Raw genomic sequence first — 72,089 nt, 5'->3', positions numbered from 1 at the left:
CTTCGAACATCCCAAGCTTACCTCCGATTTGAGCTCCAATTTCGGAGACGGGCGACGGAGTAAAAGTCGACTCCCGTGTCGCGGAAACGTAACGTTTTTAAATTTTAAATTTCCGAAGTCGGTTTTTGTTTCGTTTGACATCGACGAGAAAACGAAAAATGCGATTTATTCAATTCTTAAGTTAAATGACTTACAAGAATTTTTACAACGCAAATCCGAAAAATCGGGGTATTACATGCTTGGCATTGATTATGAATCAGAGCGAGGTTACATTGGAGTATTGAAATTGAATATTTTGGCCCCACGGTGTACATTAAGATTCTGCCTGTAGGTATATACATGAATCTATATAGTATAAATCATCCTTCCTCTTTGATGATGGCCAAAGAGATTCAAGAACAGTTCAAGGGAAGAAGCTTAATTATCCTTGGCGTGGATGACATGGACATATGCAAAGGGATCAGCCTTAAATTATTGGCCATGGAACAACTTCTGCATTAGCACCCAGAGTTGCGGGGCAAGGTAGTCCTGGTTCAAATTATAAACCCTGCAAGGAAGGAGAACCGGGAAAGATGTTCAAGAAGCAAAAAAGGAAACATTCTCGACGACTAGACGAATAAATGAAGTCTTCGGCTTTCCAGGCTATGAACCAGTTGTTTTGATTGATCGCGACATTCCCTTCCATGAGAAGACCGCCTATTATCTATTGGTTGAATGCTGCATTGTCAATGCTGCAAGGGATGACATGAACCTAATCTCTAACTATTACGAGATTTAAATCTGAGGGACCCAATTTCTTGTAGTCTTGTATTCCGATGTGTTAGCTCAGTGAGACATGCACATAATACGTATGAAGTCAAAGGGTCAACGATGCGTCATCTTTTGACTCTCCGAAGTTTGAGTAATCTGGGGGATAACTCAAACTCAGAGATTGAAGACTTAGAAATATGTTACCTTTTTTAGGTGGTCTATGTGGCCCTTTTATAGGTGCATTGAGAGAAGTGTTGGGCCCTTCCTTAATATGTGAATGTAGACCAGCACAATATGCATTTACTGTTCAAGCAAGTTGCCTTAGGCAAGGTTTAGATCGGAGATGCAGTTGCCTCACTAGCTGGCATGGCACCCAGCGTCACCGGGTTGCCGGTCATCGGTCCGGCGACCTGAATCAGAGGAGATTTGACCGGGAATCACCCCGTTCAGGAGGAGGTGTTAACACTAATTATTTTCTTCTTCAATCTTTTATCGTTTTTGGAATACCCTCCAGTTGGAGTCTTCTTAGGATTCTTAGGAAACAAAGGGGGATGATTCGCAAGAATCTTCACAACTTAGAAGAAAATTGGGTCAGAAAGAATAGTATGTAAGAGAGGGGGCAGTCAAATATTTCACGTATATGCCACATGATAAGGAGGTACATAAGAATGTACGATTCCCCTTCCTTGACTTAGGAAAGCATGTACGATTTCCACATTTTCATTCGTTCTTATATATTGTCACATTTTGAACATGAGTGAGAGTTATGTTGAAATTTCTGATTTCGAATTTTGTTACAAAATGACTCTGGGTTTATGCGTTCTAGAATGAGATTGTTTTTTTTAGAATCGACGCAAGGTCATATATTAATATCAGAAAATGTATGAAACAACATGAAAACATTATGCCCTTGTGGGGTACAATAAAATTTGAAATATGTAGAATAATCAAAATCCTAAACTAGAGTTCTAACTATCCATATGCTGAATCTCTGAAGAGAGCCTCGTAAATAACTGAGAACTGTTAGGAGAAGCTAACTTATTCATCAACCAAAGGAACGTGTCATAGTCCCGAAATTTCAAATGATAAAAATTTAAACTCATGGGACCCAGGCAACCCATCGGTTAGCCCTCATGCAGTACACCAACAAACACTAGGCAACCCATCTGGTTACCTAAAATCATGTAAATCATGGGTACTCGTGAGACCTAGGTACCCATCTGTTAACCCTCATTCAGTACACTGACAAACACTGGGCAGCCAATCTGTTACCCAATATCACTTAAAAATATGGGTACTCATCAGACCCAGGCGCATCTGTTACTCCTTATGCAGTACACCGGTAGACAGACTAGAGCTCTAACTGAATCGTAAACAACACCCGGCCAAGGCTCGGTTCTGATTACTACCAACACGTCCGAAGACAGCAAACGTTTTAACAAGACTCAATGTTAAAACCACGTACAATAACAATCCACACATGTTATTGTACTACAACCAAGCGACTCTTGCACAACAATATGAATATAGTCACAACATTATAATCTTACATTTGAAATAAAACTGAAACATTATATAATATAGCAACTCATATATATGTATCGTATTTACCATTTTCATACACATACACAGCCTACTATATCATATAAATGTCACAGTTCATTCTTTTTTATAAAATATAAGTCACCGCCAATGGTAGACTTGTCATAGTGAGATTTACTCACATTCACCATAGTCCATAATCACTAATATCTTTTTAAAATCATTTATTAAAATAACGTTTCACTTACCCATGAACCGTAGACGATCAAGTTCACGTAATTTAAACCAAAACATATTTTTTTAAATAATTTTTATAACTAGTAATACAACGACTATGCTAACAACTCAAACTAAATTCAATAATTATAACATTACTTCGATCATGATGATCATTGTGAGGTTTACTCACCTTATTTCCTGCATGCAACTTCCACGACACCGAAAGCGATTCTCTCAGTCGTTTCGTCAGTCACCTAATAGCATGATAAAATGCTTCGAAAACGATATGTAAAATATCAGGTGACGATTTCATTATATCTAAATGATGTTCATAAAACACTGTTCACAGAACAGTGTCCATGGTTTATTGTTTTAAAAACATTGTTCGTGTTTTACTGTTTTAAAGAATACTGTTCACAATTACTGTTTCAAAATGGGACAAGAATCTCACCGATTGGTGGCCGGAAGAGGGAGATCCGGCGAGTTGAAATTCAGCAAAATATTCATTTTCGTGGGAACTTCTGGGCTTCACCGCTCTATGGTGGCCAGACGGCTGAGATCCGGCGGCCCAAATTCGGCCGCTCGAGGAGATAAAATTCTGAGATTTTCGGGGTGAACAGTACCGATCCGAATTACTCCCCTTTTTTTCTTTAATTCCCATATTTATACTATTTTCCAAAAATATGCAAATACCTTTTGATTCGTAACTTCTTCATACGAATTCCAATTTAGGCGTGCCGCATGTCCACGAATTCGTATCGATGAACTCTACGACTTCCATGAATGAAGTTTTCTGAGATTCCTAACGGATAAAAAGTTAACACTTGACCCGTCATGTTAACGTTTCCGTGTATAAATCGATCGAACACTTTCGTTTTCTCACTCGTACTATATAATCGGATCACCACCAATTTAAATATGTCAAAACAATAATTAGTAAAAATTTATAATTTTCCAGGATATTACAAAACCAATTATGTAGAAGACCCACACTCAATAGGGGTGTCCCTAGCGATTTTCAGCTCCACCACTCCATATCCACCCAAGATGAACTAGAGTCAAGGCTCAAAGGCTTGAGCCCCAACCCAGCCGATTGAAACCCAACCGGTGACACCGCATAGCTCTCCGGTGACTTGAGATGCCACCACCAGCACCGTTCTCGGGTTCAGCACTAGTCCTTGTCGCCCACACCAGTTTCAACCTCTGCAGCGCACCACCGTCGCTGCTTAGGAACGAACCAGCCCAACCTGACCAAACCCAGTCTAGAATGGACCACCCCCTTTGCAACAGCCATGCCAACGCATCACCTCCACCTGAGGTGCCCAGACGGCTCTGCCACGACTGCATCTGTTGCACATAACACCACTGTTCCCTATGTGTCCATCTCCAAACCCAATCCTCACATCCGCTCGCGAGATCTATCACTGCCCAGCTCTCCCAAGTTGCACCACTTTGGTATGAACCCGATGTCTCCTAAGGAGCAGATCATCGATGCTTGACCACCACTCTATCCAGAATCGGCAGGCTGCTCTCCGCCGCCAGGAAATCAAGGCCAAACCATAGTAGTTCTTCTCTCTGCATGCACTCCGTAGATTATGGAGCTTTATGCCTTCAAACATTTTTCTTTACTGTTCTAGAATGAGATTTTTAATTTGTTATCTTTCCTTTGTAATTGTTTATTTATAGAAGAACCTGATTGTTTTGAATGTGGTTTATCTTAATTTAGTTTTCAATTTTTCTTTTAATAATATCGTTTAAATTTCCTTTAAGGGTGATTAATTGATGTTCTTTTTTCTTTGTGAACGCGCCACCCTTTGGCTACATTTTAATAAATCTTTTTTCTGATTGATCTGCTTGTTGCAGGATAATGAAACGAGAATAATAACAACGTAATGAAATATAACGTACCCTTTATTGATTGATAATGGGGCCTAAATATAGGCATTACATAACCACAATCCCGTAGGATTCAGAGTCCTAATCTATTACAGAGATGTGAAGCTATCTCTAACAAGAAACCTAATAAGGGTAAGATACACACAAGGGTAGAATAGTAATTCTTCTTGAACACTCCCCCTTGTGTCGCATTCCTAAGTTGCATGGTGCACACATCGTTGCCTAGGTAAAAACCTTGTCAAACCAAATAAAAACCTCTTAGGTGAAAAACAAAAGCTTGATCGAAGAGAAAAAGAGCACAACACACCGTTTACATATGATAACATCATGTAGCATATGTGAGGTAGACTCCCCCTAAAGCCTACGAAACAACTCCCTATGATTAGTGCCATAATCATGGAGTTCAAAGAAAACGTATACAACATTCATTACATCCTTCTCAAAAGTAGTCTCGGGCTAATGATAAATCATTAATCTTGCCACATATCCTTAGATCATACATGCTATACATAGCCAAACTTAGATCTTAGAAAACAAGATTGCATAACAACTTAAAACAAGAGTTTGCAATGAAAATCTGATTCTCGGGTAGAATGACCTTCACTCACTTAAACGGTCATAACTTCTTTGTCATAATAGGTATTCGTAAACCGTTAAATGTTCTGGAAAGTAGACATATGTGGCTTACCAATGACATAAAGTTCACAACCTAATTCGACCAGAGCAGTTCACATTGCTCTGTCGAGTTCTGTCGAAGTTGACTGACTTGCAAATTCCCTGACATAACTGTCCTACTTTGATAAAACGGCCATAACTCACTCAATCCGATAGCTATGAACAAATGGTTGGTGTCCCTGTAAAGTAAGCACTCGGTACAAAATTTACCATATTTTATTGAGTGAGTTGTCCTGTATGTCTCGTTGAAGTTGACCTACGAAACTAGACAGATTCTGATTTGTTTTCACAAAGGAATGTGGGAATGGACCAAGGAATGACTAATTTTGGTTGAGACGGAACCGTACGCATCCTCTACGCTATCCGTGTCGACTGATACACCAAGGCGTACGTTGATGTTGTTGGAGTTGCTGGCAGCGTTGGTGTGGATAGGATTTGTATTGGTTCACTAAATATAAAACTAAACCCATGTCAAAGGAGCAATGCAAGTCCAATGACGATGCATAGGCCCTTAGTTAATCATATCATAATGAAAGCAATAGTGTCCCAACAATACTTACATGTATGAATCTATAGCACATTGAATCTCTTCATCATTTATACTTAGATCGAATCGAGAATCAAGAATTAGCTTTCATATGAACACATATGGGTATGAGTTCTTGCGAACGTTCTTTCGAACGTTCGCAATCTGATTGCATAAGTTCTCAGTGGTTTGAAGGCATTTAAGGTCCCTCGGGCACTCTCATATCTGCATTAAGATCTCGTTACAGATATGCTATGACCATTATCATATGCTGCAAATTAGTTTTCATGGACACTACTACTGATCAAGTAGAATAAATCAATTATGTCCATAACGAAAGAATAGTCATCGTAGTCAATATTAGGATAATGAGACAATTTTTGCGCCATAAGTCTTGCAAATATTGCAAGAGTTCATATTTCTCATTACACTTACGAACAACATAACCACTCTAGTTCAGCCTGTATTGATTCTTTCCACTTCAGTCAAGTTGCTCATCGTTGATACTTTACAACGAAATAAGAGCATAACCGAATACATCATCATTCATGGGAGATCAATCCATTAAATACACGCGCGCGCTTATACGATCAATTTGAGAGATTTCTTTTGTTCTCGAACATCAACAAAAGAGTATGTAGCGTCCTACAGAAACTTAGTTGGTACACATGTTCAGAGAATATCTCTTGTTGATGGGCAAAATACTTGTTCCTACCTTGATGTAGGAGCCAAGACCGAAGATATGACCCTTAGTCCATCTTTGCGTTTGCCGCCCTTGTTTTGTGGTGCAATACCACGGGCACCGACAACACCACAGCGTACGATGGTGTCATCGCCGGCTTCCATCCCACTGTCAAGGATGGTGCTAATGGTGCTAGGACCAGGTCATATGAAATTCTCCCATATTTCAGGAGTTCCAACCTTACCGGCACATCACAACATTTATGTGTGATCTTGTCACTTTCGCAATATCGATAAAGACATTGAGCATCGAATATTTGACTTTGTGGAGGTCGATAATGCGTTGCATATTTGCTCACTTTGAGTAGTGTAAGATCTTAATGAGACATAGTGTCACACCACATCAATTCCTGGCGTTAAAACCGGAATGAGAGCATTCCATATCTCCTCCTACCGACGGGAAGTATGTCTCATCAAAGTGACTGTCTACGGATATCGCATGATAAAAATCCACAATTGTAGATTGGAAATAGTGGACAAGTGTTGGTGATTCATAAATCATAACCAACCAAAATACTTGAGTGTTTCAAGTAGACCCATTGAGATTACTACAGTAGACCCATTGAGAACGTTGAGATTGTATCCAGTAACCATCTAGAATGCACTAAACGCTTGATAAGTTGGGGGTCTAAAACAAATAAGTGTCGCTGCATGCAACATCATTACATATCCCCATGCAAAGACAAGTAGGTTAGTACCCATAACCAATTTCGAGCCTCTGCTAGATCATTTTGTGAATGAACATGAGGAATTATATGTTCAACGACGATCCCAGTAGACATGCAAAACGAAATCATCAAAAGTTTTGGAGGTGAACTCTCCAACGGTATCCAATCGAATAGATTTGAGAGGATGGGAAAGGTGGTGAGTCCTTAGTATGATGATCATAGCTAAAAACTTAACAAATGCAACATTCCTTGTGGATAGCAAAGCAACGTATGACCAACGCGTCAATGCTCTTAACCTATACCATAAAAATACCAAAAAATGTCCGCATGCGGTTGGATATATAGATGCACAAACTATCATCATAAATACGTTGTAAGAACAAAATATATACTTATTTCTCTTTACCATAGGAGGTTGTGCTCCTATGTAGAGAAATAAGCTTTATAGAATGAGTAAGGCATTGAGAAATACCAATGAAGCATCGTGCATCACATTACTTTCAATTGACAACTTGGGGCCTCCCAAATTTTGGAGCCGTGTACATTTTGAAACTCACACCCATACTGAAGAACGTACTGTTTCGTGGTAGTATATATATCAAACATATGAGCTCCATGCATAACCACGTCCAAAATAGGACAAAACAATGATTTGATCATAAACTTAATGTTGCCATATGGTAACCACATTTGAGTCGGTTATAATCAAGATGCTTCTCATAGGTCATGTGACGTACAACATTTGAGTCGGTTATAATCAAGATGCTTCTCATAGGTCATGTGACGTACAAGTCACTAAAGTTACGGCAATGAGCCGTAAGACATTTGCACAAAAACTCTATTATGATGTTTTCTCAATGTATCTCGTCCTAGGTCACCGAAGTGATCATGTCAAAGCCGATAAGGCCGTAGAAACCGAACCTATGATTCAAGGAATCGCAAGTTACATAAAAGCTATTGCTACAGGCAAGCAAAGATATGTCTGCATGCTAACAAAGTTATTGCCGATGCTTGAAAAAATTACTGTCAACGAAATCTGACAGATTTATTCATCTCCATTCTCAACACAAGTATCAAGATGAAAATTTATCATTGGCATGTACGGCATTTTAAACTTAGCAAGGCACGAAGATAGAAAACACAATCTTCGCACGAGATTTGTAAAACAACTTCTTGAGCTGTAGAACTCTGTGAGTGGTTACGCAATTAGCGAGACACTCGATTTCACAACGGGACGTTCTCAAAATTAAGAGAGTCAATGACGTGGTACAAAGTACAATCTCATCGAGTATACCACATGGCAACTACATTCTTCAACGGTCACCAATAATAATAAAATCGTTTGAGCTATGAAACGACTTGGAGAAAACCGGAAAATTAACCGGAAAACCATGTCAAAAGAACTCAAAACCGGGTGAAATTTGTACTGGGAAAACGTGGCTGCAAAAACTACGGGAAATTATGATAATTGACAAAAAACTCGCCGGAAACTGGCAGGGCCGATTGCCGGAAAACCAGCTAGCGGCGGCCGGTATGGAGGCCAGAGCTGTAGGTCCAACATGGGACGCTGGTAGGAACCGGGTGGTGTTGCCGAAAAACGCCGGAAAACGTTATGGAAATGCTGGAACAATAACCGGGTACGGCCAAGATGCTAAACCGACGTCAATTTTTGACATTCTGAGGTCCGTTTTCCAAATTTGAATGCCCAAATTCACAATGTAGTACTATTAGGGTCTCATGTAACCCAAAAGAGACCAATTTTGAAAAAAAACGTGAGTTGCAAACGTTGACCATTCATGCTAAGGTAAGGCATGTAAAATTCTCACGAGATCATCTTGTAAACAAGGAATATGAGAAATTTTATTGAATATGCCAATCTTCTAATTCCTATAGATGACTTAAAATAAAGTCGAGTAAGAAACATGGCAATGCCAACGTTATACTTGAAAAATAGTAAGCAGAAAACATATTCAAAAGAGATTGACTAATCAAAAGTTTGTAGCAACAAAATCTCGCATATCGGATCAGGCGGAGCCTTAGCCTGAGGCTTAAAAATTTTCTTACTTAAGAATTGAAGAATGTTACGTTTCCATCTCCAAAGTTCCCTCAATAAATATAGATACGGGTGCCAAAAATGGACTGTGGTTCTTGGATATGGAGCATGCATCAAGGTCAACTCTGGTAAAATAACGTCATAGACGTTTTATTAAATCACTTGTAAAGTACGTGTGTCCCATAGAATTTCCTTCTTCTTTTTTTGGATCTGTTGACAACAAATAGAAGGGTTGTGATGTATATGGTCACAAATTAATCAATGCATATCGGCGATTCTCATGATCGCACCCAAAACAGTGGTGTAATTAGATGACCACACAAAATAGATTTCTTCCTTTTAAATAATAATGTGACTCCTCTAGGACCGTCACACGAAAAACGTTGACCAAGGCGGGAATCATATCCCTCTTTGGTCTCATCAGCATTATAAAAATGGCCAGAAAAGAGATATGAAGAAGGTTAATAACGCCCGATAATTTATATATATATATATATATATATACAGTCCCTATCCAGAGTGAAGGTTCACTCTGAAGTTTCATAGTGAAGTTCCAATTTTGACACACTTTTCGGTCAAATTTTTTCACCATAAGTGATTCAATATTTAGATATGCTATTCAAGATCATCTCTATAAAGTTTCATCCAATTTGACAATGATTTAAGCTTTCAAAATTGAGATTTACACGAACGGTTCACGTTGAACAGTTTTAATTCATTCATTGATTTAATCTAATTTCAATACCTTAACGATGTCCGAATTAGATGAAATTTTGTAGAGATGATCTTGAATATCATACCTAAATATTGAATCGCTTATGGTGAAAAAATTTGACCGAAAAGTGTGTCAAAATTGGAACTTCACTCTGAAATTCCAGAGTGAAGCTTCACTCTGGATAGGGACTGTATATATATATATATATATATATATATATGTTCAAAAGCAGCAACTTTAAGAAAAGCTTACTTGGTGGTTTGCCAAATAAACCGCATTAATTTGAGATAGTCTTCAAATTTATCTACATACAAGAAAGTTGCTTGATGAATTCTTTTTCCTTGTCGATTTTCATACTAATCGCATCGAAAGCTCTTGAGTAACATCCATCTTTGGCATGCATGTCATCATCATAGTATGACGAGCAATGATTTTTCCTATACGAGCACGTGAAATATCGTTCGAAATAAAAACCTGAAAATGAACACTTAGATAATGAAATAGGAAAAACAAAAGGAAAAGAAAGTTTAAAGCCAAATAGGCTCAGTTGGGCTCAGTGGAGCCATATGCCTTGAATTATGGGCCGGGTCGGATCTGAAAAACGGATCGGGACATGAGGCTAGGCCGAGATGGGAGCTGGGCAGCGCTTGGGCGACGTCGATTTGTCATCGGAGCAGACATAAGAGACTAGAGGCTCAAGGCGTCAGCGCTGTTGGCTGCTGGTTGGGGCTTCGACAACGTCAAGGGACACTGTCGAAGTTGCACGGGTCGGCGACTGTGGGGACTGGGTTGAGGAGGCAACCGGAAAACGTAGTTCTGGGCGCTGGCGTTTGGGCTGGGATGACGACGGAGTCCAGGGAGACTCGACGAAAAATGGAGCCGATCAAAAACCGGGTCGCCGGCGCGGGTCGATGGTAAAGGTATGGTGCCCATAGGAAAATCTTGGGTGTCCATAGAAGCTGTGGTTTTGGATTTTTTTTTCTCAAGTTCTGACAACAATGTCGGGTTTTCTCGCTTTTTCCAACAATGCTAAGAAAAGGGGGTTGCCGGAAAAAAAACATGGATATGGTTAAATTATTTTGGTGGCCTCGTCGCTCACACATTTTAGAACAAAGTGTTGATGACGTGTTACGATAATGAAACGAGAATAATAACAACGTAATAGAACATAACGTAACCCTTTATTGATTGATAATGTGGCATATATATAGGCATTACATAACCACAATCCCGTAGAATTCGGAGTTCTAATACTACAAAGAAGTGAATCTATCTCTAACAGGAAACATAATAATGTTAAGACACACACAATGGTATAATAGTAATTACCCCGGAACACTCGTAACATTTTCTGATATATTTTACACAGTTCATCCCTGTGGCTTTTTAATCCACTGTGGCAAATCTTTTAGCAAATGAAAGCAACAGACAATCACATAGACATAAAGATGTGCTCAAGAATATCTATCTATAATTTTATATTGAGAACATTGCAAGAAAATTTATCAGAAATTAAATGAAAAAGAAAGAGCTGAATTTAGCTTTGCCTGATTGAATTTACATAATTCAACTTGTTCATGAAGAACGAGCCAAGCCCTTGCTAATTCCCTTACCTGAAATCATTCTATTACTCTGAAAAGTTGCAGGTTCCCAAAAGTACAGCTTGTATCCGCGACAATCTACGGAACACAATTTCTTATTGTCATAAGAGTAATTAATATTGAGTTTGAACCCAAACAACGTCACCGACCTAGGAACTCTCTCTAGTTGCTTCACTGTCATGGACACCATGGGGTCGTTGCTCCGTCTTACCATGCCAAGTTTGAAACTGATGACTTTCTCGGTTTCATTCTTTATGAAAAAGTTCGGCAAGAGCCCGCCGGCGACAGTGAATCGGAAATTCCCGTACCCATAAAAGTGGACAGTGACCTTGACCTCGTGGCAATAGAGTCCGATCTCTGTGTTAGGGTTTATAGCTGCGAGTTTAACTTCCCACTCCACGGCGGTAAACTTAGAGTTCAACTCGTGCAAGGATATGGTAGCTGATTCCAATCTGAACTCAGGTGCTAATGTCGCTTTAACCTTGCTCTCCAGCACGTTGCAGTATACAACATCATGACCTACGAAACACAAGACTACAAAGATTAAAAGGCCCCAGGCAATTTTGAGACACCTAACCAATGTATCACCCGGCTGTGGGACCACTTGAGGACCGCCGACTAAAGAGGTTTCGGCCATTTCGCTATCTCCGACCGGTTGTATGCTTGAGAATTTCTTACAGGCCATATTTGCCGGCGCAGAGAGGATTGTATCTGGCGTTGTCTTTTTCTTCCTTGTGAAAATAGGGCACCTATGATCGTGGATCCTTGGTTTTTTACTCTGGGTCGATCATATATATAATATATATATATTAGGTATTTCGGGTCGATCTCTACTTGGTTTAGTAATCACCTAATCAAACATCCAGTAATTAATATTGTGATATATGTCATGTGTGTATCATAGCTAGGTACGTGGGCCATTCTATGATAATATGTGGCACTAATATATAGAGGTATCCGGGTCGATCTCTAGTTCTCCACACCGTCTCTGTCGAAAATAGTTAAGAATATTCAGTAATTATTGTGCGTATCACAGCTTCAAATTTATGATCATGAGTGTGCGACAATGCAAAATAATTTAGATATGAGATAAGTAGAGAGAATAATTATTATTTTGTCTTCAGGTTTTATAAAATATACATATTATTGCTAATTTACTATTTAGGAGGATTGTTAGATTGATTGTCTCTATATTTCATGTGCATGTTAAATTGAAAAGTTAGAAGTGAGCTAGGTCTCAGAAGGATGCGAAATCTGGGACATGGTGGTTCAGTCGAGGATTCAATTTTGCGGCAGCTGAAAGATGGTTTTTCATCTGACGATGTCATTGATGTGGTGAAGTTTGTAGGGTCTCTGAAGGTTGACATAGATGCAAGTGAACAAGAATAAGTTTCCCAGAAACTTATGGACTTTAATTGTGTGGCAACGACGGCAACGTTCCTTCCTCCAGAGCTTCGAATTCATAAGAAGTATTATCATGGTTTTTGTAAGAAATATTTGTGGCCGCTTTTCCACTACATGCTTATCATGTGCCGGGATCATAGTAATCGCTTTGACAGGCTACTGTGGCAGGCTAATGTTTCTGCTAACAAAATATATGCCGACAAAGTCATGGAGGTGATCAATCCTGAAAATGGTTATATTTGGGTTCATGACTATCACCTCATGATTCTTCCCACTTTTTTTTTTAGAAGGCGTTTCAGGCCAGTTAAGCTTGGCTTTTTTCTGCATAGTCCCTTCCCCTCATCTGAATCTACAGGACTTTGCCTATCAGAGATGAAATACTGAGAGCCCTGCTAAATATAGATTTAATTGGTTTCGATACATTTGATTATGCTCGCCACTTTCTATCTTGCTACAGTAGAATGCTTGGCCTTGATTATGAATCAAAGCGAGGTTACATTGGAATATTGGACTCAAATATTTTGGTCGCACGGTGTACATTAAGATTCTAGCTGTAGGTATACACATGAATCAGTTTCAATCATCTATAAATCAATGTTTTAAAAAATGTGTTTGAGGTGTGCCTCAAGTCGTAAAAGGCGCAAGGCGTAGGCTAAAAGGGTTTAGTCTTAGTTGCCTAGGTACCGAGGCTCCAAAGGCGCACACCAAGGCGCATTTTGAGACACGAAAGGCAAAGGCCTCAAATTATTATTTTAATTCAAATTTTTTTTTGAATAGACAATTTTTTTAAAAGCTATTTTTTTTTTTGATGAGATCTTTTAGATTTTGAGATTGAGACTTTAGAAAGACCACCTCTACCAATCCCCTCTACTAAACCTATGTTAGTGTTGAAGGCGATGTTGTTGGAGGTGACGACAAATTTCCATCGTATCTGAGAATCACTTAAGTGACCAACACATAACAACGAAAAAGTTTCGCCGTATAAGTACGCAGTTAAGCGACAAATATATCACTGTTGTCGCTAGGTGCATTTCTAAAGCGACGAACCAAGTCTAAGTTATATTTCATCGCCTAAGAAGCACTTAAGAGGCAAAATTGTTTTGCCAAGCTTTCAGTTCGCTACTTAAGACCGGTTTTCCACTAGTGGGAGGTAATGGTGATGATGACTTTTAGATGATGATTTATGTGGTGATATTATAATTGATGATGATGGCAATTTTGAAGCTTGAAGCTAGTTCAAATATTGTTCTTTTTTTATATATATGTCAAGACTAGTTAGTACTTTGATATATGAATTTATGTTATGCAATGTGATTTGATTAATTGCATGGTTTTGATATATACTTGTTATGAATGAATAACCATTTATAATGTCTATTTTGGTTACAAATCATGTTATATATAAGACTACATATAAGAATAATGAATGCACAAGTATAGGGATTCATACATAAGGCTTAGGCATATTGCCTCAAGGCTTACGCCTTGGTGAGGCTCTTCCGGAAACACTTCCGCTACGCTTTAGCCTTTTAAAACATTGCTATAAATCATCCTTCCTCTTCAATGACGGCCAAAGAGATTCAAGAACAGTTCAAGGGAAGACTCTTAGTTATCCTTGGTGTGGATGACATGGACATATTCAAAGGGATCAGCATTTAAGTTATTGGCCATGGAACAACTTCTGCAATAGCACCCAGAGTTGCGAGGCAAGGTGGTCTTGGTTCAAATTATAAACCCTGTGAGGAAGGAGCACCGGGAAAAATGTTTAAAAAGCAAAAAAGGAAACATACTCGACGACCAGAAGAATAAATGAAGCCTTCGGCTTTCCAGGCTATGGACCGGTTGTTTTGATTGATTGAGACATTCCCTTCAATGAGAAGACTGCCTATCATCTATTGGCTGAATGTTGCAGTGTCAATGCTATAAAAGGGATGACATGAACCTAATCCCTAATGGTTATGGGATCTAAATCCGGGGACTCAATTTCTGGTAGCCTTGTATTCTGATGTGTCAACTCAGTGGGATTTGCATACAACACGTGTCAAGTCAAAGGGTCAGTGATACGCCAACATTTAACTCTCCGAAGTTTAAATTAGTAATCATGGATTAGGATTACGTTACCTTTTTTCAGTGGTTTATATGGGTTTTTTATAGGCACATTGGGAGAAGTGTTGGGCCCTTCCTTCAATGTGAGAATGTGGACCAACACAATATGCATTTACTGCTCAAGCTAGCCGTCTTGGGCGGTGTCAATGGTGAGGTTCAGATCGGAAATGTAGCTGCCTCACTAGCTGGCATGGCACCCAGTGTTACCGGGTTGCCAATCACCGGTCACCGGTCCGGCGACTGGAATCAAATGAGATTTGACTTAGAATCACCCCGTTCAGGGAGGTGTTAACACTAACTAGTATATTGTTAGAAGGCAGGTGACGCCAAATGTGGATAAAGCTATTGGGAGTCCTGTTCTTGGACTCACCTCGTACAAGTACAATTATTATTTCAGAGTTCATAGGTTGCTCACCATATTTGAGCGGAGCAATCAGGGTTGAAGCTGTAGCTGATGCACTAAATGTGACCATCACAATGCCTGAGTAAGAAAACCAGTTGCGGCACGAGAAACATTACAGGTATCAGGTATGTGAGCTCTCATGATGTGGCTTGTTGGTCACGCAGTTTTCTACAGGACTTGGAGCGAGTTTGGCAGGATCACTACTGAAAACGGTGTAGGGGAATTGGTTTTGGTCTGCATTTTAGAATCTTGTCTCTTTCTCCAAGTTTCAGGAAGCTTAACATTGACCATATCGTCTCTACATTTAAGAGGACAGGTCCAAGAGCAATCTTCTTGGATTATGATGGAACAATGATGCCTGAACCTTCCATTGTTAAAACTCCAAGTCCAGAAGTCATATCTGTTCTGAACAACCTTTGCAGTGATCCCAAGAACACTGTATTTATAGTCAGTGGTAGGGGTCAAGGCTCTCTTACCGAATGGTTCGCTGTGTGAGAATCTTGGCATAGCAGCAGAGCATGGATACTTCATAAAGTTAGTTTCCTTTCTCACACAACATGATAACTTTCACGTGATTCTATGTGCTTGTCTTTAGCTGATTCCATGTTTACATTGGTATCCTTGTAGATGGAATAGGAAGTCCAAGTGGGAAACAAGCTCATTAGCAGTAGACTTCGACTGGAAACGAATTGCAGAACCTGTAATGAGTTTATATACGGAGGCAACTGATGGCTCCTACATAGAAAGCAAGGAGAGCGCCTTGGTATGGCACCATTTAGATGCCGAACCTGATTTCGGGGCCTGCCAGGCCAACGAGATGTTATATCATTTTGAAAATGTCCTTGCAGTTCCTGTTGTTGTTAAAAGGCGGAAACATACTGTTGCTGCAACAGCCACATGTATATATCCCGTGCTCCAATTTCTCAAGTATACTTTCTGTTTTGTGTTGGTGTTCTTCTTTTGTTGTGACCTAAAGCATGTCATGTGGTTTAATGATATTGCAGGGAGTTAGTAAAGGCCTGGTTGCAGACTTGCAGAGAAAGTTTTCTCCAAGATGATTCGCACAGGTAAAGTGCCGGATTTTGTTCTGTGCATTGGTCTAGCTTTACAATTTTCTGATTTGAGCGGTTACTCAAACACGGGGTCTTATATGTTAAGAGCTTTTAAGCTCTGCGAAATAGAATATAAAATCATAAGGGCGATGATGCAGCCATGTAGGTGCTACATGATTAAAGTAACAGTACACCTTGGAGACTTGGACAGATGATAATATTAGACTAGATCCCCTTAACTAATAAAATTAATGATGGAGACGCTACACTTAACACTTTCTAGCATCCCTTACTGCGGGTAAAAGAATTCACCTTTTGAAGATATAGGTTCAAATTAATTGATGAGGTGTTAAATTCTATCATTCAAAATCTCTAAAAAAAAATTACGAATTTCAAGAAATTGAACTTCATCCACATCTAAGGGAAATTAAGGGAATGGTTGAATTGCAACTGTACTATTATTCTTTTCAGAAGAAAGATACTTCAGTAACACAACGCAAGGGAGTGGGGGAAAAAAGCTAAAGACTTGTACCTACAAGAGGGAAAGAACTACAGAAGCTAACAAGCCAGATCAAAACAACGAAACAAGAAGCAAACTTAAGCTAACTGCTTCCTTCTAACTCAACAATGGATCTTGCATAAATCTACCCCACAACAATAACCAATCATTTGCACTCAAAACTCACCCTCTGGGCTACTCATGACCTCTCATCACATTAAAAGCACCATCCTATTACTTGCCGTACCAGCTCCAACAACGCAATTTTTTTCGACAAAAATATATACTAGTAGATATGCTTAAACTCTTTTCAAGGGCATGACCAAGTTCATCAAGTTGTCTTTTCTAAAACTGAACACTTTCTAGCATCGTTTACGGTGGGTAGAAAGATTCACCTTTGGAAGAAGCAAAAGATAAACATTTTATAAAGCGTTGGCTTATAAAGGTTCACTGAGTTTGCATGCATGCATCCAGATCGATATAGGTATAAATTAATTGATGAAATATTAATTTCTATCATTTCTCAAAAATTTATGAATGATAGATGACGTAAGAATGGTACGCAACATAGCATGAAACTTCATTTATAACAAAAACAATTTGTACATTATAGTAAAATTCCTATATCAAAGATCCCTAAACTAATGAAACCAATGACGAAGCATCTGCTGGATCTGGATGACCTCTAATACAATCTCGAATGGCAAGCCAGATGGAAGAGAAACAAGTACCAATAGAGCTGCAACAAAACATCAAACAAACACCTACCGGGCTGCAAAAAAACATCTCACAGGCCACCACACACCTACACGGTAGCAAAAGACTAACCAAAAACCGACACGCCCTCTCAAACACCGGTAAGAACAAGGCAATCCAACAAATAGCAAAAAATCTACTGTGAAGGGTCGTAAACGACGTGTCTCCGTACCCGATAGTGGTGAGAGTAAGTAAGACCAAATATATCGAATCAAGTCGTTGGCTCATGTCCTGTAGATATGCTGCTCCTAAATATCCACTAGCAAGCCCAACAAAAATTGTAAACATAGCAACCGACCCCCTAATATAAGTCCTCCTACGCTCCTCCATAGTCTCAAACCCACAACTGACCTCAGATCTAAGTATCATATCATCTATGCCCTCACTAATAAGACGTGATATGAACAAATAGGAAAATAAATCTATAGCAATGGCAATCAACTGACCGGTAGTAGTGAGAGGTGCCACATCACCATACCCAATGGTGAATGTGGACACCTCCACGAAGTAGAACGCGGCTACAATCCGGTCAAGCAAAGGTGGTGGCTGAGGACTGGGGGCTGCATACAGCTGAAACGAACTACTGAAGAAGAAGAACACTGCTGAGGATATGAAGACGTAGAGGACGTAAAAGAAGAGCGCCCTCAAAAAGAATGGAGGCCTCTTTTCCTCCTCTGGCCTGAAAAAAAAAATATTGGGTAACAATACACATAAGATTAAAGAAAAAACAAAACAAACAATAGGCAAACAGTAAGACAACAAAAAAATTTATAGAAAAAACCCCAAACACCCCCTCAAAGTTACAGAATCAGTTGCTCGAAAACTGGTTGACACGCAAACATTCACAATTCCACAATTAAAGGGGATTCAAATTCTTTGACATACTATATGACTTGAAATTTCTACGATTCGATATTAGCAGAGCAATTGTACCATTCACTCAACAACGCATTGTTGGAAATTATATAGCAACTAGACCAGTAAACAACCATTGATGTCATCATTTTTCCACCGCTCATCATATACAACGAGATTTGAAATCAAAATCCCAGAAACTAACTACATTCAACAAAAACCACAATTGTTTATCTCTAGATAGCCTTCATAACTTGGATTAAAATCTCTAGATTATAGTTTTACAGTAAGTGATAGCACAAGATTAAAATCCTACTGTTTCAAATGCTTTGTGATTATAGGAGGGAATCAGTCCAACATAATCGCAATCATAACTAGGATTAAAATCTATTCATAAACAGATAAGTAAAAACAAGAATGTATTTAAGAGAAATGAAATTACCCATGGACGGGGTTAGCAGGTGGAGACCAGTGACGCAACTGAGGACGAGAGCGGCGATGAGGCGGAGACCGAGAGCGGCGACGCGGCGGAGACCAGTGACGCAACTGAGGACGAGAGCGGCGACACGGCGGAGACCGAGAGCGGCGACGCGGCGGAGACCGAGAGCGGCGACGCGGCGGAGACCGAGAGCGGCGACGCGGCGGAGACCGAGAGCGGCGACGCGGCGGAGACCGAGAGCGGCGACGCGGCGGAGACCGAGAGCGGCGACGCGGCGGAGACCGAGAGCGGCGACGCGGCGGAGACCGAGAGCGGCGACGCGGCGGAGACCGAGACCGGCAACGCGGCGGAGGTTGAATTCTCGGAGGAACAGTAGGGTCGGAGACGGGGTGGAGATGATGTGAGATTGGAGCCGGTGCGGGAGGCGCCGACGGTGACGGTGCGGGAGGCGCCGACGGTGACGGTGCGGGAGGCGCCGACGGTGACGGTGCGGGAGGCGCCGACGGTGACGGTGCGGGAGGCGCCGACGGTGACGGTGCGGGAGGCGCCGACGGTGACGGTGCGGGAGGCGCCGAAGGTGACGGTATGGGAGGCGCCGACGGTGACGCTGCGGGAGGCGCCGACGGTGACGCTGCGGGAGGCGCCGACGGTGACGATGCGGGAGGCGCCGACGGTGACGATGCGGGAGGCGCCGACGGTGACGATGCGGGAGGCGCCGACGGTGCCGGTAGGGGAGGCGCCGACGGTTCCGGTGGGGGAGTCACAGCGGCATCGGCCATTAGGGTTTAAGACAAGGTCTCAGAGAGAGAGAGAGAGTCTCAGTAAAAAGTCTTTCAATTTCGATGGGGTCATTGGGGTGTGGCATTGTTCTTGTTTTCTCTCTTTTGCCTTTGAGTTTGATATTTATAGGTCAAAGTTTACCATTCGATAAAAAGTCATATCAGGTTGAAAATGTAAAGAAAAAGCCCTGAGCCTTAAACCCTCCACAGTCCACATCAACCTCCCCCGAAGGTCAAACCTAGACTTTTTTTTTCTCAGTATACTGTACAAAAAAAAGAAGGTAGACAGTAGACTCATGAGCTTCTTCACTTTTAATTACAATTTTTCATTGGATTTTTTTTTTCAAATTGATCCCATCTCAAATTGAACAGGTGACTTATCAATTGAGGTGGATCTGCGGAATTTTACTGCTCTTTCACTGTAGTCTGCTAATTAATTTAGTATTTAAGAACTGAATGAATATATGCTTTTCTTGTTTTGTTTGAGGTGTTTGTTATGATCATGCTCACTCAACAATGCTTGAGTTACTGCTCTTGTTTTGTTACTCCTTTTTTTCTAATATTGTTCTTGTCTATCTGAATTCGCATTTTGCTTTAATTTACTAAGCTTGCTGGTTTGCTGTGAATAATTAATTTAGTGCGAAACATTCGTTTAAATTATATACTTGATGTTAAAATGATATGGCTGTCTTTGCTGAAGCTTGTTGAAATCGACATTGATGGTAGGCAGTACCAATTGGATCGATGTTTTCATGTTGATAGGTGAGGCTGCAACAAGATTTCCAAATCTCCGAGCAGGTACTCAGGTAGAATATACCAAACACAATAGATCACAGGTTAAAATGTCAGGCACTCTTGAAATGACGCTTAGCCACCATCCTAATGTAGTGATTTTTTCAGGCCTCGATTCTGCAGTTCAGTGGAGAAGCAAGCCAAGTTGGACTGCCCCAGGGGCAAAGCAGCATGCAATGCTCAACTGAATCCTTATGCAGGTTGCAAATAGGACAGGTAGGTATAGATGCAATGTTTCTGATATGTTAACCGGTCATAGTTGGTAGGGCACTAGAGATGGCTCTCCCGAGAAAAATCTCTTCCTTCGGAAGTGTATTAGAGGGACCAAATGCAGTTTAATATTATGAGAGATTTGAGGATTTTTCCATTGGTTTCGTTCAGTTTGGAGAGAGGAAAATGTGTTAACCTGATCACACAGTATGCTGTCCAGATTTGTACCCAATCGGTGGTATGAAATTTTCAGCTTACCCTAGGTGCCATGCATTCCTCTATGGACTCAATTAAAGATGCCACTGAGACCTAAATTTCTTGTTCAAAGGTAGCTTTATATCTGAATTCATTATCTTGCATCATACTTGCTCCTAGTCGGCATGTTTACCTATGGATTGGCTAAAATAAAATACTTGCTTCACTCCATGTTTACCAAGATCTTGTTGGTTCATTCGGTATTGATGCATTGCTGATTTCTTTTTGGTAAAAAAAAAAAAAAAACAGATTCGGGTGCGAGGTCTTTAGGCCTGAGTCCTGACAGTGGCACAAGACCAAGTGGATAGTGGATACACAAGCTGCCTCAGTTCTTATAATGTCGAGTTTGTCAATTCCAAGTCAAGATGTGATAACCAAGAGGTTGCTCAAAGTCAAAGGATGACTCCAGGTAAAGATTGGATACTAATGACATTTGGTTCATGGATCCAGCTAACAGCTAAGAGTTGCTAGGAATGCTTTACAATATCCAGGTAAAGATTGGATACTAATGACATTCAGCTCTAAATTTTTGTAGAAATCCCAAACAAGTTAGAATAGAAATTAAACTTCTGTCTTCTACGCCCTTGTCCATGTTATTTTGCTAGTGGATGGTTCTTTGATATATGAAACCTTGGAATCAGTCTTGGAATTAGTCATTGAATATATACATAAGTAGAAAATTCATAGGTGAACTAAATACGATTCGACACTTAATATAATCATAAATATTTGAAAGAGCTGAATGTATCTCTCACATAATTTAAAATATTTTACTGGTTCATGAACAATTATACTTGTGGAAAGCTGATCGCTGCCCGGACGTTACTAAATTCCATTGCTCTGAAATGTGGCAGGTTCCCAAAAGTACTCCTTCGTCCTGCGACAATTTACGGAACACATTTTCTTATTATCAAAGGAGTAAAGAATGTTAATCTCGAACCCAAACAACGTCGTCACCGACCGAGGAGCCCTCCGTAGTTGCTCCACTGTCTTGGACACCATTCGGTCGTTGCTCCGCGTTACCATGCCAAGTTTAAAACTGATGACATTTTGGGTGCCATTGTTTATGAAGAAGTCCGGTAACAACCCCCTCGCAACAGTTGCTCGGAAATTCTCATACCCATAGAAGTTGACGGTGGCCAGGGAGCTGTCGTGGCAATGGAGCCCTATATCTGTGTTAGGGTTTATAGCGACGAGTTTAACTTCCCAGTCCACGGCAGTATACTTAGAGTTCACCTCGTGCAACGATATGGTAGCTGATTCCAACCTGAACTCGGGTGCTACTATGGCTTTAAGCTTGCTCTCCAGCACGGCGCAGTATACAGCATGACCTACGAAACACAAGGCTACAAAGATGAGTAAGCCATTCATGCCACAGAGAATCCTAGCCACCTTTTCACCCCGCTGTCGGGCCACTTCACCGCCGCTTAAGGGGGTATCGGCAATTTCACTATTTGCGACCGGTGGTCTGCTTGAGAAGTTCTTGAAGGTCATATTTGCCGGCACAGAGAGGATCGTACGTATAGCTTCTTTGTGTTTTCCTTCCTAGTGAATAAACTATAACGCGCGCGGTTATATATATATGAGAGAGATGCGATTAAGGTGGGGTCATGCCGTGATAGTGAAGATATCCTTTGATCAGTTGTATAAAATCCCACCTCTATATATGAGATGCAGATCCGGATCCATCTCTACGAGCTAGGTCACACTTTTTTTTTTAAGACGACACCAAATTGAACTTCTTTCATTCTTTGTGTCAGAAACTGTTACGGTTATTTAGTAGTTAACAAATTACATGTGTTATTATGCGTATCCAGGTTTTATAAAATACCAATATCTCTTATATAGGAGGATTGTTAGATTGATTGTCTTTAAATAGCCTTTTATCTGAAAGTTAGAAAAGACGCGGGAGTGATTTTGAGCATTTACTCTTCTAAGGTATAGATAGAGGGATTCAGCTACTGTGCAGCGCTGTACCGTATGCAGCAGGTACTATTTACATATGTTTTTACTTTAGGTACTATTTAGGTAAAAAAAATTAACGGAGTATGGTGAGCCTTGATTTATGAGTTTGTTTAATTACGTACTACAAATAAATAAATTCAACCTACACTAAAAGGTAAACAGCTATTTTTTATCATTATAGCAATTACAATAGCTTTTAGACTTGAATTATTAGCGTTTACCAAAATTTCTCAGAAAGAACTTCAAGAAGAAAAAGAATAATATAAAAAGTTAATAAAATATAGGAATAACCTTTCCAGAAATATAAAAAATTATTGAGATATTATATATCGAGTTCAACGTAGAATCTACGAAACGGAAGAAAATATTAAAGATCTTCGAGAAGTCTTCGAAGAAGATCAAAAACCCCTTGATTTTCTGAGCATCGTTTAGATCCGCCCTAACTGCTATCAGAGCCTGCTTAGCTCAAAAGCGGGTAGGCTAAAAAGCCTTATACCACAAAGTTAGCTTCTCTCAACTAACAAAAGAGAATCCAAACCAAAAAATTATCAGACCTTTTGTATTACAAAAGAGTCTGATAGGTGGCAAAAGTGTTTTCATTCAAGACATATCCAAGATGATCAATACTTGATAGAGTACGCCTGTAGAATATTGAATACACACTACGACGAATTCTCTCATCTTCAACGAGAGATAGGAGTTGAAGACCTTGACCCAACTCGGCCAAGTTTGATAGAATTCCTAAACCATTTATCCAGCAACAAGGCTGCAGAAAAGTTGCTTGAACAACTTGAGAGATTTCATCTCAAGATCAATCAACTTGAAGAAGTAATCACAAGGATTGGAAGGCTTGAAGTAAAGCTTGACTACCTCAAAGAAAAGCAATATCTGCTAAACATAGAAAAGAAGTTAGTTCGAACAGAAACCCTTGCTCATAACATCCAAGAGCAAGCAGTTGAACTAAGAAAAACCCAAGAAATTCTGAAAAAGTATTTAGAAGCGCTTATCGTCCGAATAAGATGAATTAAAGGGTTGAGATAAAAGTCAAGGAGAGAGACAAATAAGCAAAAAGTTTATATCTTCCTACTTCAGAAGCCCTTGCTGAAAACCTGAAAGCAATAATACATCAGCAAAATTATAATATTACATATCTTCAAGAAATAGGTATGGAGCTGGAAGAACAATTCAGAGAGTTGAATCTTAAACTCTCCTATTTGCAAAAAAAAACATAGAAAATATGAAAGCTGAAGCTGGAACAGAGAAAATCTATGAAGAACAACTAGCTCAAAATGTAGATAGCAAGGTGATCTTACTTTCCTACCCAAGAGAAGAAAGCAAACTTAAGTTTAGTGAACCTAAACTTCTTACCTGGAAATCCCCTAGCTTCACTGAGAGAAGGAACATGAAGATGTTGAGCAGAGTATTCAGCAAAAGGAGCACAATTCATGTACAACTCATCAATGCTCAAGAATTTGAGTACAATGAGATAGAGTCAAGTGTACGAAAGGCCACAATTCCTAAATTTAGACTCAACGAAATTTATAAGAGATGATCTTTCCTTCTTGATTCTCACAGGTTCAAGATTCTTAAACTAACCATTCCGGCAACAGGCGAAGAAACTGACATAACATTGATAACTGAAAAAGAAGTAACTGAAGCAATTCGAAGAAGTTATTCATACATGCATATTAGAGCGGTTCAAGTTGGAATAAAACTTCTAGCCAGAGATGGAATAGATTGCTTTGTCTTATGTCTCCTGCAAGATGACAAGATTACAAACTTCAAGAAAAGCTTGTTAGGAACGGTAGAAGCCTCTCTATGTAATCAAGTTGCCTACTTCAATGTTTTTCCAAACTTCACTACGCACCTTAGAGAACCGCTCAGGTTGAGAATCAAGATAGACGGGATTTCTATGAAAAGAGGAACGATAGAGCTTGTCATAGATTACCGAATCTATTATAAGCTCATGAGCTCGAATGTTGCCCCAACACTAAATTCCTTCACAGTCCCGGAATCACTACATCCATCATCACCAATCCAAGAAATCATACCGAGCAAAAACATATTACAAAATGGAACGAGGTGACATTTCCACGAGAATGGAATCTGACTCCTCCAGTCAAGCAAATTGAGAATACCAAAGCATCAATCTATGAAGACATGGGAGGAAAGATAAGCCTGCAATTCCATAGACATTCGTTTGCCAGTTATGAAGAAGGAAGCACTTCGGGAACAAAGTCATCTACATGCCTTGAAGAATCATTCGAGGAAGAAGATACAAAGAGACCAATGAGGATGCTTAAGGCTGAAGAACTCAAAAATCTATATGCAAAGGCAGAAAAGTGTGAGTCAACAAAAGAATTAGAAGAAATCATGCAAAAGATCTCACAGGTCGAGATAAGAAGAAAACCAAGAAGGAAGATTCTTCCATATCAAGAGGCTAAACCAGAATCTGGTGAATCCTCTAACATGGATACATAAAATATGAATATTGCAAATCCCCCTCATGGAAGTACAGTAGTTCAGAATATCATGAACTACCCTACTAAGATCATTAGAGAAAATAAAATTAAACTTCCTAAAGGATTAGCCCCTACGGGAAAACCTGGAGAAATGACTTCTCAAAAGTTCATTCCTACTGAACCAAAGTGGGGACAGTCGGTATCCAAAAGAGAAGTATAACTTGATTTGGACTAGGTTGGAGACAAAAGAAAGGTCATAGACAATTGGGTGGCTAGCTTGAGATTAACCCAAGCCTTGGTATTATCAAAATATGAAGACTCTAAAGCTCATGCCTATTACGAGTCAACACTGACCGGAATTGTCCAGAAGTAGTATCAATCCTTCAAGAGGACCACCAAGTGGCCTGATTGGGCGACCAAGTTGGCCCAAACCAACAATCCGCTAGATTTTGCATGTCCGATATATGCACAATTTTGCGGAGATATAATGGGAAATAATGAGCAGGAAAAGGAAAGAGCCAAGGCAAACATTCAAAAATTAAGTATCTGCAACATGAGATACTTTGAGGAGTACACCAATGAGTTCCAGAATTACTATTGCACTATCGGAGACATAAATAATGAAGATCTAGTAATAACCTATTACATGAACGATGGAGTAGCACAGTCTATAGAAGAAAATCCCTTAACATTTTTTACAGTCGGAGGGGTTGCAGAAAGAGTCAGGGATCTCATGAGAAGGCAATGTGTAGAGAACATGAAATCCAAAACTGCAAAGAAACAACTCAGAGGAGTTGAAAACATGTGTCCCAAGATATTGGAGACTCCTACGCAGTGGGGATGTCACACGGAAAGAAAATACAAAAGGAAGTTCTTTAACAACAAAGATAGAAAGAAAACTTTTTTCTCAAAAAAGAAGTACAATTTCCGAAAAGCTTCAAAAGAAGATCTGAAGATGGAAAAGGAAAATTTGATTCCAGAAAAAGATTTTTCAAGAAGAAGAAAACCAATCCTGGTTCTACAAGAAATGTTAAGAAATGTCGATGTTGGTTGTGCAAAGCAGAAGGAAATTATGCAAATGAGTGTCCAAAAAAGGATAAAAGAACATCAAGAGCTCTAATTGAATAATATGAAGAAGCAATTGAGTATGCAAACATGAAAGGATTTGAAATAGTATATTCTGATGAAGAGAATAATTATATCTATTCTCTTGAATACACATCAGAAGATGAGTTCAAAGAAACCTTTTCAGAAAGTACAGAAGAAGAAGATAACAGTGAAAGATATCGTCCTATCTTTGTATTGCAGTTTCTCAATTGGAAACAAGATACTCCTAATATTATCAATAGTTTCTATCCCAATCCAGGAAAATTCACTTGCGATTTATGTATGCTCGCAGAAAATGAACTGATTCCAATGTATTGTGAAAGCACAGGAGAAACTTATCATCAAGAATTTTTTGTAGCAGAATTGAGGAGAAGAACATGAGAAAAATAAGCTTATATTCTTATAGAACAAGAATATGGAGAGTTCTATAATTCAATAGAACAAAAGGAAGAATTAAAAAAGGCAAAGCTCAAAGAAAACCTGAAAATGGTAAAGCTAGTAACTTCATTAAATCAGAAGAGAGAATTAACAGAGTCTGTTAATACCAGTAAAGGAATAGAAGATCATTCTAGCAAAACCATTATCTCACCAGAGAACCTATCATTGAAAGGATTAACCCTTTCATGGAGTAGCTAATCGAAGAAAAAAAGGAGGAACATGTCAAGCAAGTTCAGACTAGTAGATTTAACAACTACATTACCATAGGACTAAAGTGTCCCAAATACAAGAAATCTCACATGCATGCATTCGTCGACAGTGGCTCAGGATATACACTTGCCAAGAGATATGTCATCCCAGACGAATATTGGGAAAAAGCTCCAAGAGCAGTTACGGGAGTCGCTATGGGAGAACATGAGATCATCATGAACACTATGGCGCAAAATGTTATCATTTCCCTAGGTAGAGGAAACATTATATGCAAGATTATCTGGCAATGTGAAAGCCAGGGAGCTGATGTGTTGATAGGAAATGATTTCCTTCTCCAGCAAACTGTGGTTCAAAATCCACAAATGATTGGGTTTGAGAAGAACCTTCTCGGAATCTCGCCTTGCAGAAGTAGTAAGGGTCACCGGAAAAGGATTTATGGATCAATATCAGAGGTCGTCATTGAAGAGTGGTGATTATAAACCCATTTTAGAACCCATTTTGTTGCTAAAAGATCATTTTAAAAAGGGAAAATTGCCAAAATACACCCCAAACTTGGTGTTAATTGTCAATTTGCACCCCGAACTTGCATTTGAGTCAATTTACCTCCTAAACTTGGTAAAAATTGCCGATTTGCACCTCATCCGTTAAATTTAACTGTTTCTATCCAATTTTGTGTCACATGTCATGCACATGAGGGGTAATGTTGTCATTTTCTATTTATATTTTTCTTAAAAACAAATAAAAATATTCTTTAAAATGAGGATTATTTTGTTAATTAAATTATTTATTTACATCTTTTTTCTACATACTTAACCCTACTTTGAATTATATATTCAACATATCCACCCATTCAAATATAGTGTGTTGTGTATAAATATATTTTTATATGTACACATTGTTGGATAAGGAACAAAACGAGAATAATAACGACGTAATAGAACATCAAAGACTTAGCCTGAGGAATGATATCCCATTTTTACCAGACTTCGTTGCTTGTGTGCTTGGACATACGATATCGGCCGTGACCTTGATACGGAGCTGTAAGCTGGACACATTCTTCCAGAATATAACCGCTGTCTCCGACATGGACCCGGTGAAATTGAATTCAAGCCCGCCATCTAAATATAAATATTGTAAGGCTTGCACGTTGTCCACTACATGGCAATCAAAAGCCACGGGATTCATTTTAGTTATGAGAGCGCATAAAACCAAGCACTTGCCCGCTGCTCCTGCCGCCCGGCGGAGCCCAGAGCTAGCGAAATGACCTATGTTACGTCCTAACTGGGCTTTCCCGTTGAGAATAGACCCTTATTAAGTTCCCGGTCACTTGGAGAAGTCAAAAGCAAAAGGAACGCTTTTGAAAGTGGAGAATCCAAGGGGATTCGACATGGTTCTCTCAAGCGCCCTAGTATGAATTCCCCATACAGATAGAGGTGCCTATAAAAAAAGATACTCAAACCTTTTGCATGGGCTCGTCGTGCACTTGTATGACGGACTAGTGGGGGCCTATCTGGAGACATACTGAAAACGCAAGATGTCTCGAAAAGGCCCCACTTCACTCCGAACTGTTCGGCAGATTCCCACGCGTTACGCACCCGTACTCCAAGCGCGATTGCTATAATATATACTTCCTTGACCACTTTTTTTTCTGCCTAATCAGTGCAATCCGATTCTGAGCTGAGTTTCTATAATTATTTCGGAATGAACTGTCTCTCTGTATCCTATTAATGCGCCTGCAAAAATCTATGTGAACAACTAGGGGCCCAGAAATATTCATCTTCATTGGAGCTTTTTGGTAATAAAACAGGGACCTGTGGAGATAGGAATCCCCTAGACCACTACCATGTAGTTAGGTAGGGACAAAGGTACGCTCGCTTGCTGTCTTGTTCTCTGCCGGGGTTTAATTTTCTTTATTACGATGCACATACGAACAAACTCGGTCTTTGCCGAGTTGTTTATCCAGCAGTGGAACCATCGCCCGGATGACAGAAATCATGAAAGAGCATTTTTTTTCTATGTGGATTTTTTTTCGTTGATCGGCTTTGGCTAGTTCATCTGCAGTTGGCTATTCTGCTCTTCTCACCAAGCGGTTTAGAAGGGTTCTTAATAGTACCCCGATCAAACAGCTGACGAAGGAAGCTATCGGCGCTGTCTTAGATTGAACGTCGACATCTATATTTTACATTTGTTGATATAAGGAGGTATCAACCTAGAAGTAGGGTCACGCTAACAGACAGAGAGAGTAAATAACCTCCTTTAAGGAGCCTACGGGGTTGACTTGGTCTTATTATTGATTGATAATGAGGCAATATATATGCATTACATAACCACAATCCCGTAGGATTCAGAGTCCTAATCTATTACAGATATGCGAATCTATCTCTAACAGAAAACCTAATAAGGCTAAGACACACACAATGGTAGAATAGTAATTCTCTCGGAACATACATTTATTTTTAATTTTCAATGTATTTATTTATTTATATTTTTCTAATATATTTTAACATACCATATCACATAAAATAATAAATATATAAATCAATAACATGTTTCGAAAAAACAAACATTGTAGCAAGTGTTCCTCTTAAGTAATTATATTAATTTATTTTATTATTAAATATGAATAAATATATAATGACAATACTGCCCCTTAAATGCATGACATGTGACTTAAAATTGGATTGAAAACATTAAATTTAACGAATAGGGTGCAAATCAGCAATTTTTACCAAGTTTATGAGGTAAATTGACTCAAATGCAAGTTCGGAGTGCAAATTGACAATTAAGACCAAGTTTAGGGTGCAAATCGGCATTTTTGCCTTAAAAAATCATAATGAGATAGTGTCAAACATAGACTCAGAAGACTCTGAGCCAGGAGAAGCGTTCAATTTTCTTGAAAATGAATCTGATTCAGATTCACTAGAACTAGAATGCTCAGATGGAGAAGAGGAATATATCAGAGAGCATAACATGAAGGTATATGCTAATAGAGTTGAGCAAAAGAATGTGCCAACTGTTGCGGAAATAGAGAATTTTTTAAAACCAGTAATCAGTGAAGATCCTCAATATACTGGGACTAAGATCCAGTATATTACCAGCTTAAGATGCATGATGCCAACGCCATCTGCCATGACAGCCATCCCTCATTATAGTGAAGAAGATATGAAAGAAATTGAAATTCAGATTCAGGAACTACTTGAAAAAATGTTAATTAGACCTTCAAACATTCCGCATCATGCTCCAGCTTTTCTAGTAAGAAACCATGCGGAACAGGTTAGGGGAAAAGCTAGAATGGTCATTGATTACAGAGATATTAACAAAAAGACCGTAAAAGATGGTTATCAGATAGCTCAAGTGAAGATCCTTATAAATCGTCTCAAAGGAGCAAAAATTTTCTCCAAGTTTGATGCTAAATCAGGATTTTGGCAAGTAAAAATGCATCCAGATTCCATAGCCCTGACGGCTTTTGGAACACAGCAAGGGCATTACGAATGGCTAGTTATGTCGTTTGGTCTCAAGAAAACTGCTTCTATTTTCTAAAGGAAAATGGACAACATTTTTAAGCCCTATTCAGACTTCTGCATAGTTTATATAGATGATATTTTAGTCTTCTCAAGAACTATGAATGAACATCTGAAGCACCTGGAGCAAGTCTGTTAGCTTATTGTCCAGAAAGGAATTATTTTGGGACAAAAGAAGATACATCTGGTCAAAAGAGAGATCGACTTTTTGGGTATTCATGTTAAAGATGGAGAGATTCGTCTCCAAGAACACATTGTTAAAAAGATCAGCCAATTCCCGGATCAAATCCTTGATGCAAAATCATTGCAAAGATTTTTAGGAGTTCTCAACTTTGTCAAAGACTTTATACCTCAAGTAAGTGGTCTTACTGCCTTACTCTCACCAAAAACCAGTTCCAAGAAAAAATGGTGTTTAACGGAAGATGACAGTAATACTGTCAAAAAGACCAAGGAATTAACCCAGAGTCTACCCCCATTACAATTCCCATAAGAGGGAGACTTAATCATTTTGCAGACAGATGCAAATGATTATTACTGGGCAGGAGTGGTTCTGGCCATGACCCCGGATACCAATCAAGAAAAGATTTGCAAATTCATATCAGGAAAGTTTAATGCGGCGGAATTAAACTATTCCACTGGGGATAACGAGGTGTTGGCTCTGATCAAGAGCATCAAAGGCACTGAAGCATTCCTAGGAAATAAATTTGTAGTTAGAACTGACAATAAAAGAGTTAAAAATTGTAAAAACTACAAATTAACTGATGCACCAGATAGAGGAAGAGTATTAAGATGGAAAATGTTTTTATCCCAATATGAATATGATGTGGAAATGATTGCAGGTAACAAGAACTTCTTGCCAGACGCTCTCACTAGGGAAATGGCAACATTCAGAAGAGAAGATGGAGAAGAAGATGAAAGGCGAAATCCTAGGAGCAGGAAATCGGAACCAACCAGTCTTTGGAACAGATACAAAAAAGGAGACAAGACTGTTGGATCTCTACATGATGGACCAGGTTACCAATTCATTGTGTCTTATAAAGCAGCTGCATCGGCTCCGACCAAGACTGAAGATAGGATTCGACCAGGAGGTTGGGATCAAGAGTCCGAGAAAAGTACTGGAGGATCTGATGAAGAAGAAAAACTCGGAAAATAATATTTGTTATGTCCAAAGGATACAACATTAACTGATCGGTCTCAGGGTAAAATACCAGCTAGCCCGTCTCAAACGGCAGACGGTAAAGGCTTATCAAGTCCGTTGAAGGCTGCTGCTTTGCCAAAAAACAAAATGGCCCCTTTTAGGGGAAAAATGGTTGAAGTCACTGGTAAGAAAAATGTTCATGGTTATCCTTTGAAGATATTCAAAGAACCAGTATTCAAAACGGAGAAGTCATTGGCTTTCAAGCATAAGATTATGAGGAAGACGAAGAACATTTGTTGAAAAGTTTCAATGCCTTGACAGAGGAATTGTATGGAGTCCATGCAAAAGAAAAAGAAAAGGACAAAGAAAATTCGAATGAAGGAGGTGCAATGATCAAGTATGTAGAAGGTACTGAAAGCGCGCGAGTTCCTATTTCGGCCCTAAAGGAATTAGCCTGGTGGGAATTTCACTATAAAATCGGAGATAGTAAAATGCTTCCTTCAACCTTGGCAATAGTTTCTGGCCCATATGATGGGAGATATATTGTAAATGTTCAAGCCGAACACCCTCAGAAGCAGAAGCTATGGCTCATTGAGAATGGTTTTGTGTACAATCTTTGGACTAAGTCAAACGAGGACCTAGAGAGTTTTCCAGAAATCATAACTCAGGCAGTAAGGAACATTCGTCCAGATGGATGCATCTTGAGACTTAAATTCATTTCTACCCCTCCGGAATGGGAAGTGGTGGATGGACGCAGAGGTTACATTTCTCCATATCATTATGTGAGAATTATTCAGAGTCCGATCAAGAGTTTAAAAGGTTCAGGAAAAAATGGCAATCCCAACAATAGCATTCCATGGATGAAAGCCGTGGCCATAATGTGCATCAAAAACATGGTTCGAATGGATTATGAGTCCAGTCTTTTAGCCAGTGGAGAAAAAATCATAGTCACATGCTACAATCATCCTCCACCAAATGTCTGTGATTTCTTCTCTACCATCATGAGAAACGAAATAGATGGAACTCCAGAGACAACTACATGGCTAAAAAAGGTAGATAAAGAAAAATTATACAAGATTCCTTATCCTTTTTCCTATGACTCAGATCTGGATGAAAAAGAAGACATAGAGCAAGAAAGTGACCATGAAGGCCAAGATTCTTTGGCAGATTATGACAGTGCATATGAATAATATTACAATGTCATAAACATGATGGAAAAGTGAGATGCCGACGCATCCAAACAAGGAACGAGAAGCTGCCGACACATCCAAACAATAAAAATGTCTCTTTCTACTTTTGTGAAATAGTTTGCCAACGCATAAGGACAACCAACTTTTAAAAATGAGAAGATTCTTTGTCGTCCATTTTCAAAAGCAATTTTGGTTTGATGCCTAGAGTCTGAGCTCTATATAAGGAGGAGGAACTTCTTTGGGAAGGCAGGAGTTGAGAGGAAGAAAAAATCAGAAGACATAAGGATAAGATTCAAGAGAGTCGTTCTACTAAGCGTTCTGAGAAAAAAAAAAGATAGGGAGTTTGAGTGTGAGTGTGAGTGTGCTATAGTTGTATACAATATTCTTCTGTTGTATAAATCTGGTGTGGAGTACATTGTTCAAGTAAGTTTGTATTTTAATTATGCGTAGCTAAACAGCTATAACTGTTTACCTAAGAGGAAGGCTCTGAGTTTTATATTTATATTTACGTTGAATAAATAAGCTTTATCTGGTGTCCTAAATTCCGTCGCATAAAATATTTATTTTTACTTAGATATTTCTATCATTGCATATGAGTATTTAGATTTGTCATCTATGTTTATTCTGCTTTATTAAGAACTCAGTCATTTGCTTTCTAGGACAACAGTAATTCTGCCAAAAAAAAGTAACCGTTTAGACAAATAAGTCGATTAGGTGAAAATAATTAGCATGTTGAAGGCTAGTTCCTAGGAAAACAAAGATAGGTTCTTAATAAAGTAGTAATAATTTCTTACTATCTAGTTTTTATATTTTTATAACTGTTTACTTTTTACTGTGCACGAATATTGTTCACCACTGTTTATATTACTGTTCATTACTGTTCATAAAACTATTCATGCTGCATTGTATGCAGCGGTGTATTATAGAATTTTCTAGGGGTGGGCACGGGACGGGGCTCATCCCACGTTCCATCCCACTCTTTTGAATCGGGACGGGACGAGGGTTTTTAAGAATGCATCCCACTCGAGATTAATCCCGGTTAGGACGGGCCGGGACAAATCCCACCTTCCTATAAAATTAAATAAAAACCTATATTTTTACTTTTTCATTAACGAAGTAACATTTAATTATGAAATTTTAACAAAAAAAATACATATTATGTTCAAAATATTATAATTTACCATTACTATTTGAGTTGATATAATTTTGGAGTTATTAAGAACATAAATTAGTTTCATTTTGATATAAATATATAAGAATTTTTAAGTTTTTATTAAAGATGGGACGGGACAGGACGAAGTGGAATAGAAATTATTCGTCCCACTATTATGAAACGGGACGGGATCGGGACGGGACGGACATTTTTAGACCTCCGTCCCGTCCCGTCCCTATGAATTTCGGGACGGGTTCGGGACGGGATCGGGATTTCCGTTTTTTATGCCCACCCTTAGAATTTTCCATATGATAATAGCAGTAATAAAAATGGTCTTCTACTCGTGGGCTCTTGGCAACAAATTTCCTTCCATAAAAATAATGTATTGTTCTACGAAATATTGTATTGGACATATGATATATCTTGCTGAAGCAGCTCTATTAAGATGACGCACAGAACCATCAAAGTTGAGTTTGAAATGTCTTGCTTGGAGGTCCTCCTCATCTGATATGTCACATACATGTTATACGTAATGAGCATCAGTACCTCATTCTATTCAAGGTTTCTAGCTGTCTTTGTTCATCTGAAGAGCGCTCGTTAAACCTTCATTGATCTTTTGGATGAACTAGTTATATGTATTTTGAGTCTAATTATGAAGCAATTTCGTGCAAACTTCTACTAGCACCGGTAATTTCTCAATATGAAATTTCCAATCGTAACTCTAGATTTGCAATTGAGATTTAGTGCTTACATATTCAAACATTTATACTTAAATTCTTAAAATTGGCAGAACCAAGTTTCATCTTGTCTTATTCAAATTTGGAACATCCTTTACAGCGAGAAGAAGGATTCACCGTTTGAAATCTGGTAACATACACTCACTAATGTAGAGCATATAAATATATACTAGTTCACATGAATAAAGATTAAAGAGTTTCCACGCAGACCACGCATCCAGATATAGGCCAGACATAGGTAAAAAGTAGAATGTGGCATCTTGCAATGATCTCGCTTTCATATGAGTAATTAGATCGAGCATGTTTCACTAATGTCGACGAAAAAAAAACGTAACAGAGCGAGATGTATGTTCTTTACATTAGTGAAACATGCTCGATCAGATGCTCTCTCTTTTTTTCCTCTCTTTTGTTTGTCAAGGTCCTCTTCAATAATAGCATCCAAGTGATCGCTCAAAATTTTGAAAAGAAATAAGACTGAGAAATGACAACAGAGAGAACACACAACTCCAATAATATGGTGAACATAAACCATCAGTTACAAGTTTTTTATTTTGTTTTTGTTAAATGGATGTCTACCTAGAGCAATTAGGTGTAAGTTCTCAATGAATCTGCACGAGATATGACGATTTAAGTTTAGAAACTCAAAAGACATGTGACAAGGTAAAAGTGTAATATCCCGAAAATTTATAATTATTTTTAATTATTTTTCGGAGATATTTAAATTGGTGGTAATCTGATTATATAGTACGAGGGAGAAAACGAAAGTGTTCGAGCGATTTATACTCAGAAACGTTACCGTGATGGGTTAACAGTTGACATTTTTATTCGTTAGGAATTTTAGAAAACTTCAATCATGAAAGTCCTAGAGTTCGTCAATACGAATTCGTGGACACGTGGCACGCCTAAATCGGAGTTCGTATGAAGAAGTTACGAATCAAAAGGTATTTGGACATTTTTGAAAAATAGTATAAATAGGGGAATTAAAGAGAAAAAGAGGGAGAAAAATCAGAAATTCGGATCGCTCTCGGTGTCGTGGAAGTTGCACGCAGGAAATAAGGTTAGTAAACCTCATACTGATCATCATGATCGAAGTAGTGTTATAATTATTGAATTTAGTTTGAGTTGTTAAAATAGTCATTGCATCACTATCTTATAAAAATTGTTCTAAAAATATGTTTTGGTTTAAATTACGTGAACTTGATCATTTACGGTTCATGGGTAAGTGAAATGCTATTTTAATAAATGATTTTAAAATATTTTAGTGATTATGGACTATGGTGAATGTGAGTAAATCTCACTATGACAAGTCTACCATTGGCGGTGGCTTATATGTTTGAATTATTTAAAAAGAGTGAACAGTTACATCTATATAATATAGTGGGTTGTGTATGTGAACAAAAATGATAAATACGATACATATATATGAGTTGCTATATTATATAATGTTACGGTTTTTATTTCCAAATGAGAGTATATTGTGGTGACTATATTTATATTGTTGTGCAAGAATAGCTTAGTTGTAGTACAATAAACATGTGTTGATTGTTATATTGTACGTGGTTTTAACATTGAGTCTTGTTAAAACGTTTTCTGGTCTTCAGACGTTGTTGGCAGTCATCAGAATCAAGCCTTGGCCGGGTGTCGGTTACGATTCAGTTAGAGCTCTAGTCTGTCTATTGGTGTACTGCATGAGGAGTAACATATGGGTTGCCTGAGTCTCATGAGTACCCATGTTTTGAGTGATATTGGGTAACAGATGGGTTGCCCAGTGTTTGTCAGTGTACTGCATGAGGGGTAACATATGGGTACCTGGGTCTCATGAGTACCCATGTTTTAAATGATTTTGGGTAACCAGATGGGTTGCCAGTGTCTCATGATTACACATATTTTTAAATGATATTGGGTAACAGATGGGTTGTCCCGTGTAGTACGTTTGTCTTTAAATGTTATCTGTCATATTTCTTTTGTATGCGATGTATGTTATATTGTTGGTTTACTCACACGGGCTGAAAAGCTTACCGGGTTTGTATTTACAATCCTGGTGCACCAATTCGATTGTGTAAGGGATAGTTCTGCAGGTAGGGATTAGTAGATTCGGAGGGCTTATTCTGAAAATTTCTTTCTTCTGTTTGTGGTGAGGATTGAATGAATTTTACATTTCCATTTGTTATAATACTGAGGTATAAACTAGTTATGTATTATTCAAGTCGACTGAGTCGTGTTGTGGACTCAGTTTCGATACACTGTTATTATAAAATGATTTCAATATATTTGAGATTGTTTTAGAGTTTTCATGACTTCGAATTCAATTTTTTATCATTCGAGTTTCAGAGCTGTGACAAAAAGAATGTACTGAAGGAAGAACATGAGCTATATTAATTGCTAGAAAACAAATAACCGATATATGTGAGACTGCGACTAATGTATCTCATTTTTTGAACAAGCCTACTGTGTTGAGCAAAAAGACGCGACCTTGTGCAATTTATAGTAGCGATATTGTGCATTAGACTTATCAGAAGACCGATCCACTGGGTACTAACAGAGGCCAAGTCAAAACACAGCTTTTCATCAATTTTATGATCTGCATGGATCAAAATTTGTTTTTCGAGAAGGTGCACAGGTTAACTGTGTAGCACCAGTTTGCAATACCGCAGTCGAATTCGGTCCTAACCCAACCCAGTTCAACTTTTATGTGCATCTTTAGGTGTAAACATGTGTGTAGTTATGGGAGTGTAAACAAGTCTGATATAGTTTCATCTTTAGTTTACTATTGTTATGTGCATCTTTACACCTAAAGCAAGTATGTAGTTCCATGAGTGTTACAAATGAAATAAATGACAAAACATAAATGAAGATTCTATTCCAACTTGATCAACAACAACAAAATTTGTACATTAATCGAAAAAAATTTGTACATTTGTAATGAAGTACATCACAGATGTCTAGACTAATGATGGAACCGATCCTCAAACTGTAAGACCTCTGATACGATCAAAAGCCCCTCTAATGGCAAGCCAAATACAAGTAAAACAATCAACTACCAGGCTGCAACAAAATATCTCACACTCTACCACAAACCTACATGATAGAAAAAGACACACCAGGAACTTACATGCCCTGTCAAATGCAGGCAAGAGAAAAGAAATCCAGCATATAGCAAATAATCTACATGATAATCTACCATGTAGAGTCATGAATGATTTGTCTCCATATCCGATAGTCATGAGAGTCATCAGAACCAAATATATGGAATCAAGTTCACCAAACAACCTAAAGACATATGCTATAAAGATATATCCACTAAGAAGCCCACATGTAACAACAAATATAGCACATGCCACCCTAATATAAGTCCTCCCAGCCTCCTCCATACCCTCAAACCCATACCAAACCTCCAATCTATTGATCATATCATCTAACGCATGACTAATAAGAGCAGATATGAAGAGATAGGAAATTAAATCTAAGATGATAATAATCACCTTACCAGTAGTCGTGACAGCTCTCACATCACCATATCCAATGGTGAAGGAGGACACCTTCAAAAAATACACTGCTGCGACAATACGATCACCTAAAGGCTGTGGCTGCGGGCTATCTCCCAGCTGAAAGGACGTGCTGAAGTATATGACTACCAGCGAGGATAATAGGATGTAAATGCTGTAGTAAAAAGTGGCCCTTAACAAAAATGGAGGCCTTCGATCCTCCCGCCTAAACAAATATAATGAAACAGAAAACAATCTATCTTCAATAGGGGTAACAATACACAAAATATTCAAATAAACAAGAAACAGAAATAGTCAATACAAAAAAATCCTAAGAAACACATTAGCTCACTCAATTGTAAAGCTTAAACACTAGAAACCGAAATTTTCTAAACAGTCAACACATATCAGCAAGGAGAAAACCATTTACATGAACAAACAAAATAGCCTTTATTAATTTTGCTTTGTATCTGTACCAGTTTCAACTCAAGTGAAGTCTGGAAAGGACTTCCTTGAGACCCTTGTGCAACATACAGAAACTGTTGACAGTTTTAGTTCAAGAAATATAGCAGAAGTAAGTTGGAAAACTGGGGTTTTAACAGTTTTAGTTCTTGCCCCTCTTTTTTACAAGTAATATCAAGTTTTTGATAAGAAAGAAGGTAAGCATATGAAGACTAAAATTTTCAGCATCTAAATCATATGTGGCTTTCCAAAAATCAAAAAAAAAGTTTTTGTTCCATAACTAAATCAATGGTAATCACAGATTGATATTGCAACATGTGTACAACTTTCTATCCTAAAATCAATGGTGGCTAATGCTATAATACTATGGTTAAAAATAACCTATTTAATTCAGAAACTTTATATTTATGTATAAAAATGGGGCAATTCATGGACATAATACGTGAAAAAAAACAATTTATTGAAAGAATAACTGGACAGACAATCAAATTACTTACCCTTGTCTAGGCCGGGGAGGAGGTGGAGGTGGAATCCGGGGATGTGGCGGAGGTGGAATCCGGGGAGGTGGCGGAGGTGGAATCCGGGGAGGAGGCAGAGGTGGAATCTGACAAGGAGGCAGATGTGGGATCCGAGGCAGAGGCGGAATCCGAGATGGAGGCGGAGGCGGGATCCGAGATGGAGGCGGAGGCGGGATCCGAGATGGAGGCTGAGGCGGGATCCGAGATGGAGGCGGAGGTGGGATCCGAGGAGGAGGCGGAGGTGGAATCCGAGGAGGAGGTGAAATATCAGGCGGTGGCAGTGCAGAAAGTGGTGCTGGTGCCAAAAACGATGTCGGAGACTGAGCTGAAGGGGCCATCAAGATCTCGGCGGAATCATCCTTCGAGATGTCAGCTACAGCAGTAAAACCAGAAAACGTAGATATCAATAATCAAGTACGGATCCTTGTCATAACTACATTAGCAGAAGTATGAAAGCCAGTACTAATAGCAGAACAACAAAGAAGCAAGCAGAACATTCATGTGAGTAGGATAAAGTTAGATGCTACAGCTCTAGTTGAATTTACTTCCAAAATTAACATTATGGACGGCAAGTTTGAAGAAAATAAAAGCGTATGAACAGAAAGCCGACCCCAGGAACTTTGAAGAAAATAAAAATAAAGGTCAACACAGGCACTAACATGCATTCCATGGCGCAGGATTTATATAACGAATGAAATGAAGCAAGTACATACTGAGGGTTTCATAATAGCTTTGTCAAACTTGTGAGGAACTCAAATTCCTCAACCAAATCATACGGAGGCTTTTGCTAAAAGTTCATTAATTATTAAGCAGCATAATTGAGATCATAATGTTGTAACATCAAATATTACCAGGTAAATTACCTCCTCCTCCCTCTTCATCTAAGGACATATTATGGGTTTCATTATTCAAACTCATCTACGAATCCAAAATACCGTTAGTATCATAACAAACAAGATAGTGTATAATGAAGTATGACTATTGAGTATTGACTCATATGTATAGCATTCAAGCCATACATATCACATTTCAATTTTTACATTCTGTAAATTACAGACTTGTATGTTTCAATCAATTATTACATTCTTACATTTCAATTCATTCTGAAACTTCCAACGATCTTTTTTTTGGGTGCATCTGCTCCTAGGCCTTCAAGTAAGCTTGCGGAGGCTCTTACCCACCCTGTTACCACAATAAACTCAGCAACTGAGTCTGTAATCAAGAAGAAAAAAGAAAACATGTATGCACTAGTTTGCATGTTTGGTGTATGAACTCAAATAATTATAACGTCAAACCAGACTAGCATAAAGCAGCTAAGAGGTTACTGTCGGATATGAATCTCTTTTGGGCTACAAGGGTAGAGGTACAATACACCAGATTAATACTTGCTAACAACAGATATTACAGAAGAATTTTTCATCAATATTTGTTTCTTAAAAAACAATAGAGCGAAGATTTGAATAATTACTTATCATTTAGTTTAGTTTAGTTTAGAAGATGAGCTTGAAAGGGCTCAGAGCTAAAATATAGACAGAGCCTTAGCAGTCATTAATTAAGTGCCCACCATTTACTTATCAACAGAATGACTCATTTTCAGTCGATAACAGCAGTATTCTTACTTTGTCATTCGCAATTCCAGAAAACAGACGATTGAATCCAATGCAGACAAAAATGATATTCAGAGTTGAACTATTTAAGGTCATGAATGTAGCTTTGGTCATTATCCGGCTGTTGTAATGCCATTATCATTCCTTAAACACATATAAACACCGGTAACTCGTAATCAACCGATAGAACCCAATGCAGACAAACATGCAGGAACAAAACGTGCACAAGTATTCAAGTGAAGCATGGAATGCTGGCCAGCACTAATAAGGCCTGAATTCCCAAGTCAAATCAGACACTTGACAAAGATAATCAACATATTGCAGCCCTGCTTCCTAGAAAAGAATTATCATATATATGTTCCAAATTTTGATCATTATAACACTCAAAAGTAGATCAATGAACACCCACAATACAAGTCACTTCCTGTCTTTCTACTTCCAACAAACACGCAATACAATTTTGAGACTCTGGGCCTCTTAACCCATTGCAATTACTTTTGGGAAGAATACTCTTAACATATACATGGTATAACTACATCATTTATGCAACTTAGCTATCAGAACTATAACAAAGTAGTCCTGATATCCTACTATAGATCACAGAAAGTGAACTCAGCTCTTGATTTAAAATAGTTCTTCATTGACAAGCTTTTTACATTACTCATCAGCGGCTAAATGATGCTAAGAAAACGTTACTGATAATTGTAATCGCTGCAATAATGAGGCACAAGATAACCGAAATCCAACATATGTTTGAGGAAGTATAATGTACCAGAAACAGCGGTGATCCTTTGATTGATCTTTCGTCTACTGGTACGCCTAATATTCAATACTCCACACACCGGAGCCGGCATCAACTTTAATTCCTTTGTCTGCAATAGATAACAGCAATCATGACGTAACAAGCCAAACAGAAAAATGGAGCACAACAAAAGCTTGATTGACTACAACAGAATAACAAGTTCAATAAACAAAAAATGCAAGTAACCATGGAGGCACATCTTATCGAACCCTAAGAACAGCCCAATATAGACAAAAGATGAACAACGAAAACAGTCCAGTTAGCCAGAAACAATTTAAACACTCAAGAACTCAAGTAGTGAAAAGAAGGCCAAAGAAAGATCATATTCTCATTATCCACAGTGAGATGATCAGAAATTAAGATTTGAAAACGAGGCAACACTCACCAAGCAAAACTTCGACCGATAGGGTTTCAGAGGAGAATTGGGAATTAGGGTTTCGGAGAACTGAGGAGTATGAACGAACACGGGAGAGACGAAACGGTGAGGGCGATGAGTTTCTGGTACCGGAAGCGAAAGATCGAGAGCGGCCAAGGATTGAGAAAGAGTTTGGGCGCTAACCCTAGCAAGCGATCTGAGAGCTTCTCGCAATTTCAAGAAGAGAAATCGAAAAGAGAAACAAATTGAGATCATCTGCATATATTGAAAATGGATACAAGGGGGTTTATATAATCCCATCGAGTCGGGCACACGTCACCGTAGTGATCAAAACTAAGAAAGCCCTAAACACAATTAATTAATGTAACGGCTAGATTAACTCAACTAAACGCATACGTACCTCGCACATGATACAATGAGTTGGGACTTAGGACTACTCCTAAATAAACTGGGAATAATCTGCCAAAACAAAAACAACAACAACAATAATAATAATAACACTTGCACAAAAAGTTACGGGTAATCTGGGGGTAATAACTATCTCATATTACTTACTGGGTCAATAATTTATTATTGTGGTTTACTTGGTGTTAATAATTTATTATTAAGGGTTACTAAGGGTCAGTAATATGATTATTGGGGGTCAGTAATATGATTTCTAATTGTCATTAATTTATTATTAGACGTTACTAAGGGTCAGTAATTTATTTCGATGACCGATGACCGGAGTCCGGCGACGGTGACCACAAAGTAATCTCTCTTATCAAGTTTCTCTTTTCTATAAGTGTTTAGATAGATGAGAGTAAAATGGTCTCAAAAACATACAAGATCATAATATTTGTACTATTTGGTCAAATAGTTGTAGATACTCTTAGAGTGAATGGTCACATTTTGAATTTTGTCATTCAAATGGTCAATATGGAGTCCAAATTTGTATAAATTGGTCATTTTTTCATAATAATAAGAGCCAGCAATGCGGCCAATTCTATTACGCTAGCAAGAAGGGTAAAACGGCCTTGCACTATAGCTAATTAGCTATATGCTTTAACATTTGTAGTATTCCTATTTTTTAAGTTGGTTAATTTTTTTTATGAGAAACATAAAATTGAGGTCGTTCACCATATTTCAATTTTTCAGAGTTTTTTAAGTATGGTTGAAGTCTTATATATCATACTGCCACGTGGCGCTGCCCCATTGGCCCAAAAGTTTGCTTCATAACCAATACTAGCAGCACCACAGTGTCAGATTTGATCTCGAGAAAATATTTTGCCCCATTTAGTTTATCCCCTTTTCTATCTCCCACTAATATGTCAACCCATGTCTTTCATGTCAGTAGATTTGACTAGTTATTTCACAGTCGGGAAAATTGATTTTTTTTTTTAGAAAAATAATAGTTCCATTAACCAAGCCCAGAAGGTACGTTACATCATAAGATGTCTTGAACATAGCTTTTTCATGGGTGGTAAAGCCCCGGTACAAGCATACAAACATATGATATTATGTTTCCATTAAACTAAACAACCCCGGTACAAGCAAAAAAAAACTAAACAACCGATTACAAACCGATTTTTTCATTAAACCCACAATAGAAGATACTATCGTTGTCTGAGGACCTCAACTGGTGTTCAATAGATGATATCCATAGTAGAATATAAGGATCTGCAAACATATTGGGTAGGTAAGAGCCAAAGAGATTTAAGCAATCCCTTTACCCTTATCAGGGGGGTTAACCATACCTTTAGTTTGTTAGCAATTTGAAGAGAAACTCGCAGTGGAGGCGGACCAAGCTTCTGAATCTTCTTTGGCTTCTTATTCTGGCTTCCCAAAGGCCTACCAAATTTTTTATAGTAAATATAAAAAATAAGGAACTATTATAATAAGGAAATTTCTCTTGTTTCTGTTTAGAATTTTTCAGGCATTCATGAATTCAAAGTGAAAGATAAAAAGACTCTGGTTCACAGGTTGGAATCATATGTGTCAGAATTGGAGTTGATTGTATAAACCATGGTTTCGAAGGTCTATATTCAATCCGATTGAGTGTGTTTTCAGTAGGCAGCATAGTGTTTTGACTAAATGTGTTCACTGCTATATTACTGTGGTTGTCTACATGATATACTAGCCTCCACGTCCGCACTCACGCGCATGCCGGAGTGCATTTTTATTAGTTTAAGTAAGATTGTGTTAAAAATAAATCGTAATAATACATATTTTTATATTTTAAACAACGTTAAATTGCATAAATTGCAGTTATAGTCATAATACATTTTTCACAATCATAATACATTTGAGTTGTATGTAAGAGCTCCTTGTTCTCCAAATTAGCTAGTAATTGCAACAACATATTCTTGTCCAAATCTACAAAAGAAAAGGCAGCAAATACATATGTCATAAATTTATTTTATTATAATATTCTTCTATACATTTGTTATCTTCCCGATATTCCTTCTTGGAATTTTTTAATCAAATGTAGCATAATTATACCAATATAAAACTGTACCAAACTTTTTTCATGCAAATATGCCGAAACTATGTTTAGAAAAAATATAAAAGACTACATGTGAGGAACTCTGCAATCGAGAGTTGATTGACAGATGACAGCTCAAGTCTAACTATGAGAAAACCAAGGACTAAAATATTGGGTATCAAGGAGATATTGAAGACCCAAGAAATGGAAAATTTCGACATAATATCGGGAAATATGTGATATTGAATGTGAACATTGAACAATACCACCGCGATGAATAGTGAAACCCGCTTCGCATGTTACAGTCCAAAGTTCAATCTATTTACCACAGTCCATCTTCTACCTAGTTCCAATTATTCACAGTTGTTGTTCAGTGTCTTTGAAACTTACTAGTACATAGGCTGGGCGCTGCAGCGGTTTTTGTTTGTGTTTTGTCAAAATCCAACCCGAAAGGCCAACAACCCAGTGGCAGAAATGTAAATAAATGAACAGTAAACGTGGGGTGAACAACAGCGGCGCTTTGTTTGTGTTTTGTCAAAATTATGGGTGGGCATAAAAAGCCGAAACCTCGAGTCCCGTTTCATAATAGTGGAACGAGACGTGTGACGAATATTTCTATCCCGTCTTGTCCCGCTTTAAATTTCATTTGAATTTTAACCATCAAATATTTCATCATCATACATTTATAATTTATGAGAACATCTTAGATGCATTTGATAAGGAAATGAGTAACTTCAAAGAATGAATCTTGGACCTTACTTCATTTCCTAAAGATAAATAAGTCCCGGTTAATTTTCTCATTAATATATGGTTCGAGTTATATGATATAAATAAAGGCGATTTATATATTGCATGAACTTAGAAATCGAAACCTATATAATCTTATATACAATATATAATTATATATGTTTCTCTTGTATGATAACACTAGAATTTTTATGTACAATATCTATAACGCTATAATTTGAATGATTAATTTAATTTTATAATAATTAAACTCATGGTATCGAAGTAGATGATGAAGGATATTTGGAACAATATATATGTTTTTTCTATTACAATAATTTGTACTAAAATTTTATTAATAGTAAATTAAGTATTTATTATTTAAAGTCCGATAAGGTGGGATAGTATGTGTACTACATTGACATTGCTACAATTATTTGGGTACCGATGGTGAAATTTTATTTCCTTCAACCACTATCAACAACGATGTAGTTTCGAGTGCATGATTAGTATGCCCGCCTTGGAAACGTACACAGACTAGTCATGGTAGAGATACCAATCTAGTGTGTGTAAAGGGGATATGATGTTACATATTGGTTGAATCACAATATGAAATCGTAGCACATAATAATAATAAAGAAGACATTGTACTCATAAAAAACATAGAAGCAATACAGTAAATCCAGAAAGAATAGAAATACCTAATCTATCAGCCTCTTCAAGCTTCTCTTTAATGTGCTTTGATAACTCGATTATCTACGGAGCCCTGCAATTGCAGCATAACCAGAACACAAGTAATAAGACACTTTCTTTTTATTTTCTTTTTTAAATAAACCCCTTTTGATTTCTTCTTTTCCATAAAATTGATCAAAACATAATAAGCCATTCTTGTAGAATGAAACCCCCTGATAGAATGAGAAAGAACAAGGACCAAAATACACCAAAGTATCAATTTTCTCAGCATCATAATCTCCCACTACAAACAAAACAACCCTTATCCTATGCTCTCCCATAAAAATTTAAAAACCTACACAAAAACCATTTTAGTCAGACATGATTGGGGCACCTGTAACTTATTGCACTATTTGCAGAATGCACAGTTCATCTCCAGACCCATTGTCTTGTTTCTTACTAGACTCATCAGCTTCTTTCACCTTTTTTTTTCTGAAACAAAAGAGACAAGAGATAAAAGACTAACCATCTGCCATCAAAAAATTGAAAATTCTTAGATATATGTGTAAGAAAAAGTAAATCAAGCTTCAGACCCAGAGTCAGATGAGCTCAGTTCAGTAGTTTGCTACGAGCCTCGATTCAGTTTCAGAGATGGTCTAGCTTTCATGTAATCAGCTACTTTCTCAAATGAAATGAAAAATTTATAACTAAGAGCCTAGGAATGAAATGATTAATCACCTGAGTAACTTCAGAAACAGAACTAGCAATAGCATCCTCAATGTGCTTAAGGGCTCTGGAAATTTGGCTATCACATTCAACAATGAGCCTATCTATAACATCCTCCAGGTCTCTATCATAGTTATCAGTTCCTTGTTTCCTAGCTTCTTTGTATCTATGGAGACAGTTAAGGGCATCACTAGTATTCCAAATTTACTGTAATTCAAATTTCAATCATAACTAAGGCAATAAATCGTTAATAAAACAAAGGATACTCTTCTCTGAGTTGCAAAGAGTGAACCTTCAGGCACAGTCATATATCCATTTTCTGAATTCAATTAAAAAGATAAGATTATACTGAGTTTGCTGATCTAATTCCCATTGGGATCGAGAAGTACGAATTTAATAGAGATGAAGGGCTTGGTTACCGTTAATTGGAAGAGCTCGTGGGGGCAGAGTCCGACGAGGTAGAGGCGACACACATCGCAATTGTAATAATTGCGATCTCATGAGAAGCCAGACTAGCCAACGCTAGAATCTCCAATGAGAAAAAGTTTGAAAAGATAATCACTACGAGATTATTTAGAATCTCAACCACATTAACACAATCCACAACCCTAAATCACAGTGAAAAAGTAAGGAAACAACAAGGAATGAGTTTAAGAGCCTTTTGTTCTAAAAATCGAACCCTAAAATTAAAATCGAGTGAAAACCCAAGGAAATTGAGAATTGTTATTTACCTTGGAAGCAAACGAGAACTAAGGTAGTGAAATTGGGGAATAGATTGAGGCTGAGGTTGTGAAGAGAAACGAGCAAGACTGAAGGCCGTCGCAGGTGGAGTGCAGTGTCGTCGACCCTGGGTTTGGTCAGAGGCGGTGACGAGCTAGAAGAGGAAGACCCCGTCGAAGTTGGAGGTTTTGAATCTCAGTGAGGGACATGTAGTGGTTGAAATTTTGTGCGGGTTGTGAAATTTTGTTGAAGTGTTAGAGGCTTAGAGGAGGGAACTGAAAACTTAATTTAGGTACGTGAAATTTTCACAATGGATTGTTTGTCCCGCCGTATCAGTATCTGAAAACTCATATAGCATATAGAACATATGTGCTGTATGAAGATTTTCAAAATTTTAAGCACATAACAGTTGTATGTTGTATGATATTTTCCACATTTTTAAAAAATTCAGAAATTTTGAAAATTTTCAAGAAATTTGAATTGTCTAAATTTAGAGACAGCACATATTCACTTATATGTTGTCTGGAATGGTTGAGAAAGGTTTAGACAACATATATAAATTATATGTTGTCTGAAATGTGTGGTATGAAGGTTTTTGGCCTAGTGTAATAGAAAAATATATCGACTTAGGATCCGCCCCTAGGAGACAGAGCCTCCACCTGGGGACTAAGAAGTTTAAAATTAGAGATTATTTACTTACAACTCTTATGGTTCTAATACCAGAGAATATATATATATATATACATATATATATATACACACACACATATTGAAGGCATCAAATATTTTTATTTTCTTATGCTCCTGCATTTTATCTTTCAGATGGAATTGAAAGCTTACCCTAGATTCATGATATGTCTCCTCATTGGCTTTTACTTGCATCATACTTGGCTACTTGCTCCTAGTCCAACATGTTTACCTATATATTCCTATATTAGCTAAAATAAAATACTTGCTTTATTTATGTTCAGTCCATGTTTACCAAGATCTTGTTGGTTCATTCGGTATTGATGCACTGTTGATTAATTTTTGGTCAACAAAATACTTTCTTGATCATAACCTCTTTATACGAACTATGATTTAAGCGTATCACGTGTCTACATTCTCAATTTAACGTCATCTACAATTTTTATGAAGAAAGTTTCCTCAAACAAAAAACAAAATAAAAAGTCAACTGTTGAACCCATTAAAAGTTCAATATTACCATTCTCTTAACCCTAAAATGAATAACAAAAGTATATCTCAAAGTATACCTAGGTTTGAGATGTATCACCCTCCTTCACATCGATCCATTTTAGGCAGCCAAATGGGTAGATGAGTAAAACTCAAAATGGATTTCATGGTTGGAGAGGGTTGTTTTTTTTTTTTTTTTGCAGAATGCTACCCAATTTGGGTATGGGTTGAGCACGTCGGAGATGTCCTTAGGAGAAAATAAAAAAAAATTAGAATCTAAAATGACATTTCTACAAATGACAAGTACTCCTATTTTATGTCTTGAACTCACAATTAACAATTGTGTTGAAGATGGTGTGTGTCTATGGGCTAAGATAGTGAAGTTATATTTTTCTTTTTCTCTTCTTTGATGCATGTTTGCTTCTTTGAACTTTAGTTGCATTTTGATTCTAATGGGATTTGAAGCTTCAATAAATTGAGTACGTACTGTTTAGTAGTACTATCTAACCCGATAATCAACTCAAACATATAAATTAACCATTACACATAACAATTGCCGCTTGTAATATACTGAATATACAACATTATTTCTACCACTTTGTAGATCTAATTATTAGTAGGCTCACTTTCAAAAAAACAATTATCAGGCTTTTGTATGTTATTGGGACCTCTAACTTTATCATAAAATAAATATATAATTGCAACTATTAACTATTGAAATAAAATATATTGATATGCAAAACATATTAAAAAAAACGAGTAAACATAGAGAATGAAGGTGCATTTTACCATATAATTTTTCGACAAATAATTGATCGTGAGTTGATTAATATGATTCATATTTATTTTAAATTATTTATAATTTGAGCAAAGAATGAAGTTTAGTGATTTTGGAATTGAATAATATAAGTTTGACATACTCTACAGTAACATGTTGTTTAATTAGAAAATTGAATAATATAAGTTTGACATACTCGACAGTAGCAGCTAGCTTCTTAGTCGACAGTAGCATATACAAATGTAGATGTGATATGTGGTAGTGATAATGAATTTTGAATTCTCTTAAATGTGATGTGCTGAATAAGACCAAAAAAGTAAAATATCATATGACAGTAACAACTTGTCATTATGTTGTTTTATTTGTAACTTTTTGTCCTAATTTGCTCTATCAAATTAGGAAGTGAGTTTTTTGTAAACCAAATTATTGTATAGTATTTATTAGTAGTTTGTTATATGTAAAAACAACCATATATCACATCTTAGGAAAATATAAAACAAATTAAAATCAGAAATCAAAATAAATTTGTAAACTAATTAATGTGAAATTGCAAGGGAATTTAAGATGACTCCTATCATAATGGAACTTTAAATATGAGAAATTTGGATAATTAGTCGATTCATTTATCTTTTTCACAAAGTAATTCATAAATTGGATAATTTATGGGTGAGCTTAAGAGAATAAAATTTTTCTTGACTTCGTGCTAAAAAAACTAATTCATAACTTCTTCCTGTAAAGAGATTCGGTTCTCATGAAATGAGTTATTTGATTCATTTTCATATGAACGGTAAACGACTTGAGGCGTTGAGATGTGTGCTCTTCATTTGCTTAATTATTATTTCATATTTAAAGAGAACACTAATAAATTTTAAGGATTTTTTAGAACAAAAAAAAAGTCAAAATGAACATTACAGATATTTATATATACATAAATATAGATATATATATATATATATTCCCATTAGAAAGATATATATATATATATATATATATATACTAAGTAGATAAGATATAGTCAAATAATAAAATAAATTGTGATTGGGGTATCTTTTAGGTATCTTGGCTGGTGTATTTAGTAAAATATTAGAACTAGAAATTAAAGTACTGTTGTATTAAGAAACGAATGCGTATTAAGAGGTTTGTGGAGTGTATGTATAAAAAATTTCTCGAATAAGAGAGGTAATGAGCAATCTCTCAAAGTGTATGTGAATAATATAACTAAGGTTATTTTAGAAATTTCAAAAGAAGTTTAATGACTAAATTTAGAGATCTTAGTAGCAATATCCTTTTAATTATTATAACATCCAAACTTATTAACCTCACTTTGAAAATTACTTGAACACATAAAAAGAACAAAAGATTAGGTGTAGCAATTGCCACTCTACTATGTTCTTTGTTCACCCGACATATTTTTTAATTATTAAAAGACTATATCAACCAAGTATAAAGACTAATATGTACACTAATTTATTACCAAATTATGAAATTAATCAGAAAAAACTAAATATTTTGGTTTTTTTATTTTTCTTTTGTGTTTCCCATCATCATTGATTCGTTCTTGATCTCGTTAAATTATTACCTTAGCTTCATCAAAATTTGTAGAAAAAAAAAGTTAACTTCTTAATTGTATATGTATAAGGATACTTCCGGGAAAAGAAATAGGTGAAATGAGTAAAATTGGATTTTAAAATATAAATGTAGGGTGAAATAAGAAAGTAATGTGAACAAAGAGTATGATAGGGTGGTAATAGCTGCACTTAAAATTTTAATGCATCTACAAAGATTTTTGAAATTAACTTAATGATCAACTGAAAATTTCAAAAAAAATTATTAATACAACTCCAATTACATAACTCGCAAATTAAAACAAAGAAATCACATAATAATTCACATATTTTTTCATACAAAAACAAAAAAAAATAATTGTAAGTAGAGTCATGGTTACACTTTGAAGTATTTTATGTAGCGGATTACCTAAAAGGACTTGAACTTGATCGTCACTGTGGTGGTGGAGCATTCAAGAGCGATAGCTTAATTAAGAGCATCGTACATTGATGAATGGGGATGATGGTCACGACTTTGTGTATCATCAATTACATGACTTATGATTCATTTATAGTTCGATTTCATCGTTTCTTTTTCTATTTTTACAAAGATTTTCTACAAAGGAGGAGAATATCATAATTCTTTTAGACAAAATAAAGAGAATTAGAACAATATCATAAAAGAATAATCTACAAGATTTTTAAAATGATAAATGACTCAAAAACACAAAACTAAGTGAGAAAGTTAATGTGGGTAATATTCTCATTCATATCGTCACACATTATGTTCCTACACAAAATGTGGACCACATGCGACACTGCATCTATTCAACAATAGAGAGGAATTCAAGGTTATCTTAGAATAACTTCGATACTGGACATTCTCAATGATGATGACCGAGCAAACCAACTAACAATTGCAATCCAAATAGGCATACGAACCATGTAATAGTTTTAAGTTCTTAATATATTATATGAACAATGTATCTACTTTTAAGACATTTAATGAATTTAAGTTTGTAAGATTTCTAACCTTAGTTAGAGGATTGAATATTTTTATTCATGATGATCTGAGATCACTGTTGTTGAGAGAAACATTCTATTAAGTCATCTACATGTATTTGGTTCTTCGTTTGTGTTTCTGTATCTCAGTACTACATTTAAGCTGAGCGAGTAAAACCAACTCTAATCTTTCCAATTTGTTGGGTTATTATTCGCGTTCATCTGCACATAGATATAAAAAAAATTAGAAAACAATCATGCTCAAGATTTCTCATCAAAAGTGCACATCAATTAAGTATGAAAAATTAGAATGATAACAAGTCGAATAAGAATTATTGTCATTAGAACAACATAATCTATATACTAACTTAAAAGATGAGGATATTGTTTAAGATTTTAAGGCAAAGGCATAGACAAATGATAAGTAATTTTAAAAACAAGCAAAACATCCATTAAACAAAACACAAAAACAATTTTGTACACACTGATGTTATAGTTAAGTAACTCATGACAAGCTAAGTTTGTACAAACATTATACAAACTGATGTTATAGTTAATGGGAATCGATCAAGGCATACTCGATCAAGTGTCGAATAACTTTGGCGAAAATTGAAAAGGTCACAAAAATCCAAACACTAGCCAACCACATGCCCTTATCAGTTTTAAGGGGAATGTCTCTATACCCCAAGCCATATATTAAACTAATCCCCTTTAGGTGAAGTAGTACACATACTTTATGAATAAATATAAAAGGTGAGGACAAGAGTGGTGCATAAAAGTTGATCGTACCTCTTGAGAATTGACTTTGGGAGTGTTTAAAGACTCTCACGATGAATATGATGATCAATTTAAGTAAGAAAAGATAAAATATATCTCACAACATACTGAACTAAAATAGAGAAGGCTTGTAGAAATTGAATTCGTAATTGAGTGATTCTCTACGATGACATGATCTTGTCGAAACGGCTATAATGAGTTGAGACATGATTCATGACATTAGAGATGAATAAGTAGTGGCTAAAGATATTCTGCTTAGCTATGTTCTTTCTTTGATAGTCCGGCATATGGAGTCTAAAACATTATATCAAATCTAAAGGTTCCTCAATCATTCACGTAAATAAACGAGTCTAATATCCATAGTTTTTTTATGTATATCTTTTTATTCGTAGATAAATATCTTCCTTTTTACATGTTAATGTGCTAAATTGTACTGTACTAAAACCTCTTTTGGTAATTTACAAGCATATTTTAGAAAGATGCTGAGAAATAGGGATAATTAGTTTTAAGTTTTTTTTTTGTGTATGATAAATTTAGAGGTTAAAAAATGAAGTGTATACACTTTCTTTACTTCTCAATGACATTATTGACATACGATAATCTTGAGTTTGCAAGACTTAAAGTAAGACCCAAAATGATAGATACTACTACTACAATGCTCATATCCAACAATTGGGAGGGGGTTGTGGGTGTAGTTATTACCTCAAGTATACAACTAACTCACTAAACCATGTTATTTTCAGAATTGACTAAATCATTTTAAGCTTAACTAAGTCGTTACCTACAAGATTTTATTTGAGGTGTATCCCAAAGAAGGAACTCATGAAAAGCAATTGCATGCTAATAGTTAGCAAGGAACAACTTACTTTTGTGGATGCTCAAATATTTTCTTATGTGGAATTGTTCATTTTGCTACCTTTGAATCAAAAATCAAATACAAATTCACTTATACGTTAAATATATGGTCACCTTAAGCATGAAACTAATTTGCTTTTGTCATTGTAAAATTCGGTCAACTGATGACATGGATTCTGAGAATTTAGATCAACAATTAAAGGGTGAAGGTGTTCGAGATTTGTAATGTCTTATCAAAGGGTTGAACTATTGTAACAGAATGAAAGTCGAATACATTTTGAACTACCATGAAGAAAATAGAACAACTTCAGAGATGATGACTGACGAGGAGATGATTGAGAGCGTCATGAGAAATGACAAAGATGATGAAGTTGAAGATGATAGTTCCAATATGGAACCCCCTTCACGAAAAGAAGCTCTCATGGCAGCGAAGACATTGAATAATTGCTTGGGAGACACATACTTCTCGGCACATACCTATCACATATGACGGCTATTAGGTATCATCAATTATTAGTGTTCTATTTACTAAAATAATTATTTTTAACTTATAATATGTTAAAATAAAATCATGTCCTTTTTAGTCAATAGACAGATCTACAACAGTTTTATTTAGACTTTTTGGTCAATAAACAAGTTTACAACAGTTTTGTTAAATCTTTACCAAACAATTTACTGAACGATAACACTTGTAAAAGTAATATTTACCAAATTTAAACTTTTTTAAATTTACAGCGGATTATTTTCATAGCACAACATATACAGATTCTTTTTAAAATTGACAAAAATTGGTATTAATTAAACAAATAGTAATTATGAAACTACCAAACTGATAATACTGAGAATACCCTTACATGAAAAATTCTAAACCAGATAAAAGGAGGAAAAAATAGACAAACTGTAAATAAAAAAACATTGTATAGGGTTAATTAGGAGATCGATAACCACATTTTCAGGATAAAAATGAGGTATTATCTCCAGTTACATTCCCAACGCTCATTCGTTCTTCTATATTCTCATGGAAAATTAAAAATAGGCTAAACTACCATAGATGAAAACTGCAGCTAAATGTTGATAAAATCTTATATCAAGGGTAATAATAGGGTTTCTTGAAGCATTGATTAAATAAGTTTGAGGGTGACTGTTCCGTAGGCATAGTGCGTGCAACAATGCTAGTAATAAACTATTCCTAAGCAAGGTTCTAAATATCGGTATCGATAGATATATCATTTTTTTTGAAAAAAAAAGATCAGATATATCAGAGATATATCGGGGATATTGGAAAAATATATCGTTCATATTCTAAAATTATTTATTTATTATTGAATTACATATAAACAAATACGATTATTAACTTTATCTAATATCAGAAAAATACTCTAGATGCTTAAAAAGATGCACGTTGGTAAACAAAGCTACAATATTTTGCCCAAGACATACGAGCAATATATTATGAATTGTAATGGTTAACATGATAGTCATATATCTCTTTCGAGTTGCCGACAATTTCTCCGAGAATTGAATAATAAGGATGAATCCAACTCAATGGTTGATCATATATTCTCAAAACTGACTATAATCGTAAATAAGATAACTAGATTGATAGTTGACTTCATGGAATTATGGATATCCTCTTATGCTTTTCATATGACTACTTTGTGATATTTTATTTTAGATTCCCTTAAGGTCAATGAGAGCATTTGTCGCTAATATGACTTAACTTTTAAGAGTTAAGACTTGAACGTTAACTTCTCATCCATATATCTTTTATGAAAAATTTAAAATTAGCCAATTGATTTACTACATTCTAGTCTTTTTTTTATATATTTCGAGACTTGAGGTGATTAATTAATAAAAAACTAACATCTGAGAGTCCGAGACATCCTAAAGTTGAGATAAATTCTTTTAAGTGAAAATTTTCAGATATTTCTCCAAAATATCGAAGATGTATCGGATATATCGTAAATATCAGAAATATTTTATATTTAAAAAAATCTAAAAAATATTGCAGATACGGAAAAAAATAAAATATTTACTTCTACAATATATCATTTTTTTAAAATAAAAATATCGGAAGATTTTGAATCTTTTAACTTTTTCCTATATGGAACGGTACCGAACAGCATTGGAGGTTGAAAGAATCACGTGCGGGATGGCACACGTTATCATTCCCTGTGTTAGCCCATGTGACTTGACACGTGTGTTCACTGTGTCAGTATAGATACTTTTAAGGATCTTGAAATCTTGAACGACGGAATCTATTAGTTCGGAGCCGAAGCTGGAACTCACTTAAATAACAGCTCAGTTGCGCTGCGCTGCCCTTCAACTTTAAAGCACTTGCAACCTAAATTGTCTCCGCAATTCCCAGTACCCCATTTGCCGTTTGAGTTAAGGTTGAGTACATTCTTCTCAATTCAGCTTCAGATTTAGTACTAGTGATCTTGCTTTCTTTTCGAGTTACTGGTCATCTGGGTCAACAGTTTAGATTTCATTGTCCATGATTTTTGGGTGTCTCAAATCCTTTTTTTACTTGTTTATTCAGTTTGGTTCATTGTTGAATATGACTGATGAAGTTATAGGATTTAAAGGAGTTGAACAACTAAGGAGTCAATTTCCGTTGAGTTTAGAATTGAGTTTCTTATTTAGTCATTCTTGTCATTCTGCTTATTTAGTGTTGAAATTCTTGGACATTGAAAAAGGTGGCAGAAATGGCAACGTCCTCATCTGAATTGAAAGAGGAAGTGAAGAAGAAGAACAAGGAGGGATTGGGGTGGATAGAGTGGCTGAGAGGTTGGTTTTATGTGGTGTATGAATTGCTGTTCCAGAGAATCACTGCCAGCCATTTGCTGAACCCAATGCCTTTACCTCCTGTCAACGATCTCACATGTATTGTTACTGGATCCACTAGCGGTATCGGCCGTGAAACTGCGAGGTGTATTCTGAATTGAATTTTCATGATAAGTTCGGATAATCTGCTCAGTTAGATAACCGGTATCTGATGGTTATAACTTATTCGTTGAGCAGGCAGTTAGCGGAGGCTGGTGCACATGTTGTAATGGCAGTGAGAAACACCAAAGCAGCCGAGGAGCTGATTCAAAAGTGGCAAAATGAATGGTCAGGAATGGGCCTTCCTCTCAATATTGAGGTAACCTATTTATTCTGGTGATCAAGTAAATGCTGAAAATGTTTTTATAACTGGGCCAAACATTTCAAGCTCCAATAGAATGGTTAAATCACTGAAGTTAGACTGCTTACCTTATCAAATGTGGATGCCTTTGCTTGATGAAATGGTCTTAATAATGCAGAGACACTAATTTGGCAATTGTCCTTGTTCGAATCCAGAGGCCTTATAATAAATACATATTTGGCTGAACTTGTCAGCATCTGTGTTGGACATAATCTGGATATAGAGAAATTTCTTTTCCCGGAAAAAGAGAAATTCCATGCAAAATGACTTGCACAATATTTGTAATTTCAACAGGTGATGGAACTTGATCTACTCTCCTTGGATTCTGTTGTAAGATTTTGTGAAGCGTGGAATGCACGATCTGGACCTCTGCATGTTCTAATCAACAATGCTGGGATATTTTCCATTGGAGGTTGGTCTTTGCGCCGTATTTACTTTACATTTTAGAGCTTTCAGCTGCTGAGCTGCTTCCCTGACGCATTACCATGATAGTGGTAGTATCCAAAATACCAGTAACTTACTGATATTAGATAATGTGGATGGTAGGCTGATCAAATCATGCTAATCTTCTTCATTGTCTAGTAAAAATAAATAACATTCGTCCGGGTTTTAGAAAGTTAGAGCTGTTCTATTGAACTGGTAGCCTACATTCTCACATACAGTATCCAATACATCACAAGCAAGTTTGTTTGCTGGTCCCTGTTCATAAATCTAGTTTTTCTTTTCCAGTTTATTCAGTCATTGGAGATAGTTGATTGGATGCATAAGTACTTGTATTCTATCAAAATCTGGTTTGCCATTTAATGGTATACTATGGTTGTTGTGAGTTCAGAGCCACAAAGATTTTCAAAAGATGGATATGAAGAGCACTTACAAGTGAATCATCTGGCTCCAGCACTGCTATCAGTATTGCTACTGCCATCCCTTATTAGAGGCTCTCCAAGTCGAATTGTTAATGTCAACTCCGTTGTAAGTTCCATGATTTCCGTGTATCAGAAGATGCATGGATGTTCTTATGCTCTATACACACATACACACACGCTATGATAGCTATGTAATTATCAAAAAACTGAAATATTAAACTGCATTGAAATGTGCTGGTAGTTTGGTCTTTTGTTTGTGACTTAAGCATCCATAAACACTGTTGTTCGTGTTTATACAAACTAAACCTAGTTGCTGCCTTAAATAGAAAGAGTTCATGTAGGTATTGAGTAGAAGGTAGATTATTAAAGAACATTTTTTTACTTTACTTTTATGTTATATGTAAACCTAAGAGTGATATTTCCATTTAATAGATGCATTATGTTGGGTTCGTTGATACAAATGACATGAATGTTGTTTCTGGGAAAAGAAAATATACAAGCTTAGTGGGTTATTCGAGCAGCAAGCTCGCACAGGTACCTTCAATATTAGTTGATTGTGCTTGTTTTCAAATTTTAGGAAAAAGGACGCTCGTATTCCTACCTAGGTCTGTTGAACTATAAATACAGGTCCTTGTGATCTGTAAATTATTTAATTAATTATTCTGTTACTGTGTTCTTTTTCATTTAGATTTCGGTCACTTGGTGCTGTACATTTGATGCTTTATATGTTGCAGATCATGTTTAGTAGCGTCTTACATAAGCGCCTGCCTGCTGAAGCTGGTATTTGTGTAACTTGTGTTTCTCCTGGTGTTGTCCAGACAAATGTAGTAAGTATCTTGACGTCTTATATGTTGCTTTATAATAAGATGTAATTTCTTGGTTGTTATATAATTTTTGATTGACAATCTAGTTAGATATTAGTTTCAATTCTTCCATATATGCATGCGCATGCAAACTTAGATGCACCCCTACACACTCATCAGATTAAATATCCTTTTAAGTTAACGGTATTCAAGACTAAGATCAAAAGCCTTATGTACTTTTCTGCATATAACCTTTTGGCAATTCCAATCTGATGCTGTAGTTTTATCATTAAGTCTCATGTTATCTGATACCAAATAAATTGCAGGCCAGGGATCTTCCCAGAATCGTTCAAGCTGGTTATCGTTTGATACCCTACTTTATCTTTATCCCTCAAGAAGGTGAGCTCTTTCTGCTATTATATATATATATATATACAGGCCGTTTTAGGTTCGGACGTCCGCACGGTGCGGACGTCCCGATTCCGGCGACGGCAGGCCGCAACGGCGCGGCGGACCAGCACAGCAACACTACCCACCTCCTGGCGATCCCATCTGTGCTGGCCGGAATCTGCAAAAATCAAGTTTTCTGGGCAGATTCCGGCAATTTCGCGATTCCGGCCGCCGTGGGTCGCAAATGGAGCTCCGACCGGCACAGACGGGATCGCCGAGAGGTGGGGAGTGTGGCTGTCGTGGTCCGCCCCGCCGTTGCAGCCTGCCATTACCGGAATCGGCGAATCCGTACCTTACATAAGGTACGGACGTCCACACCTGAAAATTCTCCTATATATATAACCAAAAACAGGCTCTGTTCAGTCTTTAATAATTATGAAGTGCAACAGGGAGCCTTTTGCTGGCCTACCGTAATCCACAGAAGTATTGAGTGATGATGTCATGACTCATGAGTATATTTCTTCCCACTAAATATATGTATACATATTAAAATTTGAAGACAACAATCTTTTCCCTTATTTTTCACAATTGACTCCCAAGTATTATATATAAATAAATTATAGATAAAAAGAAACAGAAAATAAGAGGTCTAAAGAAATAGACAGACAACTCCAGGTAAAGAAATACTGGAATAGGGAATGAGGTATGGTGAAAGCTGACCTTGTGATGACTAATTTGCGATGCAGGTTCAAGGAGTGCTCTCTTTGCAGCCACTGATCCTCAGGTTCCAGAGTACTGTCAATTGTTGAAATCAGATGACTTTCCTGTTTGCGCATTCATTTCACAAGATTGCAATCCAACCAATCCTTCTGAAGAAGCTCATAATGTTGAGACTTCACACGAAGTGTGGGAAAAGACATTTGAGATGATTGGCCTTCCATCTGATGCTGTGGAGAGGCTTATAGAAGGGGAAGAATTTGCATGCAGATATGGGGCTCATAATGAGTAACCTTTTTTTACCACGAGCGCATCAAAGATTGTTTTAAAGTCAGAATGCAGAAAAATGCCATTCAATTTTGCAATGTAAGGAATGGGCGAGTACCGCAAGCATTCGGATCCTGGTAGACACTTGAAGAGAGGGTAATTTCTTTGCACACCAGTATCGTATGAAATTCGTGTTTCTACATGGTCTGATTTAGATACGTTAATTTACTCAAACATGTTGTAAAACCCAATATTTACAGCAACCTTTCTGTTTAGAGTCTAGAAAAACAAGGATTATTTCTCCGAAGTGTAATGGTTGATTTACTTGCCCCATTATGTGAAATTGACGCACAGTGAATTTCTTTGGTCATAAATCATAATTACATCTTGCTCTTGATATTTCAATCCTTCATAGGAGAGCAGATTTGGGTATTTCCAGCTTGATCATGTATTATTAATATCAAGTTTCTTAAAAAAATCACTAGCCATTAGTTGGTGGTGGACAAACTAGCGCTCTGTCTGGCTTAGAATAGGATGAGGGGTAGTGATCTTGTGGCTATCTTGTTGTAAGCACTCAAATGCAAGTCTGGTTTTTGGCAGACTAGTAGCTATTGATATAGATGCGTTACATTTATATTAAATTCATTTTATCTAGCTGAGATATATGTCCAATATCTTGTTAGACTTGGTGAGAAGTTCATACTGTTGACAACATTGATAGGAACACAGGGATCTCTTGCACCTGAATGGGATCCGTGAAAGAATCGGTGTAGTACAGTTATGGGATGGTGTTGGTAGAATTGGTGAGGGGAAAACCGAAGAAGAAATTGCTTGTTTCAAAGTAGTGGAACCGAAAATGATGCCAGTGATGGAAAGAAAGATGTTTCAATTAAACCAGTCCGAAACGTTTTATCAGAACTCGCGCTCCAATTGCATAGCAAGAGGAGGTATATGGAACTAGCAGACCCAAGGTTAAACTGAAAAGATTGAGAAGCTACTGAGGAAACTCAGGAAAGCTTTGAGTTGTGTGCATGTATTGCCACACAGAGGCCAAGAATCACCAATGTGGTAGCTATGTTGGAACTTGGAAGGCATATTACCTTGTGCATATAAGAAACGGGTACCCTTGTGCGTATTTTTCCAACTCTGATTTTTATACTTTATTTTCAATGAAAATGCAAATTGTTTGCAAACCTAGATAGCGTTGTTTCCTACTGGCCGTATGAACGCATGTGATGCACACCCCTTTCATTTCAGGTATTGTGCACGATTTTCGAAAGAAGCTCGACTGAAGTGGTGGCCTTGGCATTCTGCAGCTTGTCAACTTCTTTGTCTTGAGGTATTATTCTCATTTTCGATGTATTAATGTCCTTGATAAAATTGAGCCTTCATTGTCCTTGTATTTTTGGCTTGAAAAGTAGAACAAGCTGATATCTGGTTTCAAACGCTCATTTTGCTGTGTATGATATCTTTATAAGTCAAGTTTGAAGTGGTATTTTTGTACCTATTTGGATTTTCCATGTGTATAACCATGCTTCTTTAAACATCTTTAGTGACCAGACCTTTAACTCCTTAATTTTTTTTATAGAATCCACTAGGATTTTATATAAAATGAAGGCTTGAATAGTCATCACATACTCTTCCGTTGTTTTCGTACAGTAGACAAGAGGTTTTGAGTCGAAACTTAAAATTAGTACATAGCATGTGATTATTCTTTAAGAACTATCCCCGAATTAAAACATAGAGTTTTCTCAGTGATCATTCCAATCTCAATCCCGTTACCGCCACCCGTGTCTCTAGCAGATGCAGAGGTACATCCTCCATAGATAGGAGACCATCATAGGCCACCACCAACAACATCGAATTACCATAAAACCACGGTCCAGATTCAAGAACGCGATTTCATTCTCCCAAGTCTCTGAATTGGAAGATAAACACACCATGTTCTTCCTCTCACATCAAAACCTTTTCTTGAATTCCCAGAACCGTGAAAGCGCCGCGGTGAACAGAGGAACCACCATGGGTTTCTTAAATGAGAGAAGCTTGCCACAAAGGTAGAAGAAGGGATCACCGTCCCCATTGAGCCTCACATGCTCTGCAGTTGCCATTGATTTCATTGATACATCCATCATCTCGGCAAGACTTAGATCAATGACGCTGCTAGAGAAACCCTAGCACAGAGCCACAACCGACAATTACGTGTTGCCTTTAACTCCTTATATTGTGTTCTTGTGATATTATCCCAACGTCCATGTTAACAAACCCTTCTTGCTGAGTTGCCATGTAGACTATTTTGATTTGGCACACCTGAAAAATTGGATTATAAATTAGAATCAGAGCCATCGAGGAGTGCCAAGCACCTACTAAGATGAGTGAGCTAAGATCTTTTATGGGGACTGCTCAACTCAAAAACATCCTAAAGAGGAGTGTTAGGGCGTCATAATATGACGCCAAATTCGGCGCTGTAATCCTACGTGGCCTACTACGTCACATTGTCTCATCAACAATTAAAATGATATAAAAATTTCATTTTAAATGAAAAGACAATCATATACTTGTTAATCCAATGATTCTAAATTATTAAAAAAAAATGTTTTTATTCTTTTTATCATTTCTTATTTTTTATCACAATAATGCTTCTAAAAAATAAGTTAAAAAATTGAAATTTACAAAAATATGCTTGATATGTGCACGCACAATATATATATATATATATAGTCCTCTATCCAGAGTGAAGATTTACTTTGAAATTACAGAGTGAAGTTTCAATTTTGGCACATTTTTCGGTCAATTATTTTCACCATAAGCGATTCAATATTTAGGTATGTTATTCAAGATCGTCTCTACAAAATTTCATCTAATTCGGACATCGTTAGTGTATTGAAATTAGATTAAATCAATGAATGAATTAAAACTGTTCAACGTGAACCTTTCATGTAAATCTCAATTTTGAAAGTTCAAACAATTGTCAAATTCGATGAAACTTTGTAGAGATGATCTTGAATATCATACATAAATATTGAATCGCTTATGGTGAAAAAATTTGACCGACAAGTGTGCTAAAATTGGAACTTCACTCTTGATAGGGACTATATATATATGCACAATATATATTTAATTTTAAATTTTAGACGATGTAATATAATTATAACATTTGTATTCAGATGAAACTTTTAGTAAAATTCTTTTGGTTTTTTTTCTGAAATTGAATATTCTTTTTGTTATGATATAATCTATTTAAGGGGATATGTAAGGTAACAAATGTTATTTTTCTTAGAGTATACATATGTTAATTAATACCATACTTAATCAATTATGTCAATAATAATATTTCTAGTGACAAATATGTCAACATTCATGATTTTCTTATTTAATTAATTTACATTTACAATTAATTAATAACTATAATTAATTAATACAATTACCATATAGGGACTCTACACACACAAGCACACACACACACACACACACACATATATATATATATATATATATATATATATATATTTATTTATTTATTTATCGCGCGCACACACACATATATATCTATATACTTCAAGCATATTTTGTATATATGGTATTTTTATTACATTTTCAAAGCATTTTGAAAAAAAATAAATGATATAAAAAAGAACTATAATTTTTTATATAATAATCTAGAGTTGTTGGATTAGCAAGGATAAGATTGTATTTTCATTCAAAAATGACATTTTGAGATTATTGTAATTGCTGACATAGAAAGGTAACGTGCATGTCACGTGGAATTGTGGCGCCAAATCTAGCGCTAAAAAATTTTCCTATCCTAAAAAAAAGGATGTACATACGCACTGCTTTTCTGTCAACAAGCTTGAAACAAAATTAGAAAATAGTCACTTTTAAAATATTTTCCGGACAGTTTTGTCATTTCTCCAACTATTCTTCTTCATTTCATTTTCTTTTTCATTTTTTTTGAACTTCGGCCATCATTTTACCATATGACGATGAATTTGAGCGTGGTTAGTACTATTGGAAAGAGCTCTCTCCTATCTTTCATTTGATACCTTACCCACTCTGAGCTGACCACCGTACAAGGCGTAGTAACCCTCGCAAGGGGTTACCGCCGTCCATGGTGGTGCTTCAAGCTATTTCGACGAAATAAGAGCTCAAGGCTCTTTAATTCTAGTTTTTCTCTTCATTTTGAGCATACTCATACTAATTTCCTTTTTAATTTTGACATCATTTCGCATATTTAGACATTTTCTCTCGGTATGTCACACACGTTGTCACAGTACCTATCACACTCACTGTCACACTACCTGTCACACTCCCTATCACGCTACCTCTCACACCCGCTGCCACACTACCTATCATACATACTGTCACACCATCTATCACACCATCTGTCACACCCGCTGTCACACTATCTATCACACCACCTGTCACACTACCTATCACACCTCTCGTTACACTACCTATCACACCTCTTGTTACACTACCAATTTCACCTACTGTCATACCTTCTGTCACACTATCTGTTACACTCGCTGTCACACTACCTATCACACCTGCTGTCACATTGTTTTATGTGACTATTGTTGTAATATCTTAGAAATTTATAATTATTTTCTAAATATTGTTCGGAGATATTTAAATTAGTGGTGATCCGATTATATAGTACGAGGGAGAAAACGAAAGTGTTCGAGCGATTTATACTCAGAAACGTTACTGTGAGGGGTCACGAGTTGAGTTTTTATCAAATAGGAATATCAAAAAACTTCATTCATAAAAGTCGTATAGTTCGTCAATACAAATTCGTAGACACGCGGCACGCTTAAATCAGAGCTTGTATGAAGAAGTTATGAATCAAAAGCTATTTGGACATTTTTGGAAAATAGTATAAATATGGGAATTAAAGAATTTTCCTCCCGAGCGGCCGACTTTGGACTGCTGGATCTCCGCCGTCCGGCCACCATAGACTGGCACACCGGTCCCGTTGGAAAGGTTTCTGCATTCTCTGTCGATAGGTGGCAGTGCCACCCGCCATCTCGTTGCCGTTTAGGAGCGGTGAAACCCAAAAGTTCCTCCCAAAAGCGCATAGTTCGCTGAACTTCACCTCGCCGGATCTCCCTCATCCGGTCACCAATCGGTGAGATTCTTGTCCCATTTTGAAGGTCTCATTCCATACCACAAACCCTTCAAAATATTTAACCAAAATCATTTTGTGCTAGGAGAATCGAAGAAAACAAATCATAGGTTTTAAATTGGGGCTTTTCGTTTTTTGTTAAATTGAAGTGTTTAGGCTCGGATTTGGATTTTGTGGTGAACTAGAAAGTTGTTAGGAATGTAATTTAGATTGTGGTGGTGAAATTTGATGGTCATTGGTGGTGATCTAAAAACGGTGGCGGCGCATGAACATTGATTGTGAACAGTGTTCATGAACAATGTTTTCGCGAATAGAGTTCCACGAACAGTATTTCACGAACATTGTTTTTATGAACAGTGTTTTATGAACAATTTTCAGCTATAATGATATCGTCACCTGAGATTTTACGTATCGTTTTCTAAACATTTTATCATGCTATTAGGTGACCAACGAATGAGTGAGGGAATCACTCTCGGTGTTGTGGAAGTTGCACACACGAAATAAGGTGAGTAAACCTCACAATGATCATCATGATCGAAATAGTGTTATAATGATTGAATTTAGTATGAGTTGTTAACATAGTAGTTACATCACTAGCTTATAAACATTATTCTAAATATATGTTTTGATTTAAATTACGTGAACTTAATCGTCTACGGTTTATGGGTAAGTGAAACGCTATTTTAATAAATGATTTTAAAAAGGTTTAGTGATTATAGACTATGGTGAATGTGAGTAAATCTCACTATGACAAGTCTACCCTTAGCGGTGACTTATATTTTTGAATTATTAAAAAGATTGAACTGTGACATTTATATAATATAGTGGGCTATGTATGTGTATGAAAATGGTAAATACGATACATATATATGAGTTGCTATATTATATGATGTTTCGGTTTTATTTCAAATGTGAGATTATAATGTTGTGACTATATTCATATTATTGTGTAAGAGTCGCTTGGTTGTAGTACAATAACATGTGTGGATTGTTATTGTACGTGGTTTTAACATTGAGTCTTGTTAAAACGTTTTCTAGTCTTCAGACGTTGTTGGCAGTAATCGGAACCAAGCTTTGGCCGAGTGTCAGTTACGATTCAGTTAGAGCTCTAGTCTGTCTGTCGGTGTACTGCATGAAGGGGTAACATATGGGTTGCCTGGGTCTCATGAGTACCCATGTTTTTTAGTGATATTGGGTAACAGATGGGCTGCCAAGTGTCAGTCAGTGTACTGCATGAGGGGTAACAAATGGGTACCTGGGTCTCATGAGTACCTATGTTTTAAATGATTTTGAGTAACTAGATGGGTTGCCCAGTGCATGTCGGTATACTGCATGAGAGATAATAGATGGGTTGCTTGGGTCTCATGAGTATCCGTGTTTTTGAGTGATATTTGGTAACAGATGGGTTGCCCAGTGTCTATCGGTGTACTGCATGAAGGGTAACAGATGAGTAACTGGGTCTCATGAGTACCCATATTTTTAAATGATTTTGGGTAACAGATGGGTTGCCCAGTGTCTCATGATTACACATAATTTTATGGGTTGCCTAGTGTCACATGAGTACGTTTTTCTTTAAATGTTATCTATCATATTTCCTTGGTATGCGATGTATGTTATAATGTTGGTTTACTCATACGGACTGAAAATCTTACCGGGTTTGTGTTTACAATCCCGGTGCACCAATTCGATGGTGTATGAATAGTTCTGCAGGTGGGGATTAGCAGATTCGAAGGGTTACTTTGAAGATTTCTTTCTTCTGTTTGTGGTGAGGATTAAATGCATTTTACATTTCCATTGGTTATAATACTGAGGTATAAATTCGTTATGTATTATTCAAGTCGACTGAGTCGTGCTGTGGACTCAGTTTTGATACACTGTTATTATAAGATGATTTCAATATATTTGAGATTGTTTTAGAGTTTTCATGGCTTCGAATTCGAATTTCTATCATTCGAATTTCGGGGTTGTGACAATTGTGAGGAGGAGGAGAAGAAGAAGAAGAAAGTCCATTGGGCACCCAGAAAACCTTTAGGGGCACTCATCTTCTCCAGCCAGCAAACTCCAACTGCAGATCGCACCCTACAGATCTAAAAACACTCTGTCACAACGTCGGAGGCTAGACTCCAATCACAATACTCAACCAGGGAGCACGTAGATCCAAAATCGCTTAGATTCTCCTCCAAATCCAAAAAGCCCAGAAAAGGACTAAGGCCAAGGTTGAGATTGAGTTTTAAGGAAAATAAGCATGTATATTTAACTCGTAATGATGTTTTTCTGTTTGGTAAGTTTTTTTTATAATATGCTTATTTGTATAATTTAGCATTATAATCACGATTTTAAAAAGTAGGTGAGACCTTGTTTATTTAAAATGTCACTACTTATTTTTCAATTATAAAAAAGTCATCTCAATTGACTAGAAATTAGAAATAGGCAACTGGAACAAAATTAGAAAATAGTACTTTGAAAATATTTTCCGGACAGTTTTGTCCTTTCTCCAACTATTCTTCTTCATCTTCATTTTATTTTTTTATTGTTTTTCGAATGTCGGCCATAATTTTACCGTCTGACGATGGATTTGGGCGTGGTTGGTACCGTTGGAAAGAGCTTTCTCCCCTCTTTCATTTAATACCTTACCCACTCTGAACTGACCAACGTACAAGGCGTAGTAACCCTCACAAGGGATTGTCGTCGTCCATGGTGGTACTACAAGCTATTCCGACGAAATTAGAGCTCAAGGCTCCGTAATTCTAGTTGTTTTCTTCATTTTGAGCATACTCATACCAATTTCCTTTGAATTTTAACATCATTTCACATCTTTAGACATTTTCTCTCGGTATGTCACACCTGTTGTCACAATATCTATCACACCCCTGTCACAGTACCTGTCACACTACCTAGGAGCTGGGAAGTCAAAGGGTGTTTCAGTACGAAAAGCCGATTTGGGTTTTTCTCTTTTTTGAAAGCCAATATGTGTTTTAGCAATGTCATATTGTAATTTTTTCAAACTTTAAGGGCAACAGTTTAAGCATTTTTAAAAATATACTTTCTTCTAATTTTTAAAACTTAGGTGATTATATTCTAATTTCATGTATCACATGTGAGGTTTTTTTATAAGAACATTAAGAAGCCCAAAATATAATTTGATATTTTTCTACAAAAAGAAACGAAAACGATAAAGTAAATAATAATAATAAACAGCCTTGATATTACTTGACCTGACGCGTTTAATTCCGCGTTGTCGTCGTCCAATTCCAAATGGGAAAAGGAGATGGAAGGTTTCCTATCTTGCTTATATAAACCCCATCCCAACAGGAACCGGAACTCACTGCACTTTTCCTCTTCCTCCTTCAATTTTCGGTTACCCACTCTCAGTTTCAGTTTTCGGTTACCCACTCTCAGTTTCAGTTTTTCGGTTTCTCACTCTCAGTTTCAACTTGTTCGATAACTCTTCCGTTCAGTTTCTGAATTCCCTCCATGGCCACTAAAACCATTTCTTACCGCAACACCCAGATGACGATCAAATTCCCCAAATTTGTGTCTCCACAAATTAGGGTTCCTTCCTCTTCTTCTTTTTCTTCTCCTTCTTCTTCAGTACTCCCTGGAAACCCTAATTTCAAGAGGACCCGACCACCAACGGAGTCACTCTCTGCCGAACAGAGGGATGCGAAGAAGAGGAAGACCATGCCGGCGGTGAAGGTGAACTCTTCGTCTTCTACAGCTACTCCTCCACTGTCCCCGGAAGAACTTCATGTTGCTATGATCAAAATCAAATTCGCCGATGCCATCTTCAAGGCCGAGAAGCAAGTACTTGAGAAAGTTGTGACTGACCCGGCGAAGCTGAAGAAAGCATTGGAAGAATTCAAGAGAGACCAGCTTGAATTGAAGCAGAGAGTTGAAGCACAATTGAAGCAGATGCAAGAGGACGAAAGAGCGTCGGAACTTGCTCGAAGGGAGCAGCAAAGGAGAATGGAGAGGCTCGCTCGTGACAAAATGGAGGCAGAGGTTAAGTTGAAGCTAGGAAAGCCTTATTGCTGCACCCTAAAAGAGCTCGGGCTCATTATTCGATGCGATTGTGCTTGGCTTTGGGGTTGCTCTCCCCTCCCAAGCTGGTCACCATTGGAGCCGGAGGAAGAAGAGGATGAATTGGAGGAAGGAGAGATAAGTTGTTGATACTTATTGGTTTTTTGTTTCAGTATGTTGTGTTTTTTGTTGATAGGCTTCATTTTTTTTTGACTCAGGACATCCACAATACTCTCAAGACGTTTTGTGGCTGCTCATTGCAGAAGGTGGGCAATTTGTTTTTTCTGATCACTGTAGTATACGTAGGACTGATGGGTGGTAATACTTAGATTGAAGTATGAAACTATGAATTGCTAAGGTTGGTACTTATTTCTAAATCGTGCATGTTGATCTTGATTGTGTTAGTACTTGAAAAATTATATGATGGGCGTATGTTTTCTCATATGTATAAAGTGTGTAAGAGTATGAATGAATATATGAAAGGATAAGCTCCTGGAAATGAAAACCAACAGAGCGCCTAAATAATGATGATGAATCTAAGATGAAGTTGGATCACAGATACAAGGTGAGTTTCTCAACTCTTAATAAATTGAATTTATGAAAAATAGACTCCTTTGACTGTTATAGTAAAAGGGAATGTGTACTGTGCCCTTCCATTTCTTGAATAGTCGACTAAGTTGGGTTTAAAAGGGTAGGAATGAGCCCGGGTGTCACTAGTTCTAGCAAAGCTGGCCTAGTCTGGCAAAATGGTCTTTGCTTGGATACCATTGTTGCAAGGTCTTTTCTGCCAAAAACAAAAGGAAGTACCACTCACTACCCTATGCGACTTTGCCTATATCTAGGTTTAACAATACATGTACAGAAATACCAGTTCGCTCATTGTAATATTCATTATTCTGTGTTCTGGCACAATTCAGCTTTGTTGAGGAAGAAATGCAGAATCTGTGGTGGAACACTCACTTTGAGGCCTCAAATCAAAATGACCTAACGAGGAATTGTGCAGATGGTTGGTAATTTTTTCCTACTTCCTTTTCAATTATGAAGCTAAATCATTGTTTTATATTGAGGTATGAGGGGATTTAGAATCTTGCATGTTGATCTGGTTTATGTTAGTAGTTGAAGTATATGAAGAGTGCTTGTTTGCTCGTGTATAGATGTGTATGTATGAAAAAAAATGAAAGGATAAGCTTTTGGAAATGAAAGGTGATCGATGATTCTTGGTATACAAGCTGAACAAGTAAGCTGATAATAGATTGAAAAACATAATACTTAGACTCATTTGTCTATTATATCAAAAGGGAATGGTGGATACTCTCTCCTTCCCTTTGCCTATATAAACTTTTTGAGCCTTTTGTAACTGGCCGTCATTAGTCTGAATCATGAATATGTACTCATTTCTGAATCATGACCCATAACTTCTACTTTCTCTGTTATCCCAAATTGATGATATAATAGCTTGATTCTTCATCACGGAACAGCAATGGTGATGAGCTGATCAGTAGATCAAATTGAATCCTTGAAATAAAATTACTGTGATCCACAAATACACTGAGATTCAAAACCTCTAGGAGGTTAAGGTAACAGAAGTGAATTTCATTATTTTATTTCAGTTTTTGATATTTATTGGACTGTTCTTTTCCATCTGTTTCTCATGTCGAAAACTGCTTGTGTTATGTGGTGGATAATGTATTTGAGTCAATGCATATAACTTTTACTGCTACAAGAAGTGTTGTGGGATATATGGAACTAGCAGACCTGAGGTTAGAGGCTAGGGTCAAGTGAGGAGTGAGGCAATTGAGAAGCAAGTGTGGTAGCCTTGTGTTGTGTGCCTGCAGTGCTAATAGTAAGGGGAAAGAGTGAGTAATGTGGTTGCTATGTTAAAAATTGGAAGGCAAATCAACTGTAGGTGAAGCCCAGGATTGAAGCAGTTGAATATTTATTGCTGGTCAATATCTGAATGCCCAGGGTGATTATATTCTTACAGTTACCAGTGAAGATCTGGTGCTTCAGTGGAAGTTATCCATGGGCACAAATGCTACCAAGTACTCCAGTGTGCCAGTATCTTTTATGACAATGAATGAAACTGGTTTGTATCTACTTGAGGAATAATAGCTTGGAAGTAGTTCTTCACTTTCTGTTGTAGCTCTCAGATATGAGCTTTGCTAAATTTGTCTCTATTGGGGTATTCAGCTATTCATCATGTCAAATATATATGGAAATATTTGGTTTTCTGAAATTGATTAGTGCCAATATTCATAGCTTGGGGAGAAATGGGATTGTCCACCTGGTTTCTCCCACGTTGATCCTGAGATAGATTTTGAGCGTCTGCAACTAAAAGAGACTATCTTTGCCTTCTGCATGTAATGCAAGTTTGGATGGTACCAATGGATTCAATTCCTCAATTGTTGAAGCTGGAGCAAGGTATGGACTATCTTGCAAATCAGTTCACTGAACCTGTGAAACATGGTATGAGTTTATCAGAATGCCAATCCTTATGCTCTCAAAATTGTACTTGCTTGGCCTTTTTCCACGGAAGCTGTTCTGGTTCTTGATCTCTAGTTGAAAACAATTTGGGTATCATCATATGTAGTTCTAGTAGTCAGGAAGATTGAAGAGGGTACATAAAGGCGGTAGGGCCAATTTTCCGGGCATAAGAAACACAGTATTCCAGTGTCACGTTTGGTAATGATAGTGGCTTTGCTTGGCTCCTTCCTGTTATTCATCTAGTGGTCATGAGAATCATATGGCTGAGAAAGAAAAAGGATACCAGATTAAGTGTTGATGAAAGGGATTCATCTTCACCAGCCGAGGTTGAGATATCCTCTATCCCATGTTTGCCTGTTAAATTTAATTATGAAGAGCTTGTGGCTGCAACTGAAAATTTTAGGACCCAAATTGGTGGTGGTGGTGGCTAAAATACTGTATACAAAGGTACTTTATCAGACAACTATGCAGTGCAGTGAAAAACATTATGAGTTTGGGAGTCTGAGGGAAGGAGTTTTCCACTGAGACTACAACAATGGGACGCATCTACCACATGAATCTGGTTAGTTTGAGAGGTTTCTGCATCCAGGGAAGCCAGTGTTTTCTGGTTTATGATTATATGAATAAAGGATTCTTGATGAAGATTCTCTTTGGCAATGGCCCGGTTCTGGAGAGGGAAAAGATCCAGATAT

General features: G+C 37.1%; 2 protein-coding genes across 7 annotated transcripts; one reads left to right on the top strand and one right to left on the bottom strand.

Moving 5' to 3' along the window:
* Nucleotides 1–37,730: 37,730 nt before the first annotated feature.
* On the bottom strand, nucleotides 37,731–42,347 carry LOC126793417 (leucine-rich repeat extensin-like protein 3). Of its 4 annotated transcripts, XM_050519933.1 has the most exons (5): nucleotides 42,117–42,347; nucleotides 41,702–41,801; nucleotides 40,413–40,504; nucleotides 39,302–39,695; nucleotides 37,731–38,568 (listed from the first exon to the last, which is right to left on the bottom strand). In XM_050519933.1, exons 4-5 carry the CDS (start codon nucleotides 39,658–39,660, stop codon nucleotides 37,824–37,826), a joined length of 1,104 nt encoding a protein of 367 aa, XP_050375890.1. In that variant the 5' UTR covers nucleotides 39,661–39,695; nucleotides 40,413–40,504; nucleotides 41,702–41,801; nucleotides 42,117–42,347; the 3' UTR covers nucleotides 37,731–37,823. The 4 variants fall into 4 exon arrangements, with proteins under 4 accessions (XP_050375890.1, XP_050375892.1, XP_050375889.1 ...); XM_050519935.1 differs by lacking the exons at nucleotides 40,413–40,504; nucleotides 41,702–41,801; nucleotides 42,117–42,347 and adding an exon at nucleotides 39,854–39,919 and having other exon boundaries at nucleotides 37,731–37,935; nucleotides 38,345–38,568; nucleotides 39,302–39,697; XM_050519934.1 differs by lacking the exons at nucleotides 40,413–40,504; nucleotides 41,702–41,801; nucleotides 42,117–42,347 and adding an exon at nucleotides 39,854–39,919 and having other exon boundaries at nucleotides 37,877–37,935; nucleotides 38,340–38,568; nucleotides 39,302–39,697.
* A 13,470-nt stretch (nucleotides 42,348–55,817) lies between these two features.
* LOC126794013 (dehydrogenase/reductase SDR family member FEY-like) lies at nucleotides 55,818–60,168 on the top strand. Of its 3 annotated transcripts, XM_050520658.1 has the most exons (10): nucleotides 55,840–55,937; nucleotides 56,217–56,476; nucleotides 56,569–56,689; nucleotides 57,026–57,143; nucleotides 57,564–57,700; nucleotides 58,027–58,128; nucleotides 58,329–58,421; nucleotides 58,724–58,796; nucleotides 59,237–59,299; nucleotides 59,534–59,677. In XM_050520658.1, exons 2-9 carry the CDS (start codon nucleotides 56,253–56,255, stop codon nucleotides 59,275–59,277), a joined length of 909 nt encoding a protein of 302 aa, XP_050376615.1. In that variant the 5' UTR covers nucleotides 55,840–55,937; nucleotides 56,217–56,252; the 3' UTR covers nucleotides 59,278–59,299; nucleotides 59,534–59,677. The 3 variants fall into 3 exon arrangements, with proteins under 3 accessions (XP_050376613.1, XP_050376615.1, XP_050376612.1); XM_050520656.1 differs by lacking the exon at nucleotides 59,237–59,299 and having other exon boundaries at nucleotides 55,818–55,937; nucleotides 56,244–56,476; nucleotides 59,534–60,168; XM_050520655.1 differs by lacking the exon at nucleotides 59,237–59,299 and having other exon boundaries at nucleotides 55,843–55,937; nucleotides 59,534–60,168.
* The last annotated feature ends 11,921 nt before the right edge of the window (nucleotides 60,169–72,089 follow it).

The sequence above is a fragment of the Argentina anserina genome, chromosome 5 (assembly GCF_933775445.1).
Source record: "Argentina anserina chromosome 5, drPotAnse1.1, whole genome shotgun sequence".
In the NCBI taxonomy this organism is placed as follows: Eukaryota; Viridiplantae; Streptophyta; class Magnoliopsida; order Rosales; family Rosaceae; genus Argentina; species Argentina anserina.
Note: the sequence above shows the minus strand (reverse complement) of the source record. Positions and strands in the feature narration are given on the sequence as shown.

Bases quoted from the DNA above. Each gene is read 5' to 3' on its own strand.
- LOC126793417 (XM_050519932.1), bottom strand. From the start codon at position 39,882: ATGTTAATTTTGGAAGTAAATTCAACTAG. The intron at 39,698-39,853 runs AGCTGTAGCATC...TTTTACTGCTGT, and splicing joins TTGGAAGTAAATTCAACTAG to AGCTGACATCTCGAAGGATG. The intron at 38,569-39,301 runs GTAAGTAATTTG...ATATTTGTTTAG, and splicing joins CCTCCCCGGCCTAGACAAGG to GCGGGAGGATCGAAGGCCTC.
- LOC126794013 (XM_050520656.1), top strand. From the start codon at position 56,253: ATGGCAACGTCCTCATCTGAATTGAAAGAGGAAGTGAAGAAGAAGAAC. The intron at 58,422-58,723 runs GTAAGTATCTTG...AATAAATTGCAG, and splicing joins GTGTTGTCCAGACAAATGTA to GCCAGGGATCTTCCCAGAAT. The intron at 58,797-59,533 runs GTGAGCTCTTTC...TTTGCGATGCAG, and splicing joins TATCTTTATCCCTCAAGAAG to GTTCAAGGAGTGCTCTCTTT.